The 72,089-nt window shown below is 38.6% G+C and overlaps 2 protein-coding genes across 3 annotated transcripts; one reads left to right on the top strand and one right to left on the bottom strand.

Moving 5' to 3' along the window:
* Positions 1 to 24,494: 24,494 nt before the first annotated feature.
* LOC306881883 (kinesin-like protein KIF2C) lies at positions 24,495 to 36,610 on the top strand. 2 transcript variants are annotated; one of them, XM_079436219.1, is made up of 22 exons: positions 24,570 to 24,762; positions 25,346 to 25,440; positions 25,613 to 25,735; positions 26,176 to 26,233; positions 26,317 to 26,349; positions 26,815 to 26,946; positions 27,117 to 27,221; positions 27,318 to 27,409; positions 29,803 to 29,898; positions 29,971 to 30,025; positions 30,099 to 30,261; positions 30,576 to 30,666; positions 30,746 to 30,809; positions 30,900 to 30,991; positions 31,217 to 31,359; positions 31,681 to 31,885; positions 32,585 to 32,695; positions 32,831 to 32,898; positions 33,006 to 33,096; positions 35,212 to 35,286; positions 35,542 to 35,635; positions 36,344 to 36,610. In XM_079436219.1, the coding sequence occupies exons 1-22, from the start codon at positions 24,702 to 24,704 to the stop codon at positions 36,406 to 36,408; spliced, it is 2,112 nt and encodes a 703-aa protein (XP_079292345.1). In that variant the 5' UTR covers positions 24,570 to 24,701; the 3' UTR covers positions 36,409 to 36,610. The 2 variants fall into 2 exon arrangements, with proteins under 2 accessions (XP_079292346.1, XP_079292345.1); XM_079436220.1 differs by lacking the exon at positions 26,317 to 26,349 and having other exon boundaries at positions 24,495 to 24,762.
* Positions 36,611 to 46,741: 10,131 nt separating this feature from the next.
* Positions 46,742 to 71,764, bottom strand: LOC306881952 (protein patched homolog 1-like; the record flags this gene model as incomplete). The annotated part of the gene is made up of 22 exons (XM_079436347.1): positions 71,594 to 71,764; positions 69,861 to 70,053; positions 61,846 to 62,035; positions 61,679 to 61,748; positions 61,415 to 61,506; positions 59,126 to 59,321; positions 58,908 to 59,029; positions 58,088 to 58,235; positions 57,077 to 57,208; positions 56,811 to 56,966; positions 56,637 to 56,729; positions 56,394 to 56,519; positions 55,582 to 55,700; positions 54,742 to 55,481; positions 53,423 to 53,565; positions 53,145 to 53,325; positions 52,772 to 53,052; positions 51,560 to 51,697; positions 51,322 to 51,464; positions 47,518 to 47,908; positions 46,912 to 47,419; positions 46,742 to 46,776 (listed from the first exon to the last, which is right to left on the bottom strand). The coding sequence occupies exons 1-22, from the start codon at positions 71,747 to 71,749 to the stop codon at positions 46,742 to 46,744; spliced, it is 4,353 nt and encodes a 1,450-aa protein (XP_079292473.1). The 5' UTR covers positions 71,750 to 71,764.
* Between the last annotated feature and the right edge of the window lie 325 nt (positions 71,765 to 72,089).

Raw genomic sequence — 72,089 nt, 5'->3', positions numbered from 1 at the left:
TAAACAGGAAATAACTTGGATAAGTATTTTCAAGATTTACGATTATATAAAAAATTTTGGAGGAGTAATATTGTTCTCATTAATAATTCAATCGTGCACAATAATATTTGTATTAACCAAATACTTGATTTTAAAAAACCAAAAAAACAGCATGTGTTTTTTAATATTATAAATCAAAACCTTGACCTTTTGATTCAATGTAATTAAACAGGAAATAAATTGGATAAGTATTTTTCAAGATTTGCAATAACATAAAAAAAAATTGAAGGAAAAATATTGTTCTCATTAGTAATTCAATCATGCATAATAATATTATTACTTATACTTATATTATTACTTATACTTATACTATATATAAAAAACTGCAAAACAAAATCATCACATGGTTTTATAGATCGTAAATGAAAACCTTGACATTTTCTGTTTCATATTAAAATGATGGTTAATGATACCACAAATCAGTTACAGTTTGCTTGAAGTCACAAACAAGTACTTCAAGTACACTTAAAGTAATTGCAATGTGCAATCTCTGTGGTAACAAAATCCTGGAAGGGAGATGACCCACTAGAAACCGGCAAATCTCATTTTGGATGCGCAATCACTGATATCCCTGATTATTTCCAGAATGTGTTCATCAACTGAACCTAGAGCCACATTTACCAAAGAATTCAATAACAGATTTGACGTCCAAAGCTTCAGGGGACATTTAATCTCTTACTGAATGCTTTTACTGTTAGCTTACTATGCGTGTGCTTGGGTGCTTATTGATTATCGTGCAATAGGCTGTTGTTATCACGAGTCCTACACCTTTGCCGTTGGTTTCTCGGTCTCGATCTGCATCACGGTTCCCTTCTCTAAACCCCAGCCCCCTGCCAAAGGGCCTTTTCCATACACACTGGGAACACAGTCAACTTTATCTGCAGCATCAGCTTGGGAAACCCGCCCACCCACTTCCCAGCATGCAATGCCTCCCTTTATCCACATAAGTGTTTCCTCCCCACCAGGACAAGGCAATGGCGTCAGAGCAGCCAAACTAATCACGTGTGTCCTGGGCTGCCCCTGAGGCCGTCTAGCCATAACAGCTGAGACTGTGAAAATCATGTGTAATCATGGGGAGAGGGCCGCTGGCGTTATTTCAGACATGCAGCACAAGTCCTGTCATTGTCTGCCAGGGGCATAACAGAGTGTCAAATACTAGATGCAGGCAGAAAATACAAGGTGCCAGAGCTGGTCTCAATTGCCGTAATTTCAGAGGCATGCTACAGCAGCTCAAGGCAAGTAGATAATAGACATTATGACAGCGAGCGAACCTGTCACTAAAAGCCAAAAGCATGTTTCTTCAACAACGTTGTTGGAAATTGATATTTTAATTCATGCTCCTGAGGGGTGATGGGAAAGAGATAGATTTTTTTGTTGTTGTTTTTTTTTGGACACTTGGCAAGGCAGAGGAAATGATATGTGCATTAATCTTGCAATAAGAGAACAATAAATTGAAAGAGCAAAAAGCATGCCAAAGGTTTCTTGATTTTTCCAAACTCTCTGCAATGTGAATTTTTGTTCACATGGCCATTGATGAAACTGCATTATGTGCTGATTCATTGTATCAAACCAGCCTACGTTCAGTGCCTTTATATTAAAATAGTCTTGAACAAGGTTAATGTTTTTACAAACATTTATCATTTTGAAATATTTAAGTTGTATTGCTTAACAGAGTTTTATTCACATGCTTAATAGCATTTACTCTTTTAGACTTGAATTTAACAAGTCCTTAATTGTCTCGAACTGACAAGGCTTCTGAAAGGTGCTTTAGTCATTTCACAAGTGATGTGACAATTATTTGGTTTAAGCACGCTTTCTTCATGGAACTGAACTAAGTAACACATATTAAGCTGTCAAGGAGAAATGGAAAACACAGTTTCCCCACTTGAAACCATTGAGCTTTCTAAATGAATGCTCAGTAACAGGGCTCAACTAAACTTAATCTGACTAATAGCTTGCACTTGATTGACAAATAAGACAATTACAAGACCTGCAGATGACATCTAATGACACTAAGTGTTTCATCAAAGGAATGGATCACTACATGGATGATTCTAATTCATGTAGAAAACAAATTTGCATTTTGCAATATTTCTTTTTTAATAAAGAATAAAAAAATAACATGACAGAAAAGTCAAAATGTTTTCGTCAATTTTTATGTTATATAAAATACTAATTTTAAATAAAATACATCCACATTTCTTTATTTAAGATTTTTGGCCATAAATAAGTAGAGTAATCAATTCAGCATGCCCTATTAAAAAATAACATGTTTCAATATGAACGGTCCATCCAAGCTTGGAATTAAGTAGATCTGAATCCAGCTTTAAATCTTTGAGACATTTCACATTTGTTTGTTTTTTGTGAAATGAAATGAAGAGGGGGAGACGAATGAAGCTGGGCAAACGATTCAAGTCAGAGTTTGTCTCTTGCATGAGAGTCAGAGTTTAGCAAAAAAAAAAAAAAAAAGTCACACTATCCACAATAATAATAAAAAAAAAAACAGAAAGTTCAACATGAATGTGCATAGGTGCTTTGAAAAAATATATTATAATACAATACATTCTGAAGCGGCCTCAGATATACTATTCTGCACTTAATTGGACACTTGAAGCAAGGGTAATGAAGATGTTACAGTCATGGCCAAAAATATTGGCACCCTTGGTAAATATGATCAAAGAAGGCTGTGAAAATTAATCTGCATTGTTAATCCTTTTGATCTTTTATTTAAAAAAAATCACAAAATCTAACCTTTCATTGGATAATAAGAATTTAAAATGGGGGGAAATATCATTATGAAATAAATGTTTTTCTCAAATACACGCTGGACACAATTATTGGCACCCCCGGAAATTCTTATGGGTAAAATATCTCTGAAGTATATTCCCATTGATATTCATAATTTTGAGCACTCCAGGGTGATTATGAACATTAAATTATCCAGCCATGGCTTCCTGTTTCACAGAAATATAAATAGGAGGGAAAACAAAGCTCAAATTCCCTTAATCATCCATCACAATAAGAAAAAACAAATAATATATTTCTGATGTGCAGCAAAAGTGTCTATATTGTCCTAATGCATGGTGAGAAGGAGAGTTTGAGTGGCTAAAGACTCTCCAAGGACCACAGCTGGAGAATTGCAGAAAATAGTTGAGTCTCGGGGTCAGAAAACCTTAAAAAAAATGGTCAAACAGCACCTACATCACCACATGTTGTTTGGGAGGGTTTCAAGAAACATTCTCCTAGCTCATCCAAAAACAAACTCCAGCATATTCAGTTATCAGACACGACTGGAACTTCAAATGGGACTGGCTTCTATGGTCAGATGAAACTAAAAAATGAGCTTTTTAGCAGCAAACACAAAAGATGGGTTTGGTGAACACAGGGATAAAAAGTACTCCATGTGTACAATTAAATATTCTGATGTATTTTTGATGTTGTGGGCCTATATTTCTGCTGGAGAAACACATGGCATCATGGATTCTATCAAATACCAACAGATAAAAATCAATAAGTGACTGTTAGAAATATTATAAAGGGCCATGTTTGGATCTTCCAAATGTACAATAATCCAAACACAAACCTCAAAAACAACACAAAAATGGGTCACTGAGCACAAAACCAAGCCATTCCAGTCCTCTGACCTGAACCCTGTAGAAAATGAGTGAGGTGAACTGAAGAGAAGAAGCACCAACATGGAGCTGTGAATCTAAAGGGTCTGGAGTGATTCTGGATGAAGGAATGGTCTCTTATCTAAATTTAAATTTAATTTAAAGCTGTTAAACTGGCAAATGGAGGTTTCAAAAAGTATTGAATAAAAGTGTGGCATTAATTGGGGACAATGTGTATTAGAGAAAAACATTTATTTCATAATGATATTTCCCCCCATTTTAAATTCTTATTATCCAATTAAAGGTTAGATTTTTGTGAATTTTTTAAATAAAAGATCAAAAGGATTAATGCAGATTAATTTTCAAAGCCTTATTGATCATATTTATCAAGGGTGCCGATATTTTTGGCTATGACTGTATATTCAACATCTTAGTTTAATTTTTTGTTATGTTTGGCCATCGTAATTATGTACAACACTTTTGCGTGCACTAGTTGCATAAGAAATGTGCTTTATAAATAAACTCAATGAATAAACAATGTAGCTGCTTAAACACTAATATTCTAGTGAAAGGCACTAAGCTTGGTCTATAAAAAGACCTGTTGGAAAGAGTTCTGTGTACGTAGCAGAAGACATGTTTTTCACAGCCTGCTTCATAACATCTATGTATCATTCAGAGGTAATGAAAGACATTCAAACAGCTTTCAAACTGAACAAAAAGTCTCTCTCCCTCTTTTTTTTCAGACCCTTTCCATAATGCCTGTCTGGAGATAATCTCAAATAAGCAGACTTGGGTGAGTTTACCATCAGAAGAAAACATCATACTCATAAAGCAGAGATTCACAGACATGTCCATTAAAAGAAATATCAAAAGGCAATTGTCTAGGGAAAGAGCAACACGTCCTCTTTCATTTTAAGTCACCCAGAGAATTTCGCACGCAGTTACCAATATGACACGCACCCTCATAATAGAAACCCTTAACCCAGTAATAAATGCTCCAACTAAGCACTACAAGAGAAAACAGCTCTTTGTAAAAACATCCTTATGCATTTAGCTCAGACAACCAGCTTATGGCTTTTAATGTGGCCTCTAATGCAATTAGTTTCTGGCTACAGTCACAGTGATAAAAAACTGCAACATCTCCACGGACATGAGAGGAGGAGCAGAGGCCGATCGCAATCACGGCCCCATGTCGTGAGCCACCGCACAAAACAACATCCCGATGATTCATGCGGAAAATGAACTCTATTATGTAGCCGTTGCACTGACCCTGACAATTTTCTGTGTTTCTTATTATGTCAGTCACTTGATATGATACACTCATTCCACATGATGAGCACCATTTAACAGGGTAAATCCTTTGATGTGTGGATCATACTTGGCTAAAGATGGTAACAATTTTCTGGCGAGAGGACAAATCTTGTCAACAGGATCTAATGGCAAGGTGCACACACACACACACACACACTCACAGAAGACCCAGGGTCGTGTAAACAGAAGACACCATGGCTCCATTCAAAGTCTGTTTTTTTCAAGAGTGTGCGTGGGCCTGGGCAAATTATCCCCGTGAGTGGAGTGTGAAACAAGAGACGTGCAATACCACAGCAGTGAGGAACGGCGTGTGTCACCAGCCTTACTGGCAGCCTATTATGGTAGCTGCTGGTTTTCTTCCTCACTTTCTCCAGGTCATCTCATCAATGGGCCAGCTGGAGGGATTCCTGGCAGAGTGATTTGGAATTATATCATAAAATCACATTGCCAGGGATTTCCAACCAGCTGTGAACTGTTTACTCCAGGGAAGTCTCCATTGAGTTGACCCTGTTTACACCCTTATGAATAAAGCCATCAAATCCGAATCAAAGAGAACGGACCAAACCTTTTTTCCCGCCATGGCCCGAGGACTGAATAATCTACCCTCAGAATGAACCATATGAAGCATACTGAAATAGAATGCCCATATATGTAGGCTCCACATATGTTTTTTTCTTTGCCACTTTTTGTTCATTGCATAAACACTGGCTCTCGTCTTATGACTGTGGTTTTGGGAAATTGGAAATGTGATACTAGGCTATCGTGCCATACAGACATATGTGGCCCAACGTAATGTTAATATAAAAAGCAGTGGCTTCGACAGCTGAGGCCATCTCAGAAATGGGTGGTGCAAGTGGTAGGTTCTGGAAATGGTGCCTCACCGCTTTGTTAAATAACTGGATGTGTAAGGAAAAATGGGATAATGGACTCATTAAGTAGAGGATGTAACGTTTTTTTATCTGAAATGAAAAGAAACTGATTTAAGAAAACATTGAGAATTTTGAACTTCTTAGAACTGAACTTACTTCACTATTACAAGCACTTTAATTGATGTAACCAAATGTATTCTGTTTTTTAACATTAAGCTGTGTTATACAATTTATTTATTTATTTTTAAAAGAACATTTTTAAAGGCATTTCTTTAACTATGGGCACTTTTGACCATGGTTGCTTTTGAAAAATAGACACTTTTTACCCTCAAATTAATCATGCCTTCATCAATTATTATTTTTTTTTGCTTCTTTTCAAATTTTATTTAAATACCCTATTGAAAAATGCTGTTATTTTGATATTAAATATTAAATATTTCACAGTGTCATTTTCACAACATCACATTTTTATATTTACATACAATTTTGCAGACACTTTTATTTAAATGTTTAATAGCATAATTAAGGAGAAATAACTTTTTAAAATATTGTTGCAAACCCTTTTTAAGGCAAATTTTATTATTTTTAAGCATGTAAAACTTAATTTTTCATAATTACATTTCATATTGCATGAAAGTCTTGATCTGGGACAAGAGTAAAACATAAAATCCATACATAACATTTAAAAAGCAGCAAAAATAACTGATGAAGGAATGACAAAAATATTGTGTTCTATTTATAAAACAAGTAAAAAAAAAAATCAACCATATGGATATAAAAGTGCCCAATGCTTAAGAAACACCAAAGTATGTTGAGGTATTCTGAAAATACAAAATATGTCAATACATATTAAAGATAAACATAATAACAAGAAATTATTATTTTTAAAATCTTAATGTTTAAACAATGATTTTTGTTGTCGAATTTAATGATAATTTTGGTGAACATCTGGATTTTATGTATGATGCCGTTTCGTGAGGTGCAGGACTTAGCTCACTCTGTGAACAGATCTCGGATATCCTATGTTCACAGTGGCTAAGTTCCGCTCCTCTGAGGCCCACACTCAAAATCAGCCAAGAGGTGAGAACACAAACATGACGGCTGGCCATGCTATAGCAAACCGGAAAAAGGACACAACCCTGATCCAGAGGAACTACGGGAAATGACCCGCCAGGGAAAGAAGTCACAGTGTAATCCTCAGTCCCACCCGCCTGGTGAGACAGGGTGGTCTGGTCAAGCTGGTGATAAGCCAGAGCACTATTCAACATAAATGAATGGAGCAAAGACAGTGCTGAACTTCCCTGAAGCCCCTTTATGTTTCTGTCAGTTAATGTACTGTATATAATATATGTTGTAAAAAAATGTACTGGTAATTTTATGCCAGAATATTAGACATTAATTTTATGATTATTTACGTTAACCCTAAAACACCGAGCAACGAAGAGCAAAATTATAAATATAGGTAAAACACCTGTAAAAAATCTACATGGAAGTATTTAATTAATTAATTTTAATATAGTACATTGTGCCCTATTTTTACAGATTTTTAACAGTGTATAAACAAACTCCAAAAGTCTAAGACAACATTAAAATCTAGGATTTAAAATGGTATAATGTAATATAATGTGGTATGGTAAGTCGTTTTGGATAAAAGCGTCTGCTAAATGACTAAAAGTAAAAAGTAGAGTGTAAAAACCATCGACTCTACCGTGCGACTAGGACACCGGCAAAGGAGTATCGCTTTTATAAGTATCGCTTTTTTTTTTTTTTCCTTTATATGTTTACTATTGAAATGTTATTGTTGTATGCATTTGTCAATTTTATTTAATTTCTGTATTTTCTTAAATGTGTGTGTATAGAGTATTTATAGTGTTAACATTTAGTTTTAGTTACTTTTTCTTATTTGTAAGTCGCTTTGGATAAAAGCGTCTGCTAAATGACTAAAAGTAAAGTAAAGTAAGTAAGTAAAGTATAATCCTAATTAACAGCAACGTGGCCAATATTTAAATAAATTTAAAATAATACATAATTATATATATATATATATATATAAAATAATAAACAATATAAATAAATAAAATGATAAATATTATTATAAATTTATTATTATGATTTATTTTGTACAATATTTGATCTTGAATTCGATCAATGAACTAGAATTCAATAAATTTGAAAAATGATCAAAAACTATTAATAAAATAGAAGCATTTTAACTAGTGTGCTCAGACTTTTGGACCCCATTGTCCACTATATTGTTCTTTTGGGCTTTTATTTCATGTGTGTGTGTGTGTGTGTGTGTTTGAGTTTGTTTGTTTTTTAATCAAATGATTTCTGAATTTATAAAATGAAAATATGTACCTATCTGTACTCAAACAGCTGCAGATGGGCAGAAATTCAAGGTATATTTTACGTTTACACTGACCAGTTTCACGCCCAAGCACATCTTTTTTAAATTATGTAATGAGCACTTGACTCTGATGCAATACTTTCTATGTTTTATATCCTTAATAAATCTGCCATCCAGCTCTGATCATGATATGGATTTATGATAAATCAGAAGAGAAACGTGGAGCTTTGTAGAGAACCTTGTAATTGGCAGAGGCCAGTGTGAGGTACAGCACTGGGTTCAACCTCCTGTGCCTACTGAGCTGATAACAGTTGATGTATTTAGCACTGGCTCAGTTCAGCAGGAACCGGAGTTAAGCCCCTTAAGACCAAGAGCGCTTTCGAAGACTCTGCGGCTTACAGAAAATGCAGTCATCTGTACGGATCATACTCCTAAGAACGATTTTCATTATCTGGCAAGATCTAAAGACTATGGAGGAAAGCTGCTCCTGTAATTTGAGCTATAAACAAATAATAGGAGCAGAGGTTTTCCAGATACCTTTCCAACTGGATCATCTGTGCAAGGCGAAATGTAATAATCCGGCTAATTGACTCCTAATATGTCAATCTTATTCTGCTCAAAAACTCGATCATGTTTCAATTCCACAAGGGAGTGAGTATCATGAACTGGAAGATTATAGATAACAGAAATAATAAAATGACATTTTAAACTGCTATTCGCTTCCATTTATTTGTTGTATGAATGAATGCAAAAGGTGTTAAATAAGAAAAACATCACACTTTGGCACTGCAGAAAGACTCTATTTCCAAAGTTTAATAACAGATCAATTGATGAGATGTGAAGAGGGACATTCAGGTTTACAGAGAACACAGATTCATTGCAGCTGTGGACCCTCCACAGTTACATAATAAGCGTTTCAGCGGCCCGCGTGTGACGAGATCATCTTCTTTTCATCCTCTCACACTCAGAGAGGGAGCAGCGACAGATGCCTCTTTGTTAGAGATATATAGTTTGTGAGCTTAAGCCAAACTTTGTGTCAGGAAGAGGTAAAAGGCTGTCACAACTATCCGTAGTTGAAGCCTGAAATGTAAATCTATTTGTTGCTTTTTCCCTGCTCTAAGCATCTCACCAGCCTGAAGTCAATTAACCGGCTGTCGAGGGGTTGCTGTAGACTGTGCGCCGTATAACCGGATGAAATTGCATTCAGATACAGCACAGGATCGAAAGACAGATTTGGGGGAAGGTAGAAAGTGTGCAGTCACACTGCGAAGCTGTGCTTGTTATGCTATATCGAGCACACGGAGATGCTATTCTCCTTAATGAAAGCGAAAAAGTTTTTTGTTTCATTAGCAGAACATACTCACAAGACAAGTCTTAAAACTAAACCTCTAAAAATTGTCATGAAGTACTAAAACAAACTAAAAGTAATGTTTGGCTTCCTGTTTTACTGAAAAGGAAACAGTTGATGTTCTATTAGCCATGAGATTATCTGGCTGGTAACATGGTCCTGCTGAATAATGTACAAAACAAAAACCAGAGGCCCTGTATAATTTAATAGCAATGACATGCTGTACTTCTCATTATGTGGACTAAATGAGACAAAGAAATAAATCTGGGTAGTTTCTCTGTACTATAAAATGAGGCAACATGAATATACGTCAGCTGAGACATGTTAACAAGCAATCCAACAATACACATAGGCCTATATAAAAAGTACCAAGGCTTAAAAAAAAAAGAAATACAGTAAAACAGTAAAAAATTATGAAATTGAATATATCTTAAAATATATTGTTATGGCAAAGCTGAATATTCATCATCATTGCTCCAGTCTTCACATGTTTCTTCAAAAATCCTTCTAATATGCTGATTTGGTGCTCAAGAAACATTTGTTATTATTATTATTATCATCATCTCAGATTAATATCTTTGTAGATAAATTGGTTTCAGGATTGTTTGATGAATAGAAAGTTCAAATGAACAGTACTTTTGATCAATTTAATGCATCCTTGTTTAATGAAAGTTTAGCTCTAGTATTATATTATATGTATGGAATGACATGAAGGTGAATAAATAATGTCAGTTCAAATGTTGAAAGATTGAAAATAATTAACACCTACAGTTTACAGGTTTCACCAAGAAGTGAAATAAAAACATATGGTGTTTCTCTTAGTTTTGCTTCCAGAGAACTTCCAGAAAAGGATGCGACTGCACAAAACCCTTTTTTTTTCTTAGAAAATGAAAATGTTATGTAGACCAAATGAATAAAAAACGTGGAAAACATGAGCATGACTCAGTACAATCTAATGCAGTTTAAGAAACTAAAAATTAAAACAGGACCGAAACACTAGTATCCTGGATTTAAAAAATCATTAACATTATGTCAGGATGTCAATATAACCTTGAAGATAACAAGAATGAATTTGCATTCTCTTCATATTTGAGATGCTTTTGAGAAAAATAAGTAGACCTTAACACACAAATTTATGAGCGTTTAGAATTTTGCGATATGTAAGTAATTATGAACGATGAGTACTCCAACCCACTCAAACTTGTCCAAACATCTAAGTCTTCTACCGCCTTACGGCACTAAAAGTATAGAGAGTAGAACAAGAAGCCATCATGCAGGTTGTATTTATGAAAACGACTTTTGTATGGAGCTTAACTAACTGAACTATGGCCACTATTAAATTAACTTTTGGATCAATGCACAATGCAGAGACTCATTTGTTTTTTCCAATTGAATAATGAGTGCTCTGCACACAGTTAAGTAAGGGCTAAAACAAACACTAAATCTCAGTTATTAAAATAGCACAGAGAAACAAACTATGCAGTAACAAGACAACGCAAGTGATGTTGAATTTTATAATTTTATTTAGTCATCATTGTCACACAAACATGTTGACGTTAGGACTGCTTAAATCGCTCTACCAGATTTCTAATAATAATATGAATTATTATAATATATATACAACCCAAACTCCGCAAATGTTGGGATGTTTTTTTAAATTTGAATAAAATGAAAACTGAAAGACTTTCAAATCACATGAGCCAATATTTTATTCACAATATAACAGAGAACATAAATGTTTAAACGGAGAAATGTTACACTTTAATCCACTAAATGAACTCATTTCAAATTTGATGCCTGCTACAGGTCTCAAAAAAGTTGGCACGGGGGCAACAAAGGGCAGAAAAAGCAAGAAATTTTGAAAAGATTCAGCTGGGAGAATATCTATAGTAGGGGGTCAGCAAGTAAGTTTGGCATCGGGCCAAAAACAAATTGCCACTAGATGGCAGCCCAGAACATAGACAAAGGATAATTTAAGAAATTAATTGATAAAAAATACAGCTAGAATTGCCTGACAGACTGTTACAGTGTCTTTTGTAAGTCATAGTGAGCTGTTACTCTGTGTTTAAATCCTGTAGTAGGACAGTCATTATCAAAAAGCCACATTTGTAGCGGTGTATGGCAGAGTATGTGAGCGGAGTGGAGCAGCAACAATTTCCCCTCCGCGCTCCAAGCATTTAATAATCACTCCGCTCCAGCTCTGCTCTGGGTTCACCATTTCCCGCTCCCACTCCACTCCTCGCTCACTGATACCAGAAACACAGCTCGGCCTTTGCTCCTCATCTAAAGTATTTCAGTATGTTTGAAATATCACAGTTCTGTTCATAACGTATATTAAAAAATTTAATAAATAAAATAACAGGAGAAAGTGGCTTATTGGAACACTAGTGTGCAAACTTTTTTTCCTACCACATGACAAGCTAATAACATGGTTGTCAGCTTTAAAAGGTCTAATTTCTGATTTTTGCAGTGCAAATTTAGTTTGTGATAAAAATAGTACGTTTTCGTCAGTTATTTTACCTATGGATCGATGCATTTCTTACAGATTTCTGCTCATTCGAAATCGGATACAGAAGTAGCACTGAAAGATTATAATTGTATTGAGAGAACGATTGCTTGTGAATAAGTGTTGTGGTAGCTACTTGTTTAAATCATGCTTTTAACTGAAAATATTAGGTATATAAAAGGAACAAACAAATTCCTTGAGAACTATCAGCCTTCACATTCTTTCTGATTTGAGTGATCCTTCTCTATTAAGCTAGCTAAATATGTTTAACGTGAATTCTTGCTGAATATGCAGTTATATTATGGGCCGTTGGCATGAATTGTACTCGTGATGGAGTGGCAGTGGAGCACTCACTTTTAAAAAATCCGCTCCTCCCTCCATTCAAAATCAGACCGCTCCACTCCACGCTCCGCTCACATACTCGGATTGTGAGTAACTGTTGCTGTCATGACAAATCTATTTCAGAACCAGCCGCTATCTAAATAATCTGGCTGCGGGCCAGATATTATTGCTGGCGGGCATCACTCATCGGCATGATTCTGTCATTGACATTACTAAATGGCCCAGGAATACTTCCAGAAACCACTGTCGGTAAACACAATCCGCCGTGCCATCTGCAGATGCCAACTTAAGCTCTATCATGCAAAAACATAGCCATCTGAACATGGTCCAGAAGCGCCGCCGTGTCCAAGGCTCATTTAAAATTGAAATTGGAAAAGTGTTCTATGGTCAGACGAGTCCAAATTTGACATTCTTGTTGGAGATCACAGACGCCGTGTCCTCCGGGCTAAAGAGGGAGACCTTCCTGCGTGTTTCAGCGTTCAGTTCAAAACCCAGCATCTCTGATGGTATGGGGTGCATAAGGCAAGGCAAGTTAATTTATATAGCACATTTCATACTCAATGGTAATTCAAAGTGCTTTGCATAACAGCAAGTAAAATAATCATTAAAAAAATCATCACAACAATAAAACTTTTAAAACGATTTAGAAATTGATTTAAAATTAATTGAAAACAGTTCAAATTAGAAAATAATTGTACATAAAATACAGTGAATACTGTATGGGCAGCTTGCATGTTTTGGAAGGCACTATGAATGCTGAAATGTATATAAAGGTTTTAGAGCAACATATGTTCCCCTCCAGATGACGTCTATTTCAGGGAAGGCACTGTGTATTTCAGCAGGACAATGCAAAACCACATACTGCAGCTATTACAACAGCATGGCTTCGTAGTAGAAGAGTCCAGATGCTGAATTGGCCTGCCTGCAGTCCAGATCTATCACCTATAGAGAACATTTGGTGCATCATTAAACGAAAAATATGTCAAAGATGACCACAAGCTCTTCAGTAGCTGGAAACCTATATCAGGCAAGAATGGGACCAAATTCCAACATAAAAACTCCGGAAACGTATAACCTCGATGCCCAGACGTCTTCAAACTGTTTTGAAAAGAAGAGGAGATGCTACACCATGGTAAACATGCCCCCGTCCCAACTATTTTAAGACCTGTAGCAGGCATCAAATTTGAAATGAGCTCATTTTGTGCATAAAACTGTAAACTTTCTCAGTTTAAACATTTGTTATGTTATCTATGTTCTATTGTGAATAAAATATTGGCTCATGTGATTTGAAATTCTTAATTTTGAAGTTTTCATTTTATTCGTATTTAAAAAACGTCCCAACATTTCCGGAATATATATATATATATATATATATATATATATCTTAACATCCAACCCTTACGTTATACGTTTTCCCACTGACATAGAAATGATCAGTCTATAATTTTAATGCTAGGTTTATTTGACTAAATGTACATACATAATTGTCTATATTATATATTGTGTTTTTTGCTTTTTTTTCTGTACACTGCCTTTTTGGATATTTGTATATTATTCTTTTTATTATCTGTGTCCTGTCCTGTTGCTGTCTTTCTGTTGCACTGTGGAGCTTCTGTCACTACAACAAATTCCTCGTATGTGTAAACATACCTGGCAATAAAGCTCATTCTCATTCTCTCATTATCACTCTCTCATTTTAACAGTGAGAGACAGAATAACAACAAAAAAATCCAGAAAAAAACATTTCAAAAAAGTTATAAATTGATTTGCATTTTAATGAGTCAAATAAGTATTTGATCTCCTACCAATCAGCAAGATTTCTGGCTCCCAGGTGTCTTTTATACAGGTAAGGAGCTGAGATTAGGAGCACTCTCTTAAAGGGGGATGCTCCTAATCCCAGCTTGTTACCTGTATAAAAGACACCAGTCCACAGAAGCAATCATTCAGATTCCAAACTCTCCACCATGGCCAAGACCTAAGAGCTGTCCAAGGATGTCAGGGACAAGATTGTAGACCTACACAAGGCTGGAATGGGCTACAAGACCATCGCCAAGCAGCTTGGTGAGAAGGTGACAACATTTGGTGCGATTATTCGCAAATGGAAGAAACACAAAATAACTGTCAATCTCCCTCGGTCTGGGGCTCCATGCAAGATCTCACCTTGCGGAGTTTCAATGATAATGAGAACAATGAGGAATCAGCCCAGAACTACACGGGAGGATCTTGTTAATGATCTCGAGGTAGCTGGGACCATAGTCACCAAGAAAACAATTGGTAGCACACTACCCCATGAAGGACTGAAATCCTGCAGCGCCCGCAAGGTCCCCCTGCTCTAAAAAACCACATGTACAGGCCCGTCTGAAGTTTGCCAATGATTCAGAGGAGAACTGGGTGAAAGTGTTGTGGTCAGATAAGACCAAAATCAAGCTCTTTTGCATCAACTCATCTCGCTGTGTTTGGAGGAGGAGCAATGCTGCCTATGACCCCAAGAACACCATCCCCACCGTCAAACATGGAGGAGGAAACATTATGCTTTGGGGGTGTTTTTCTGCTGAGGGGACAGGACAACTGCACCGCATCAAATGGACGGGGCCATGTACCGTCAGGGCCAGGGCATTGAAAATGGGCCGTGGATGGGTATTCCAGCATGACAATGACCCAAAACACTCGGCCAAGGTAACAAAGGAGTGGCTCAAGAAGAAGCACATAAAGGTCCTGGAGTGGCCTAGCCAGTCTCCAGACCTTAATCCCATAGAAAATCTGTGGAGAGAGATGAAGGTTCGAGTTGCCAAACGTCAGCCTCGAAACCTTAATGACTTGGAGAAGATCTGCAAAGAGGAGTGGGACAAAATCCCTCCTGAGATGTGTGCAAACCTGGTGGCCAACTACAAGAAACGTCTGACCTCTGTGATTGCCAACAAGGGTTTTGCCACCAAGTTCTAAATCATGTTTTGCGATCAAATACTTATTTCACTCATTAAAATGCAAATCAATTTATAACTTTTTTTGAAATGTGTTTTTCTGGATTACATTTTTTTGTTGTTGTTATTCTGTCTTTCACTGTTCAAATAAACCTACCATTAAAATTATAGACTCTTTGTACAGAATCAGCAGGGGATGAAATAATTTTATATATGTGTGTTTTGTGTAAAGGTAAAGCAGGGTTTTTTTTTTTTTTTGTTCAGTTTGAAACACTACTCAGTCTCAGCTGGATGCAGAGACAACCAACAGCGATTATTATTGCGGTTGGTTGAGCAAAAATTACACACTTTAGCTTTAAGTACAGGAAACCATCATATCTGCTGATGAAGTAATGCAACTTAATCCAAAGAACGAGCACCTCAAAAAACAAACCAAAAAAAAACCTCAAACATGCAATGACTACATCTATGATCTCTCCCATATTGAGTCATACAACCAACAATATGCAATTATGAATGCAAAAACTCACAACCACAGATTTATGTAACTCAAATATAAAGGCGGTTAAAATGATTCAATTACATTAATGAAATGACCAGCTTGAACTTCTTTTTTGCCTACTTTTCCTATTTGCCACCCACCAATCGTCTTCACATAGTGTTTTTTGTGAATGTTTAAAACAAAACTGTGACAGAACTTCTGTTTCATCTGTCAGTGTGGTTCCCATTTAAAAAAAATAAAAATAAATTCAGAACAATCGTGGCCTTTCATGATTACAGAGAGGGACTAAGATGAGACTAAGATGCATTACATCACTCGATTCAGTCCAGCAGTTAAGGAGAGTTCTTCTCTGTGTATGTCTGTGTTCATGAGCAGCTCTGGCTCAAGCCCCAGTGATTTTCACTGAACTCAGACTGATGAGTGGGTGGAGGAGACGGCAATGTCATTTCATGAACAATGTTTGATTTGACAGAACTCAGATGGATAACTACCAAACACACCATAAAAGACTCCAGGCCTCCTGCTAAGCTTACACAAATGTGCCATTTTGTAAAACAAATGACTTCATATTTCAGCTATACATTACAAGTTAAATAAACATGATGACTTAGACTAGTCTATATACGTAGATAGATAGATAGATAGATAGATAGATAGATAGATAGATAGATAGATAGATAGATAGATAGACCCAAAATAAGGTGTTTTTGCAGTGATGCCATAGAAAAACCATTTTTAGGTCCCAAAAGAACTTTTCAGTGAATAGTTCTTAAAAGAACCATTTTGAAGAACATTTTTAAAATCTCAAGAAACTTTTTTGACTATAAAGAACCTTTTCTGCATTTGAAAGGTTGGATATTTAATGTTCTTCACAGAACAATTGATGCAAATAAAGAACCTTTATTTTTAAGAGTGTATACAGTCTTTTTTTTTTGTACATTTTAATGGAATTAAGTCTTTCAAATACAGATATTAATAGCCTTTAAATTTTATTGACTAATCAGGATAACATACCTGTATACTTCAAAAGGGATATTTTACACAAATATTAATATTTTACAATTATTTACGCACCCTCATCATTTAAAACGTTTTGCTTTTTTCCACAGAATGAAAATGAAAGATTTTGGAATGACATGAAGGTAAGTAAATGATTATTCTTTATTCTTATAAAGAATAAATGAACAATTGCTGGCTCTCTCCCACCTCCATCTAGTTCCATTATCAACCCGATGCTTGACACATTATTATATAATCAAATACAGAAACCCTTAACCGTTTTTTGAAAACAGCTATGCATTGCCATTGAGTGAGACTTCTGAATAAGGAATCATAGCCACTGTAATGAAAACCATTCACATCCCAAGCTTCGTGTGTTTGTATCGGCACACAGCGTGTGAGTGTAGATAGAGTGTTGAGTGTAGATTACACTCACACGCTGTGTGCCGATACAAACACACGAAGCTTGGGATGTGAATGGTTTTCATTACAGTGGCTATGATTCCTTATTCCTTATTGTGTGTGAGAGAGGAGGGTAATTATCCAGCATGCACGCATTCTGAGGTGAAGGAGGGTGGGACGGCTCAAATGTTGCCTTGTAATCAGGCGGTACGTCTATGTTTTAAGTTGCCTCATTGTCATCTCAAACTAGGCGAGCACGGCAGATGGGCAATCGCAGAGGTGAAACCTCAAATAACAAGATGCTGTTTCTTTCGAGCTTAAAGATGAACTTTTTCCAAGCTTAGAGCTTGCCTGTTATTTTCCTCTGATTTATGAATCGTGAAAATGTGCAGCCGTCCTGTGAACACAGCAGAACATATCAATTTAAAGAACAGTTTATATATACAGCGGGGTCTGAACGTCTGAGAAATGTATTTAAGGAAATAAACATGATGTAAATTTATTTTCCCATTATTTTTAGGACACTAATCAAACTCCTTTGTACAACAGGTCAGATTTCCTTCCTTTAAAGCACAAAGATCATTCTGAAAAATCATGCTGAAAAACATGATCATCATGTTTTACACAATTCAGTCCATGCAGCTCGAAGGTTGCTGTCATTAAAACAAAAGGGAGCCAAACCAAAAACAATGACATTTACTGTATATTAACATTTTAATTCAACTTTCCACTCAAATTGTTATACTTCTGTAATATCTGTAATGAAAAAAAAAATGCATTGAAAATCTCAGACTTTTGGACTCCACTGACACTGACTTTTGGAGCCAGACATCTCTTAATGAAGGAAGGAGGGAAGGCACATAAATGTTCCCCCTTTTTATTTATGGTAAGATTGGGAGAAGCAGCTACTATAAGGACTGAAATTACTTCAAAGGCGTTTGCTTTGCTGATTATGGAGATCCATCAGTCTGTGTTAGTAATTTATGCATTGGTTTATTTAGTTTTCATGAGCGTATGTTCTCTTTTCATCAATGTTCACATGCTATCCCCACAGGGGCCCACCACTCGTTATCCTACGCCACTGTCCTGATGTAATATGAGCAGCATATGGTCCTGTAACCGCCAACCCCACAAATGGAAAGTCTAAGCAAGATTCATGTTGGCAACTGCAATAAAACATCTCTCTTACTCATTCACTGATTCCACGATAGTTATGCTACATTGGTGTTATTATATCAAGGCCCTCACCCCAGTCTCCAAATGTCTGTTCTATCTTTGGTATCTTTATTGCAGTCACTTGCCTCTACTTGCAAATGTCGAAAAATGTTCATCTGTTTCTCATCTATGTGAGAAAATGGCTCTTTTGTGGACGCGAGCTCGTTTTCATGATGTTTAGGACATGTCTGCAAAGTACATGTTTTTTTAAACGTTCCTATTCGTTTTGTCACATAAATGTGTTTCTAGTGACAGACGTTGCACATATGTGACCCTGCACCACAAAACCAGTCTTAAGTGTCATTTTATCGAAATTGAGATTTATGCATCATATGAAAGCGGCATAAATAAGCTTTCCATTGATGTATGGTTTGTTAGGATAGGACTATATTTGGCCAAGACACAACTATTTGAAAATCTGTAATCTAAGGCAGCAAAAAAATAAAATATATTGAGAAAATCACCTTTAAAGTTCTTAGCAATGCATATTACTAATCAAAAATTAAGTTTTTATGTTTTGCAGTAGGAAATTTACAAAATATCTTCATGGAACATGATCTTTACTTAATATCCTAATGATTTTTGCCATAAAAGAAAAATGGATAATTTTGACCCATACAATGTAATTTTGGCTATTGCTACAAATATACCCAGTCTTATAACTTAAGACTGGTTTTGTGGTCCAGGGTCACATATGTAGAGCAATTATGAAATGTGAACTGCTATTTAAATGATTTCTTTCATACTGAGGATATTTCGAGAGTAATGTGTATTTAAAGGAAAATTGACTTCAATGCAAGATAAGCTGGAGGATTTAAAAGCAGAAATTAGAATCTTATAATCACATTCATTTGTTCATAAATTATTCTGCTAATGTGTTTATTAAAACCATAATTTTCACAGCTGTTTATGGGCTTCCAGTTTCATGTTGTAAAACTGGACATAGATTCACAATGTTAGTAAGGGATTTTGTTTCCAAATAAAATCATGCTAACACACATATTGTTTAAATCTCATGGCTACACTTCAAAAATAATAAGCATTTTAACCTTTATGGACTGACCCTATTAACTTCCATTATAGAAACCGCACAGTAACCCCGATGTTTGCTTTTTTTAACAACAAGAGAAAGTACAAATTACCTTGTACTGAAGCTAGAATATTTCTTTAAGCATTCATTTATTCCTTTTAGTTTCTTAACACATAACATAAAACTAAAAGCTAAGTATGCAAATAAATGCAAAGTGTCAAAAATGTAATGCGATTTCATATTATAAAAAAAACTAAAACAGACGTCATTCAGACTTTAAGTTTCACTTTTTGACCTACTGTAAATGATTTTGTTCACATATCAATCAAACTGTAACTGCTGAACTGGAAATTCCTTCTAAACAAATCACGTCTGAAGCACATATTCCAAAATGAGCTGAGCTTCAGCTGCTGGGAACCACCCTTCTGTCTAGAAGCATGACGGCGCAGAATACAGAAGCTATCAGTGAAACATATCTGCTATATGACGTAAGAGCCACATTCTGTGTTGAGGGGTCAGTACATCTGCAGTCTCAAATAAACTGCTCTTCTGATATTGTAACCCTCTCTTATATTTCAGCAGCTTGACAACAGAAACCAACAAATGAAAAGAGTACTTTTCTTTGAAATGGTAACCTTGATGTTTTATGCAACTAAATATCCTCTATGATAACGATATTTGTTTTATTAACACAATGGGTTGCGAATGTGCATTTTAGATCCCTTACAGAACGTTGATGCCAGATTCCTGCACGATTTCGATTCTTCATTTTTCGATTTTCACGATTTTAATGTGAAAGACTTTATTTGACTAGGACAGTATAGGCTACACAAACGTTAAAATCTGCCAAGTCCCCCGTGTGTTTGCTTTTACTACAATTGTTAACAGTGCTGTCATTTTGGAAATATTACATGTGCAATGTGATTACAGCTCCCTCAGGATAATATTCAAAACAGCAGGATCAAATTATCCAAGGGATTAAAATGCTTGCAGCTTTTGAGCATATGCGCACATATTTTGAGCAGGTTGATATTTAGCTGAGATTTCCCAAACAAAACTAATAACAGCCTTTCTTTTTCTTTAAAATGTTAAATTCAAATATAGAGATGGGAACATTGGTGTGGAACAGAAGAGAGGAACAACTTACCTGAAGACTTGAATGCGCAAGGAAATAAAAGAGACTAAATAAAGGGAACTGAATATATAATGTCGGAACAAACTTAAATTACTGATTGTCTACATGAAAGGATAGACTTACTATGGAAGTGAACAGCTAAGCAGAGGGTGTGTGCCAGGACAAGTGCAGTCATTTCCCTATTATTCCTAGATTTAAAAAAAAACTCTTATGATGAGGTGAAAGTCATATGAAACAACAACCCGATTTCCTCCGTGGCCTGGGATAATACGAAAGGGCACGGCCAGGCTTTTATCCCTGCCACATAACATTTAGCACGAGCAGGCTTGAAACAGTGATCACAGGAATATGGGAAGGATAAATCATTTTGAGTGTTTGCCATGATCTCATCAGGGATGGGTTGTGAATACACCCTGAAAACAATATGCAAATACAAGAGGTGCAGATCCTTATTCTTTTGTGCCTGGTTAGAACACTGTCTTCCCTCCCAGTCCGGGAATTTTCAGGAAAGGTATACCGCCATGGCAGGAGGTGGTTTACCGGTCACTTTCTTTTATGGGATAAATTTGGTTCTGTTTAGCTCAACAGTCCCTCTAGTGGTTTTTATTGGTAATAAGTAAAAATATATATGTATGCAATAAATGGACGCGATTACCTATTTATCTGTAAATGAACACTTATCAAAATCTCCATAAACATAGGTAAAGAGAGACTATATTTTACATTTTTTATATTGTGACATTTTAATTGCATTGATTGTAAGAAAACTATATTTTCACATTTTATTTAAATTTATTCTATTAATATGATATACGCATTATTTACATAAATAATATATTTATGTAAAAACTACCACATTATTTTTTTTACCTACCCATTAAAACATAAAAAAAGTCATAAAAAATTAAATCTGAATAATATTTTCTGTATATTCCACAGCTGTTGGTTAATTGGTTTTATTTTAACAGTTCAAGGCACAAATAAATAATTTAATAATCTTTATTCTTATATGTCCTTTCCTATTAGGTGACCCCTCAAAATTGTATTTGTAGTGAATTTGTTTAATTTTCTAGTAATTTGCAAGCAATGTGGATGACTGAAAATACATACAGATTTTATTTATATAACAATGCATCTAAAAAATGTTCTCAAACTAGCATTTGCATTTACTGTTTTTTTATTTAATTAGTGCTGTCAAACGATTAATGGTGATTAATCACATCCAAAATAAAAGTTTTTGTTTACATAATATATGAGTGTACTGTATATATATATATATATATATATATATACATACAAACAAACACATGCATGTATATATTTAAGAAAAATATGTTAAGTTTATATATTAAATATATTTATATATAATATAAATTTTTATTTTCAAAATATATACTGTATGTGTGTGTATTTATATATAAATAATGTAAACATTTATCAAGTAAGAAGGTAGCGCAAAAATAACCGTTTTTCTTTTTCTTAAGGACCAAATATTCTTTCTTATTAAGCCATGGCTTTACAGAGGGTCACAATTTCAAAACCCCAATATGAAAAATTGGGTGGCATAATAACAGACGACTCTGTTTGATCATTTGTAACATTTTCTTTTCATATATACGATTAATGCGTCTCTCGTAAACCTTTCCTGGCACAGATTGTGTTTGTTCATGCACTTTTGTGTCCTACTTCTTTGTGAGGTACAAAATCTTTTATGAACTCTAACAGTCAGAATGTATTTACAAATCTAGTGCTAGTCTTAGCCACAAACAGAGAATAACAATTATATAAAGGAATCCAGAATAAGAGCAAAAAATTGAATCCATCAAGACTTCAATGTAATGGTGGAAATAACAGCAACAAACTCTGACATGATTTTGTGTTTTCCATCCATTCACACCTGTCACCTGTAAGCAGTGAAACCACAATGTTTAAATTATTTAACAATTATTTACAATTTTATACAATTTCTAACCACTGAACAGCAAATGTTTCACTTACACTTGCAGTTGGAGGTGAGCTCGTATTATTTATTTATTTTATTGTACTGTGATCTTTTTCAGTTTTCAAAGCCATTGTAGTCTCACATTGATGTGCACATACATTTTGAAAGTACTATTAATTTCTTTATGTGTATAATTTTGTAATGAGGAAAAACAGTGCAACTACATTGAGTTTTATTTTTATTAAATTACCACAGAACAAAAGTCATTTATTAATTGTCAAAAAAATAGGAATATAGATATATATTTCTTTTCCAACTAGAAATAGAAACCTGTGAGCACAAGATTTTTAAGCAAAATTATTATCTGAAACATCACAAAGAACTTGACCTAATAATCCTGCATATCTTGTAAAATATTATTATTATTATATTGTATTATAAATATTTACAAATACACGTTTCATTTTAACATGTCCTATTTTATTGCTAGCAAAAAATAAGCATTAATTTGTTGGGTTTAGTATTCAGTACATCAGATAATAATAATAAATGAAATAATCTAATATATTGTTGTTTTGCATTGTTGCCCTGTATCACTGGCCCGCAGTGAAAACGGCTTTATTTTGAGCCGTTTTCACTTCATCTCCAACAACGATGAGACCGCATACTTGGATGAGGTAGAGAGACTCACATCATGGTGCCAGGACAACTGTCTCTCACTGAATGTGGGGAAAACTAAAGAGCTGATCATGGACTTTAGGAAGAGACAGCAGCAGCCCTACTCTCCTCTCAGGATCAGCGGGACCCCTGTGGAGAGGGTGAGTAGCTTCAAGTACCTCGGCGTAAACATCTCCGAGAACCTGACTTGGACTACACACATCCAATCACAGGTTAAGAAAGCCAGGCAAAGACTGTACCATCTGCGACAGCTGAGGAAATTCAGGGTCTCACCAGCAATCCTGAAAACTTTCTATTCAGGGACCATAGAAAGTGTATTGACTCAGTGCATCTCAGTGTGGTATGGAAACAGCTCCAATCAGGACTGCAAAGCTCTACAGAGAGTTGTGCGCTTAGCTGAGCGCATCTCAGGGTCTGCTCTCCCCTCTCTGCAGGACATCTACCTCAAACGCTGCAAAAGTAGAGCTGTTAAAATCATCAAGGACTCTAATCACCCTGGTAACCGTCTATTCACTTTGCTTCCATCTGGTAAGCGCTTCCGTAGCCTGATGGCAAAAACTGAGAGACTTAGGAGGAGTTTCTTCCCCCAGGCCATCAGGCTCCTAAACTCTAACTCTGTGTCATAATATCACTTGACTCCATGTAATATCACCATATCAATAAGTTATTCATAATTTTTTTCTCCATGTAAATATCATATATCAATAAGCTATTCATAATTTTTCTCCATGTAAATATCATATCAATAAGCTATTCATAATTTTTCTCTACCTCATATTGCTGCTATTCAAATACCCTGTACAACTTTTTGCACATTATTTTTTGCACATTCCTCTCATTACTATTTGTCAACAACATACTGACCTGCACATTTATATTTATATTTTTTATCCTATCTTATCTTATTTTATCTTATCTTTTATTTTATGTTTGTACTTCTTCTTAATATTTGTATTCTTTATAATTGCACTGTCCTTGGAGCGGACCTGACCTACATTTCACTGCTGGTTATACTCTGTATAATTGTGTATGTGACAAATAAAACTCTTGAATCTTGAATTTTGTATTAATTCAATGTCTTTCCTCAGTGACGTTACTGGATTTTTATTACTTACTTGCCATCATTTTGCCTCTACGACACTGGCTTTTAACGTTTAATTTCCATGAGTTTACCAGTAAATTAAATTGGCTGTTAGTTTGAAGTTTGTTTTGAAGATTCGCAATGTGGTACCAGAGCGTGTGACGAAAGACGACTGTAAGATCCTATTGGTGTATTGAAATGCCAGTCATTTTTTACAGTGCTCTGATTGGTTCAAACGAAGCAACACCTACTTAAATAATCCAATAACTTCCGCTGACGATTTTTGAAAGCAGGGCGGTTAATGTTGCTTTACGACTCATAAGGGCAAAGTAGCAGAAAAATACTAGTCTCAATTTTGAGATAGAAACGTTCGCTAAACAAAAAACAAAAAACTGCAATTACGTTAACAGACTATAATCTGAGATGGATCCTGCGTTGTCGAAGCTTCTTCTCGGGCTGGCTGTCAATATAAGCCGTAGTGATGGTGAGATGCTTGTTTGCTAGCTGCTAATGTTTTACAGACACGAACTACATCATGAAATTATATTGATGTTAAAAATCAAATGATCGCAAATTAAACTTAATACGTATTAATACAACATATAGTAGTGATTGCAGGCATTGGGAAGTTTCTAAAATTTGAACATTGCACGAAAATAAAACCACTCAAAGAGAAAATCATATAATTGTGTGTATCTAAATTTAAAATATGTAAGTAATGCAAAAAACAATCTGTCATTTCTCCTTGTTTTCCCTTGTCTTGTAGGATTGCTAGTTAATAACTGAGGCAGGGATCGTTTTAAAAGGATAATTTACTAAATAAATAAAATATTGTAATTTACATTTAATGTCCTAACTCACGTTCTTCCCATATGATTTAGCTTTTTTTGAAAAACAAACGATGTTAGACTGAATGACATCCTCAGTTTATTGTAAGGAAAACAGAGATGCAATAAAAGTGAATAACACTGCTTGTTTTGCACCACTGAAGAAGTCAGTCATGAATTATCTCAAAGTTCAACCAAGAGAATGTTGTTTGTTTATGCCACTTTTTCCCGTCAATCCAGGAAGAATACACAGTGCCACTGTGAAAACGGCCAATGTCACTAAATCTACAGTGAATGTGGAATGGACTGAGAAGGGCATCACTAAAGGAAAAGAGGTTGGTAACAGTTAAGTTACTGAATTTGTTGTAACATGAGACTTTTTTGTTTTCCCACTACATAAAGCAGTTATTAGAATGTTGACTACAGGTTTTGTTGGTATTTGCACTTGTACAGCCAAAGCTGTAGGATGTCATGCTTAACTAGATTAATAAACCGATTCTCCTCTAGGTTGACATGGATGAGCTCAAGCAACTCAATTCTGACCTTATGCAACACCTTCAACCAAGCTGCCAAGAGGAGCCTGAGTCCGCCCCTGGCCCTTTCGCTGCACCTGTGTCAAAACCTGCAAAAGTGAGTGCCATTTCTTTTCTAAAATTATGTTCAAAATGCACATTTGTTTTTTTTATTTGATTCAAGTATTGATTATCCACGCTATCGTTTCGCAAAGGATTAAATTAGATCCATTTGTTCAGACAGTGTTGTCAATATCTGGTATGTGCATGTTAGTTACCATGGTAATGCTATAGGCGCGTCAGCACAATGTCTAGACACCTTCTTATACAAAAACTGAGAGAAGCTGTCACTGTGGAAAAGAGGAAGACCAGTGGTGCTGAATGAAAAAGGTATATGAGAAAACATAAGCAGTACTTTATTCCAAGCACATTGATGCACTGTATCTGAAATCACTGACTCGTTCATTATATACTTACAACACTGCTCCAAAAATCAGATTTCATTGTCATAGCATAGCGCTGCATAGTCATCCATAAAGTTTTTTTTGTTTGTTTCAGAACGTCAGAGCATCAGAGCTTCCTTTAAGGTCATCAAGAATACCTGCTGCTTCAGAACGTAAGTTATATTTGTTGTACCAATTCATAGTTGGTCTCCTGACCTGCACCAGTATAAACTTATGGTGTGTCTCCCATTTGAAGCTGCTGCTCTGGATTGTTCGTCTGAAGAGTCAGGTTTGCATGAAGTGCATGCTTTCTTCATGTTCTCCAATCACAGACATTATGGTTGAATTATAACACGTAATCAGGGTGTCTTCTTGTGTTCCCACATCTGTCCACATGATCTTTTCTACAAATTATCTGCTTATAGAAATCCAGAGAGGTTTCATATGGCAGAGATAGTCATTAGTTCTAGCAGCGATCAAAGCACTGTGGATAGTGGTTTCTCACTTTTGGTTTTATGTAGCAATTATTCTTTTCATCCATTTAGAAGTTACTTTATGTACTGTTTCTGCACATTGTCATATACTATAAGGGTGAGGAGATCATTCTCGCCCAAAAGAGGATCGCCTTTGGATTTATTGGCAATGTTGACCATGGAAAGCTCTCTATTTTACACAGTTTTGAATGATAATACATGAATCATAAATCGCACTGTATTGCAGAGAGTTCACATAACATAATTTTATCTCCTTTCAGCTTCAAGGAGGATGACCACACGTCAGACTTGCTTGTTCCGACCACCTGCCCCTCCACCTGTGGTTTCGGCAATGGCTGCAGAGGAAGTTCTTTCTCACGATCTTCCCTCATCTACGATCCCTAAACCTTCAGGTCTGTCTGAACATCAGCATGATATTAAGATATGCAGTGTAGTATCAAGTTGTTTTGCATTGGAATGAACTGATATCGATTGGTATGAATGGACTTTCAGCTTAGAGACAGCAGAAAATCATTGTCAAAACATCTTGCATATTTCATTAAGTTGCTATCTGGATTTGTAGGCTACCAGAGGAGACTTGTTTCGAAGCCAGCTTCTCCTCTGCTACCAACCGCTGAGGCTATTTGTGAAAGTGAGACTTCCAAATGTGCCCCCATGGGTCCACCAAGTATGTACCATTTTGGTTTTGTCATGCATGCTTTCACATTATTGATGTGGTGGTTAGTAACATCTACAACACTTGACTTAACTTTTTAACTTTTAGGCCATCGCATGTCTCAAGTCTCAGAAACAAACAAGATGGCAAACAAACGGTTGTCGCTAGCAAAAAATCCTGAAGCACAGAAGAGAGGAAAGGTACCTTGAATAATTAATGTTGCACAGTTACTGAACCATTCAGGTACGTTTACACAACAACAATTGTATTAAAATCTGAAATCAGGGTTCCCTCGGGTCCTTAAAGTCTTAAATTTACTTGTATCAAATTTAAGGTTATAAAAAGTCTTAAATTGTACAAGAAAGTCTTAATTATGATTTCAAGAGTTCTTAAATTTGGGTACAGACCAGAATTGTGATACAGCTTTATGTGACGGTTAAACTTCAAAAGGCTATGATTTTATTAAATATATAGGAGCGCTACACGTTTCAAAGTCCGGTGCTGTGCTGCATTGTGTTCTGCCGTTACAGCAGAAACATTTCTGAAAGCACCTCCTGCTGAGAATGAATGTGCATGTTGTTGTGAGTAGGGTATTCTTGCAATACAGGAGTCTGTAGTTTCAGGGCCGGATTTCTAGGACCCTATAGTTTTAATTATTTGTTTTTTGTATGTATTATGTCAGTTCTTCCAGCCAGTTCTATCAAACCTTTACAATTAATCCAGAATGCGGCAACAAGATAAATTTTTAATGAGCCGAAAAGAATGCATGTCACACCTTTTGTTTATCAATTTGCACTGGCTACCAATAGCTGCTCGCATAAAATTCAAGACATTATTGTTTGCCTACAAAACCACCACTGGCTCTGCACCCCTTTAACTAAATTCATTACTTCAGACTTATGTGCCTCTAGAAGCTTGCATTCTGCAAGTGAACGTCGCTTTATTGTGCCATCCCATAGAGGCACAAAATCACTTTCACGAACTTTTAAATGAAATGTTCCCTCCTGGTGGAATGACCTGCCCAACTCCATCCGAGCAGCTGAATCCTTAGCCATCTTCAAAAAAAACTGTATTCTATGTTTTCTTTTTATTTATAATGCAATTAACAAAAGCAAAAAAAGGCCTATAACACTAGATTACTCTATTTTATTTTTTTCTTGTCTGTTTTCTTTTTATTTATTATATAGGCTAATAAAAAATCTTGCTACGTGTACTGTTATAGCACTTGCATATCATTGCTCTTTTGTTGATTTTGATTGCTTCTGTTGTCCTCATGTGTAAGTCGCTTTGGATAAAAGCGTCTACTAAATATTAGTGGCTCATACTATTTTATAGCACTTGCTATTCAATTCTGTATATAGTTATTTTTAAGGAATTGTGTAGTTTAATTGTATACACTTAATTATTGTCCTAAACATACCCTTTGGTAACCCTATTGAAATATTTAACCTCATTTATTTCAATATATTCTATATATATTCTGATTTTAAATTCAGTTTTCTTGGAAAGAACGACTTGTGTCTGTACGAGACTTCAGTTCATTAGCCGCAGCGCAGCTTAACGTCTGATGTGTGACCCACTTAAAGTGCAGTAAACGGTAAAACAATTGCGATACTAATTAGTGTGAATTATTAGTACTTTAATAAATATAAAATAATTTGAATACAAATACTAATTTACAACATCCAGCAGCACAATGAACTGTTTTGCACTGCTAAATGGAGGTTGCTAGCTCTTACATTAAAAATAAGATAGAAAAAAAATAAAATGAATAGTTTCCATGGATCTAGTCTTTGCATCTGTTTGTTTGATGTTTGAATCAGGTCTCTGTTGGAATAGATGGCAGTGTCCCAAAAATAGGGTCCTATGCAGTCCTTGAACTGACCAAGTTTTTCAGACCAATGTGACAATCGACCCATGTTTTTACCCTGTAAACATGCAGAGCTGTAAATGTGAACTGTTGGATCGATAAAAAGATCATTCATTATACAAATCTAAACAGTAAGTTGTTTTTGTATGTTATTTAATATAATAATTTGATAATTGTTTAAATTAATATAGTAAATACTTTTGACTCATCCATTTTCTTAAACTGGTTTAAAGGCTGAAATGTGACGTGTATCATTTTATAAAACTTTGTTTTTGTGTGAACTTGTAAAACCTTGCTTTTTACAGTTTAATAGTTTTCCATAGACATTGCCCCACCCCGCTCATATAGTATTAATTTATTTGTGCTTAAAGGTCTTCAATTTTAGCTTAAAAATCCTGCAGCAACCCTGCGAAATGTTGTTTCGTATGCTTTTAAAAAAAGTTTTATTTTAGTGTTATCGCAGATACGATAACAGCATTGTGTTTAAAACCCTGTTTTCAGATGTTTGATTTTTCATGCTCCCAAAATAAAACGCACAAGGAGTTTTCCGTTTTTGGTTGAAAATGTTAGTGTTACTTCACTATTTTGTTTTTATAAAGAGTTTTTTATAATTATTATTTGCTTTTCTTCTGTTTGGTCACATTTGTTCTTCTAGTCTTGAAGTCTATGAAATTTGCTAAAATGTATGAATTTTTCCCCATCCAATTCTATTTTCGTTCCTAGTTTGGAGATACAAGTCGACCTAATAAGCAGTTTTACCAGATGATTGAGGAATACAGAGAGACCCTGGAGAAAGTACCCATGTCCTTGTCTGATATTGTGAGTTAATGAGCATAATATTAATATCATCGTACATGAATTTCATATTTTAACTCAAGATGTATCTTTTAGGTCAAACCTCACAGAATATGTGTCTGCGTTCGGAAACGTCCACTGAATAAAAAAGGTAGGTTGCTGATTTGACCCCTCTTAATGGAATCGAATTGTTTCTTACGCATTTCTCATTTATTTGTGTTTAGAGTTGGCAAAGAAAGAGATTGATGTGGTCACAATCCCTGGTAATGGAGCCCTGCTGTTGCATGAGCCCAAGCAGAAAGTGGATCTGACCAAGTACCTAGAGAATCAGACCTTCCATTTTGATTACTCGTTCGATGAAGACGCAACTAATGACTTGGTTTACAGGTAGCTGCATATTTACAGTTTCTGTTTGGTATTTATTATCATTTATAATGTTAATTACCATCCATGAACATGACAAGTGTTGTTTATTGAAGGATCAGTTTACTATCTAATCTTTTGTTTCATAGTCTTTTTTTTTATTTTTTGGAGAAGCTGAAACAATGCTTTATTATTTGCATGGAATAGTAACTGATGACGGAATTTACATTTTTGAATGATCTTTACTTAATGGAATATTATTTTATAAACATGCCAGTTTATTCAGTATTCATGTTTACTACAGAAACTATTTAATTGCTTATGAATTGAACTTTTAGGTTCACTGCTAAACCTCTGGTTAAGACCATTTTCGATGGTGGTATGGCGACGTGCTTCGCATATGGCCAGACTGGCAGTGGAAAGACCCATGTAAGTTCATTTGTTTGTGCTTCCAAAACAAAATTCCATACACTTGTTCCATGTTGTTCATCTGAGGCATTATTTACAGACTATGGGTGGAGACTTTTCTGGAAAGAGCCAAAACAGCTCTAAAGGGATTTACGCCCTGGCAGGTGATTGTAACTGTCAAATGTACTTAACAGAGTGGCCTGTTATGTTTATCTGTGTTCACTTATGCATTAATCTCTCTGCATACATCACAGCACAGGATGTATTTACCCTCCTAAGGCAAAAGCGATATGCTGATATGGACCTTTGCCCGTATGTCACCTTTTTTGAGATCTACAACGGCAAGGTTTGTACATATTGTATTACATGTTTCCAAAACAATTCTGACCTCTGGCGGTTCTAGTGTTAAGTGCAAATAAACCTCAAATTTCCAAATGCTTAGTGTACTCTACATGCTCAATTAAACAAGTGTGGTATTAGTATTTGGTTTTATGCTGATTTGACTTTTGATTGTGGTTGCAAGGATAAAGTACTTGTTCAGGCACAATGGTGACCTGTTTGTGTGCTGCAGGTGTTTGACTTGCTGAATAAGAAAGCAAAGCTGCGTGTTTTGGAGGATGAGAAGCAGCAGGTCAATATTGTTGGCCTGCAGGAAGTGCCCGTGTCATCTGTTGATGATGTCATCAAGATGATTGAGAGGGGAAGTGCATGCAGGTAAATGTTAATTAATAATTTTTAAGTGAACCCTTTAAATGTCATTTGTCTTAAATGACTGTTTATGCTATAGCTCTGTTATTTTAGAATTATTTATGTGCTTTTATAGTGTTTTTTAATATTTAGATTTTATATATATATATATTTCAGCTTTAATTTTAGTAATCTTATGTGCTTTTCTCATGATTTCTGTATGACTTTATTTTATTTGACCTTAGTTTTTCATCTAATATTTATTTTATTTTTAGCCTTATTTTATTTACCAAAAATATTTTAAATAGTTTTAATTAGCAATAACAACTGTATCTCACCTTATAACAGAACGTCTGGCCAAACGTTTGCCAATGCCAGCTCATCACGTTCACATGCGGTTTTGCAAGTAATTCTAAGGCGGCGGAATTTCCTTCATGGGAAGTTCTCTCTGGTGGACCTTGCTGGGAATGAGCGTGGCACTGATGTCAGCAGTAACGATCGGCACACCATAGTGGAGACCGCAGAGATCAACCGCAGCCTGCTGGCTTTGAAGGTGCTTTGTCTAATGTCTACTGCACCAAATAGGTCATCTCTACGGTGACCGAGAGAGCTCAGCGCACTGCAAATAGAAAAAACACCTGCAAATTAAGAAAACAACTTCATCAATTTTACAACACTCGCTGCAAATGCTCACAACAGAACCAAATAAAGAAACGCACTGCAAATAGAAAAAAACACCTGCAAATTAAAGACTTAATCAATTTGATGACACGTGCTGCAAATTCTCACAACACAAATATTGAAATGCGCTGCAAATAAAATTCTTTATTTAGTTGTGTCGTGAGTATTTGCAGTGTTTTTCTTTATTTGGTTGTGTTGTGAGCATTTGCAGCACCTGCTGTCAAACTGATGAAGATGCTTTTTCTATTTGCATGTTTTCTCTGAAGTTGCAGCCCGTCGTTGAGCTCTCTCAGCCACCGTACATCTCTGGATTGTTGTTTCTTTTAAATTCACATTATTTTTTCCAAATTTGTTAAAATTGCGTTATTTAAATTTAGCTTAATATCTGAGGTAACTGCTGTTTGTTTGTTTTTCAAACACTCTGAGGTGGTCATTAATACAGTTAATGATTATAGCTTTTGTTTGCTGCTCAATTATATTGAAAGAAATCAGTCTGTACCCTTTTTATAAACCCAAAACTATTTGGCAGTTTTAAAGCAATAGGATGTTCATGGCTTACCTGACTCCTCAGGAATGTATCCGGTCGCTGGGTCAGAACAGCGAGCACATCCCGTTCAGGATGAGCAAACTCACCCAGGTGCTTCGGGATTCCTTCATTGGAGAGAACTCGAGGACCTGTATGGTAAGTCAGCTAGGGTGATTATTAATTTTCACCTTTGTTTGTCAATTACCTTTTTTGTTTTTTTAGGGCTTGAATTGAATACCAGGCTATTATTTATTGTAAAATTAATCTCTTTATGCATTTTGCCTGTTTCAGATCGCAATGATCTCGCCGGGTAGGAGCTCTTGTGAATACACTCTGAATACACTACGTTATGCAAACAGGTGCTTTTTATCTTCCTCTATTTGAACTAATGTTGCTCTGATTGACTGAGAAGGCCCTCTGGTGGTGCGATTTAGATATTGCAATCATTTGTGGGTGTTTCTGACAGGGCGAAAGAACTGAATGGTGTGTCTAAGGGCGCTTCAGTGGAGAATGGTTCAAAACTAGAGCTTTCTGAGGAAGGAAACTCCTCAGAGGAGGTGAGTGAATCAGGCTGTGCATATTAAATTTAAGTGGCAGGACTTTCAATTCAATTCAATTCAATATGTGCTTTATTGGCATGACAATTGTTACAATGTATTGCCAAAGCATAGTGTTTACATTAAATATAGAACAAGTATGTAAAAAAAAAAAAAAACATTAAAATAAAAATAAATAAAAAATACATGCATGTGTAGATATAATTAAACAAAATAGAACAAATCAATTCTAGAATTCTGTGAACAGTTTAAAAGTGTGAGTGAGTGTGTGTGTGTGTGTGAGTGTGTGTGTGTGTGTGTGTGGGCGCATCACTGATTTGTTGACTCCTCCCTCTTTTTGTGACAGGCATCAATGTATCTTGCTGCTAGTGAGATACAATCTTGTTTTTCACCTAATAAATACTGAAGTTGTGTTTTCTTGTTTAACATTTTGAAGTCAGGGTAAAGTGTTTCAAATTTGGGATAAAATGCCTCTCTAATGTGTTGATAGTTAGGACAGCTGGTGAGGAAGTGTTGCTCTGTCTCCACTTCTCCATGAGTACAGTATGGACAGATGCGGCTCTCTCTGGGCAGCCAGTGCTGTCGATATCTGCCCGTCTCTATAGTCAGAGTATGACCGCTCAGTCTGTACCTCGTCATCTGTCTTCTTAGTTTACAGTCTTTCACTGTACTCAGATATTCTGCAGTTGTGTAATCTCTATTTAGGGCCAAATAACATTCAAGTTTACTTTGTTTTTCTGTTGTTTCTTTCCAATAGGTTAGATAATGTTCTTTTTGTTCTTTTATAATTTGGTTGGGCCAAATGTTGTGGCTGATTATTTGAGTGTCCTGCTGCTGGATGTTAGTCATGTTAGTCTGTGTTTGCAGCTTCAGGACCATCTGAATCAGGGGACTTTTTTCAGGGTTCACTTCATGGTTTTTAAGGGCTTTAAAATGATAAGAGTTGGGGTCGCTCATTTTTAAGTGTTTCCAAAATTTGATGGCTCGTTTCTCAATGTGCATTAGTAGAGGGTATTGGCCTAATTCTGCCCTGCATGCGTTGTTGGGTGTGCTCCTCTGTACTCCGAGGATGCTCTTACAGAACTCAGCATGCAGGGCTTCAAGAGGATTTTTGTCCCATTTTTCAAATTGGTGATTTAGGAGAGGACCCCACACTTCACTGCCATATAATGCAATAGGTTCTATGACTGATTGGAATATTTTGAGCCAGATTCTAATTGGTATTTGAATTTGGATAGATTTTTTGATGGCGTAAAAGGCCCTTCTTGCTTTCTCTTTCAGTTCATTCACAGCCAAATTTAGTTTACCAGTTGCATTTATCTTCAGCCCGAGGTATGTGTAGTTTGTGGCATGTTCAATATTGGTCGTACCAAGGGTGAAATTGTGTCTCTTTCCCTGAAGTCTGGGTCTTTTCTGAAATGTTAGTACTTTGGTTTTGTTAGGATTAATAGTCAGGGCCCAGGTCTGACAGAACTTGTGCAGGATGTCCAGGTTCTGCTGTAGACCCTCTTCTGTTGGAGACAGCAGAACCAGATCATCTGCAAACAGCAAGAACTTAATGTTGGAGTCATGTAGTGTGAGGCCAGGTGCTGCTGATTGTTCCAGGAGTTTTGCCAGTTCATTAATGTAGATATTGAAGAGGGTCGGTGATAGTGGACAGCCCTGCCTCACACCCCGCCCTTGACTTTCTTCTACAACACTAAGGCCTGGAATCACAGACAGAGCTTAGCCTTAGACTAAGCCAGGATTAAGATATAAAGTAATTTTTATTAACATGCCTTTTGAAAAAAACATTACTGGTGTGCATCTTGAGATAAAACAAAGGCACTGATATGTTTATGATCAGTCAGTGCAAGTTTCTTTGTTGAAACGGCTCAGAATTAGATTTTAGATTACAACTCTTATTTGAATTATATTTATTGAATTAGATTCATTTTAACCAGTTGCCTTTATTTCTAAATGAAATGAATTATGAAAGTATAGCAATTTATTATAATGTAATAGTTTCTATTGTGGGTTTTTTAATTAATCAATTTAAATAACTGTCATGAAATTGTGTGTTTATTTTATTTAGAGAAATGTGGTACAAACCGCTAAAATGTACATGTTTTTCAGGAGTCTGTTCTCCCAGCGTTTGAGGCTATATCCCAAGTGTCTGAGATGGAGGAAACGTTTTATGAAGAACTAAAGGTTTGTAGCTTTCGGTCACTCCAGAGGTTTGTGTAAACACACCTGCTCTGAGTGGGTGGATTTGTTTTAAACCTCACTATCACTCAAAAAGTTACAAAACTCCCTGTAGCAATCAAGTTACAAAACGCCTTTTGCTATTTGTTTACTCCTGAATGCATTTCTTCAGACAAGCCTTTTTGAACTGCTCAGAGACCTTGGTTGAGTCATAGGATAAGTGGGTTTTGTGTTCATCTCTGTTTCTCATTCCTTTTCCAGGGGTGCAGTGAGGTTGCAAGATCTATGGAATATCCCTCATTTGATATCTTAGCAAATTTACCAGAGATCGACACATTCATGAGGAAACTGCAAGGTATTTCATCGTAATCCAAATAGACGCATACATTACCGTTCAAAAGTTTGGAGTCAGTAAGAGGTTTTTTAAATGGTTCATGAAAGTTTATGATTAATGGTTTATTGTGTAACAATATTATAATTCAAAATATTCTATTTTTATAAATTTTAGACGGTAATTTATTCCTGTGATGGTATAGCTGAACATTTAGCAGCCATTACTCCAGTTTGCAGTGTTACATGAACCTTCAGAAATTATTCTAATATGCTCATTTTAGTGTTCAAGAAATATTCCTTATCAGTGTTGAAAACGGTTAAGTTGCTTAATACTTGTGTAAACGTGATCATTTTTGTTTTCAAAAGAGCAGCCTTTAGATGAAATAGAAGTCTTTTGTAACATTAGAAATGTCTTTACTGTCACTTATGATCAATTTAATGAATCCTTGCTGAATAGTATTCATTTATTTAAAAAATAAAAAAGGAAATTTACATTTTATTTAGGAAAAATGAATTACCTCTGAAGGTTCCCAGAGCATCTTGCACCTACTCACAGAATTTACCTCAATATTACTACTCCCTCTCCTCATGCACCTCTGTTTATATAATAGCTTGGTTGAGTTTCAATACATGTTGAAGTGACACAAATTGTGTGGTTTGAGAGGGTGCTGAGAAAAAGCCTGCCATTTCCTGCTGAGCATTGAAATTGTTTTTCTTCTCCTTGTTGTAGAGTCTTACCAGGCTTTGAGATCAGCTATTGAAGAAGAACAGAGGGTCAGGATGTCACCAAACTAATCTAAGATGAGATTCAGCTGAGGAAAAACTGCAAAAAAAAACCTCTTACAAAAGCTAATACAATTTCAATTTGTTCTTTTAATAATCTTATCTGCTATCTGGCTAGAGGTATATCAAGTGTTGGTTATTGTATGTGTATGCTTTAATAGTTTTTGTGTACTGAATAAAGGTTCCCTTATCTTGAATCTTTTGTAAATCACATTTTGAATGCTGTGTCCTGGTTATTCAAGGCCATCTTCATGAATCATCAGCTGTTTGTGCTTCATTTACATGCATTTGGATTCTTACTCCTTTCACGTCTCCGCATTGGAACTGCGCTTTGTTTTGTTTTTTCATCCTGATGACGCCAAAATGAGAGGCAGTTTGAGCACCGCTTCATACCACCCATCCTTCCCATCACCCCCCAGCCTTGACCTCCAAACCGCCACTATATACAAGCCACAACCAGTGTATACACTTGCCCTGCAAGCACAAGCTGACACATGACAAATCAAAGGCCTAATAAACAGCTCACACTGAACAGTTTACCTCAAAGGATGAAAATAAACAAAATCGGCCTGTGAGTGGGTGGCCCCACATCTCCGTGTGAGGCCTAAAAGCTCAACTGCTTCCTCTGAGCTCTTTGGGTGGCATTTCCCACCCCTCTCCAGCTATTTGCCCCCCTACTCTGTAAATGCATATAGCTGCGCTACATATATTGCACTAAACTTGGGAATATGTATCTTGTTCTAGCGCTATATTTTATGTACAGATACAACTGTATTCGTTTTACAAAACTCCTTAATAAATTGGCATTCGTGAAATCTAATTTTCATTGTAAAGTTGCTGTCCAGTGACGTTTTGGTTATGTTCATGTGTTAAACATGTTTCAAGGTAAAAATAATTGTTCGGAATGTGTATTTTAACATGTCAGTTGTGGTGAACTGATTTAACATTTTAAACGTTTTGTTCAAACCTTTTAAAGTTATCCTCACTCGCACGATTAGGGACTTGGAGGTTCACCTCAGACAAACCTTAATTAACTTCTTGAGACCTTGAGTCTTGATTCCTTCAGTGGTTTAAAGAGACTGAAATAGTTTTGATTCAGTGTTGCGTTGTGGTTTCGTTATCTTCTTGGGATGTAACTTCCCAGCTTCGCTTCTGAAACAACACTTAGAATAGCTAAAAAAGGACTGCTGGCTTGTTACAGACATGGTTTCTTCAGTTCAGTTATCCACCATGCATTTTAAAGAAGACGAGAGAGCTGAAGGAGCTTTTGCTGGGATTTTCGATTTGGAAATGTGTTTAATGCGAGTCGAGTCTTGTATCTGTTGGCCCCGAGTCTGTTTGACTCTGCTCTCTGGACTCCAGCTGTCCACATGAATATTTTCTCAGTGTGGAGAAAATTGTCAGTGGCCGATGCTCAGTTCCCATCACCTCCACAGACTAAATAAACAGACAAACCACCCAGCCAGCCCATCGGAGGAGCATGCAGAACAACCTCTGTTTTTCTTTTCCTTCTGACCCATTTCTTCTCTGTCATTCTGTGGCTCTGGATTGTCTGTGAATGGATCTGGAAGGGGAAAGTGTCCTCAATGCCAGACCTGTGGCAGGCCTGCCTAAATGGTGTTATGGTGTTTGGAGAAGAGCCTTTGTATAAACGTGCCACACGTTACTCCAGTTATTTTTTTCTTTTGCATACAGAGTCTATGATGTGATTTACTGTTTTTTTATAACACATATATGTTGGTCTCTTAAAGAAAGATGGATTACAAAGATGTTCACTTTCCCTCCAATTATTATGCTTTAAACAACAAAACATTGCAACCATATACTTATTAATGCCATGGGAGAAAGAAATAAAAAAGACAGTCACACATTTAGAGATGTTTGAACTATTCAAATATTTGAAATACAGACCGTTAGTGAACAGTTTCAAAGCTTTTCTATTAGCATTAGTTTGAATGGCATAAATACAGTTTTAATTATCTTAAGACTACTGATAAATTTGTCATTTCTAGTTTTAGCCATTTATTCGAAAACTTTTGCGACCTGAGCCTTGCGTCAGTTGAGTGCTGACTCGTGAGTCGTTCAGTCCAATTTAAAGGCCAATCAATCGCTTCATTACAAAGAACCGGTTCTAAAGTGATTCAATCATTCACAAATGCGGTTCTCGATTTCAGTTCACTCAATGATCCGATTGCTGTAGTTCTTCAGCTATATAGTACTTTAAACAATCAGTGAATAATTACTTTATTTTAATGGGCATTTACAATATAAGGCATGAGTATAGACTACTTAAATAGTTTTTTTTTTTTTTGTAGCTTATGCCACATGGCCACCACAAAAGACCTGCATGATGGTTCTTCAGAAATATTATTTAAAAAAAAAAACATTAATAAATCTTTATGGGATTGTCACGACATGAGGGTGTCATTTAATCAAAACTGACGCACATTTTTAACAAGTCTTCAACTAATATATTAGTTTGTGTTTTTCATTGACCCACATGCAATTAAATTTATTGGAAAACTTGTGGTTATAGACTGTATTTTTAGTCAGCTTCAAAAGTTGATAAACTATAAAAACAGATGTTGCCATTCTTATGTTTATTAACTCGAACTGTTCTGGAATGAGTTATTTTTAAGGATGTCACAAGGGTGCAGTGTTTCAATGCTAAATTTGTTGTCACGCACACAACATGTAGTTACCAATAGAAGGCAGTCAGACTCTGCACACAGAACTAAACCATGAATGTTGCATTGAAAATCACATTTCCTGCTGTTGTAATAATGTTGTGGTGTTCATTTGCATTTTTATTTATTTGCTTTAGCATGTTTACTCATTTAAAAATCAGTGTAGCACACTAGGAAATTCCCAGCATCTTATTTGGCCCAGAAGCATCAGAATAGTTTCAGAGTCAGCCACATTGGAGAGTGCTTATATTTCATGCAGTTTGGCATCGTCTAGCACACTCATTGGCACCAGCACTGGGCATCAGAATTTAATATATTCACAGAGGCGTTTTAATATTTGATTTTGTTCATGAATGCTTCACTGTTTTCTAGGAATTGTTGAATATTCCTAATGCTAATTTAGAATGTTTCCTATGTTTTTGAGATCCTTTTGCTATTCTTTTCCAGATGGAATGATCAAATGCGCGTGTCTGTGTGAAAAGATACAGGCGCTGGCGGCAGGCCTGTCTGCGGGGCTGTGGTGAGTCTGGGTTTCCCCAGCTGGATATGCTTGTTTATGCTTCCATTTCAAGGCGGCTAGAGGACAGCGTGCCCATCAACACAGGTGTGCAAACCACAGAGTCTAACAAAGAGGGTGTATTATTAAAACTCATGCAGACCTTCATTTATTAGAGATTTATATAAATACATCGTGATATATCGATTTTGCTTGTGAAATGTAAAAACAAACATCACATACAAGGGGACATATTCTTTAGTCTTTCTGCTTGACAGTTCAGTTTTATAGTTCTGTGGTCAATATGTATTATTATTACATAGCTCGCTGAAATACTTCATTTTAATCAATATTGTTAAAGACTTAAAAAACAACAACTAACTGGTTTTCTGTGGATCGTCCCAGAGGCCAGAAAGGCTGCTCAGGACCAGTCAACACATACATGCTTACACTCTCTCATTTAAACATCCAGAGAAAGAGGGACTCGCCTGTCTCCGCTGCAGTGATGAATTTAGGCGATGAGAGGCATTTTGTTTGGAATATTGGGCCGCCTTGTGCCTTGGCCCCATCCCTTTGGGCCGAACATGCCAGACTGAATACATAGCTCTGGATGAGGGCGAGAACTCCCTTGTAGCCTACGAGAACACCATTTAAAGTGTCTTACTGTGTTAGTTTACAAGTGTCCACGTTTACAAGTACTTTTTAGTGCATTTATCCAATTTAATATGTCTATAATTAAAGTTTAAAACACACCGTTGACTTTTTTAAAATTGTATGAAAGCTGAATTTGACTCTTGTGGGTTGCTGTTTTTCATATTTCAGTCTTTATTATAGTCTGAACAGCACCTCCTAGTGATTAAACACCTTCATAACTCGAGATTTGAAACTTCTACTTCCAAGTTAATGCATGTGCTTGTAAATTCTTGCAGTTTTTGCACTAAAACATGAACTATTTTAAACTCTCATAAACATTACACTTCAAATCTTGCTGCAAAAAAAAAAAAAAAACTGCAATTACAGAGAGTGGTTTAATACTAACACTCATTCTGTTTACTGGTAAAAAAAAAAAAAATCTGTTTTCGAATAAAGCTTTGTTTTTTAAATCACACAGCCTTGACCTTGAGTCAAGCTGTAGCAGCTACAAAGAATGTCATTTACCAGAACCATGTTTTGCTTTCAAAGTTTTTAAAAGTCCAAACCTGTCATTTACAGTAAATATTTTATATAGAAATCTTGGTAATAAGTAAAACATTTTTTTTTACTCTCTCAGTGTTGCAAACATGACACATAACCCTAATATTTAATACAAATAAATAAATTGAACAGCAATGCAACTTTCCCTGCAAAAAAAAAGCTTGAGCACACATCTTTGAATTGTCTTTGTTACCCACAAGGCCACTTCCATGTCAGTACTGTGAACGTGTTTCAAAAAAAGTGATACAGCTACCATATATGGACGGACGTTTAAACCCAGAGCACCCGAGGACACATATGGCGCAGCTTTCAACGCTACACAACATGTTGTGCTGGCCACATAAAATGGCTCTGCCAGTCTCCTCACTACGTTCATTACGTTTTATTGCCTTTCACATGTGTTTAATTATAATCTGATGGTCTTTTACCCAGAGTGCCATACCGCGCACAACCGTTTTATGATTATTCCCTCTCCTATTTCGAACATAGACAGCTCTGCCCTGCGAATTGCAGTACAATTTGTAGAGAGCAGTCTAGAAAGATTTACATCCCCAAATAAAGCCCTTGAAGCACACAATGCAACTCTAACATGGCTGGCATTCAAACTGTTATTGTTTTAACCAAACAAACCACTTCTAAACGCTGGATTTGCATTACAAGTTCATATTTAGGCCCTTCTGTAAACATTGCTGGGCAGAATGAATCAATTAAAAGAGCATTACGTTAGTTCCTGTTTATTTAAAACATGTTTACACTGCAGGGGCCGTCTTGAAAAATTCATATTGTTCCTGCGTTGGAGCAGGACCTAGAAATTGCAAACACATTTGTTAGTTTGAAGCAATTTCTGTAAATATTGATCTGTGCTCTGTATAATGAGGTCAGTGAACTAATGATGATATTTAGCGACTATCAAGACCTATAAACAAGACCTATAGATGGACACAGGCTGAGAAACTTCAGAGCACTTCCTGTGGGATCATTATGAAGGGCTTTGGTTTAGGTTCTTTAATACCCAGAAATTCTGCAATGGTTTTAATACTGGACTTGTTTAGACATAATAATATTGCATTGATTCTTGAGTAGTAGTACCAGGACAAAACAACTGGCAGTGTTGACAAAATTATTTTACTTTCATTATATATATGTTTTAAATGCAGGAGCCATATTGGTTTCCTGGTGTTACTAGCTACTATAAGAGCTATTTTAAGAGTGAAATTAAAGAGAGAAATTAAGAGCAGAAAAAAATGATAAAACTCTCCACTGCCAGTGTTACCTAACTGATGCAGGTAAAATAAGGAAAGAGGACCTTCAGGGTGAAGGCTGTCTGGGATATTGCCTGATTTTAAATGTTTTCATAAATGTGCTGAAAATATTTTAAAATAATGATTAGGAGGATCATCATGAACGAATTATTAAAAAAACACTACTGTGTTATATACATTACTGTGATGTACGGTTTGGGGGTCATAAGATCTCTTATGCTCAACAAGGCTGCATTTATTTGATCAAAAATACTGTAAAACTAGTAATATTGTGAAATATTATTCAGATTTAATATGACTGTTTTCTATTTTATTATCTTTTAAAATGTAATTTATTCATGTGATTATTCAGGCATTAATAATATGTTTGTTTGGTGCTCAAGGAACATTGTTATTATTGTCAGTGTTGAAAAATGTTTTTAGGGAAACTGTGATTTTGGGGGGGGGATTCCTGGGTGAATGAAAAGTTCAAAAGAACAGCATTTATTTGAAATAGAAATGTTTTGGAGCAAAGTATTGCTTTGTTTTTTTTTAAACTTTCATCACCACCACCACCCCATTCCAGCCACATCAACCATCCAAAAACCATAATACTGGTTAAAAAAGATAAAGTGAATATAAATGTAATCTTTTAACCCATTTTCAGTCATGCTGAGAGAAAGAGAGACCCGTGCCAGTCACCATAAATGTAAAGCACACACACACACACACAATTCTAACTAATCAGCCCTATTGAATTCATCCAACAATGGGCGCTCATCCTCTGGCCACCCAAGCAGCACAGCAGATCATGTGTTCCTTCTTTTGTTCTCACCCAATTTATTCCCTCCCCTTTTTGCCTGACCCATATAGACACTGCTTTGCTCCGATTGTTGCCATCCAGATGCAGCTATCTGTTGTTAAAGGTGTCAGCTGTTATCTCACCCGTACATTACAGACTATTTAAAAGATTCTTTCAATTTGTGCCAGCTGCTGCCCTCCATTTCTGCAGCACGGCTCTCTCTAAACTGCTCTAACAGTTGTGTTCTCACACACACACACACACACACACACACAGAGCTCTGTCTTTAAATCTCAGTCTCAATCTGCTCTGATAAAGTTTATAGAACGGAATGGGAGGGAGAGAGTCAGACCCCCCATATTGAATCGCACAGTGCCAGTGCCGTTTGGCTCCCGCAGCTCACGCTATGCTGCCAAAGCCAAACATGAATGAGAGACAGCCCTATCGCTCCTGCGATCAGCTCTCTCTCTCTCTCTAGTTTCCTCACTCAGAGCATGTTCAGTACGTCACAGAGCTCCTCAGGAAGATGTAGTTAAACTACGTCAACTGTTCTAATCTCAGTACTGCCCAACGGAAGCTGTTGAAAGCTCCAGACCTCCAGTGAAGATATTTAGCGTATTTTCAGGATTTTTATCTAACACTGCTTTTTTTTTATGATCACAAGATGCTCTGCGTCTTGGCAAGTACCTTGCTTTGGTGTTTATAACCTGTTAAGTGCCAGAGGATACAGTTTAAAGTCACATTAAATCTTTCCACTAAATCCTGTTATATACATTAATGCAGAAGCTGCCTAAACTTAACATTTGGATCATAACTGAGTGTATTTAAACTTTGATATACTTGTTGGCCCATAAACTTCTATTGTAAAAGCATTTCTCAGTAGGTACACTTACATGCACTAATTTTCATCAAGCTAAATTAATCCAGAAATGCTGCAAAAATATTTCAGAAGAGTTTTCATTTGTTGAAAATAAACATAGGAATGTTAGAAATAAGTCAAATGTATGTGAACATCAGAGATCTTATTATAAACTAACTGCAATGCACATGTGATTCATCTGATTGAGAAGATGGTTGGATTCAAGCATTTACATGCTTATTTATTGACTGGATTATTTCAGGTCTACACTCCCTTTTTCAATCCAGTTGAAATTTAATTCAGATCAAGCTCAGTCAGATCAATTAAGATGTTTACATGAAGGCTTTTAATGCGATTGATCCATCAATCTGATTACTATAGATTATTTGGGTGCATGTAAACATAACTATTGTAAGTGCATTGCAAGGTATTGTAGTTTCACATCAGCAGTTTTGACAAGGAAGCAGGTTTTAGCATGTTCCTTTTGAGAAACCAAATCTGTAACATGTAGAGCGTGTTCGTTGCCCACAGCTTCAATCGCTGCTCTCTGACTCCACGAGGCAAAACCCTTGACCCGTTCTCTGTCTTTCCTGATACTAAGGGGCCTCGACAGTAACTTCAAAAGCCAGAGGTGTATCAGATTCAGACAGGCCCGAGGTAGCTGACAGATGAGCCCGTGTTGTGGGAAGCCGAGGAATTTATAGCACACGCCTTTCATCTCCATTGGTGGTCTTATTGTACTGAGGACACTAGCCTGGGGAGTCACAACAATAAACCAGGAAGTGTGGAGCTGATACATCTAAACTGCCTTCCCTTCCCTCACCTAATCACCTCTCACATCTTTTTAGTATTTAGTCACCCAAAATAGCGTGGCCTTTTGTTTTGAGTGACAAAAGTTGTTTGGCATAACATATACAAACAATATCAAAATATGATAATGTTTCTAACAAAAAGCAGCCATTGAAGAAAAACAATAAGAGTCTTTAAAAAGAATTTGAATTTATTTTGTTAGTTGAATTCCTATAAAGGGTGAAGGAAATGATGGTCACAAATGTTTTTTTCTTTTCTTTTTTCCTCAAAGTTTTTTGAAGTCACAGTGTTTTAGACAACAACAAAAACAGAAACTCTTCAAATCTTTACATGAAGAAGGAAAGGCAAAGAGTCTACACAAGGTGGACAATTGTAGCCAGCCCTTTCCTTCATTATTTCCAACAGCAATATGAAGATTTCAAAGCCCGCTCCACCCAAACTCCCCCCGCCCCCAAAATAAAACAAAACATCTCAGAAACAAATAGATATAATTTTATATTTATATTTATAATATATTTACTCTTTAAAAATATAACTTCAGTCTAGTGACTAACATCTGTACAAACTACAAAAATAAAAATTTTATATAAATAATTTATATGGCATGACATACATTTGAAACAAAATCCCTATGCAGGACCCCCATCCCCTACCCTTGTCTCCTGTCTGCTCAAGCCACTTCTGTCCTTAAGCTGTACATGTGCTTTAGATTGCTTATTTTGTGTTGCTTTGTTTTCCAGATACAGTAGAGCTACTTGGTTTGTTTCCATTAAAAAACATATTTCGAAGCTGCCACTTACATTAACACTTTTTTTCCCTGCATTTAATCTGGCAGTGACATGACCAATACTGAATGAGTGAGCTTTTATCGGATATTGGACCTAAGAAAGAGAACTGAATTGCAGACAGGATACTAGGAAGACTAGCACCAGAGCTGTTTATCTGTCCCTACACTGGCCTTGTGGGAGAAGCCCAGAGGGCAACTACCAGGTAAACAATTGCGCAGGGCTTTTGCTATTTACAAAGCAGCCAACAAGATGGACAAAAAAGAGAAAACAAACAAAAATCTCCTTTTGCACTGATGCAAAATTCCCTTTCTGAATAATATTTGGGTAAACAACATGTTTGCCTGATGTCTCCCAAACTTTAGCTGGGGCATATATAGTGACAAACTGAAGCTTACTCACATATGGCTAAAATAACCATAAAGTAAAATAAAAAAAAAAGTATCATTTAACCACCCCTTCAAGTATATAAATGTAGACTGCAAATGAGTATATAATGGAACAATGTAACAGGAAACACTAGACCCATATTCCTGCTGTTCATTGCAAACTGTACTAGACATAGACCATTTCACACTTAAAAGGATGTGTAAAACCATGATAACATAAAACAGATGATAACATTACACTGATAGTCCATGTCAGTGACAATGTTAACCCTTAACAGTATAGTGATGTATTACTGAACAGTTTGACAAATTAATTTTGTAAGAAAATAAAAGTTAAGAAGGCACAATGGTTGCTGTCAGGAAAAAAGTTAAATAAATAGGCTAAAGGAAAAAAAAACAGGAAATTTTAACTGAGAAAACATAAAAACTATACCGGTCTTGATTTTGTACAGTGCAATCAAAGATGAGTCTACATCTTTGAACAATATAGATAAGCTTCCTATTGGCTGCAGTTTAAGAACATGTTAATATAAAGTTAAATCTTGGCTTATGTTGGGGAAAGGGGTACTGCATATTTTCAAGACACGTCATCTTAAATTTGAAGTGTAGCAGCAAAAAAAAAAAAAGGAAAAAAAGAGAACACTGACCTTGCATTTCAATAACCTAATATCATTTAACTTATTTTACATATATCACATTTTATAATCTATACAATGGAGGGAACAAGGCCTCCAAATCCTCTTATACATCTTACTTTTACACAAGAGAATACACAAGTTATACAGCATATTTTTAAAATAGTTTCCCTCTTTTTAGTAATAAAAAATATATATAATATATATTTATATATATATATATATATATATATATATATATATATATATATATATATATATATATATATATATATATATTTATTTTTAAATGTCTAAGAAGACCTTTTTAATAATTTTAAAATAAATCCTCTTGTCTGTGTGAGGTCTATGTACAGTTCAAAGAGATAAAAGACACCGGGCTGGGGTTGGGAAGTTCCCAAAACAGCCAGAGATACCATACAAAGGGATGTGGGGACTGGGAGCAGTCTAGCAATCTTTGGCTGCTTGGATCCATTCACCACCTGTAACACATGCAAAAGATAGAGCATTGTTATGAACGGTACAGACAGCTGTCTGCATTTTCATAATCTAAACTACGTAATTCTCTAGTATTGGGATTTGAAATTTGAAAGCTATGAGAAGGTCAGAGTCTTTACCTAGTGCCTGGTTAGCTTGATGCTGGTTTTTCTCTGTGGATTCCAGATCTTGAAGTCCCAAAGAGTCCCTCTTATAATATGAAGCCTTCCCATACATTTGAGAAGTCCTCTTAGAGTCAACAAAAGAGTCTGACTCGTTATCCTCAAACCCTTCATGCATGTAACCCTGATACGACCCCGGCAAACTGGGGTGCACTGCCACTGTCACAGAGGCTGTTGCTGTAACCATAGTGATTGCATTGTTAGGGCGCTGCAATGCCCCAGGGCTGTGGGCTGGGGCTGTAGTCCTGTTTTGCTGCTGCCCTCTCCCTGGTTGTGGCCCTGGGCCACACTGAGTAGTCCTACGAGGACAGTGGGTCCTGTCTGTAGGTAAATGTTGTCTCCTCTGCCCTTGGTACTCGTGTTTGTTGTCCCACCGTGTGATCTGCGAACTAACCGAGTTGACTGCATTCTGCTTGGACTCGCTGTTCTGTCCTTTAGAGCCGTTTTCGTTAAAAGGTTTCACCACCTTGGAAGCAAGAACAAGCACAAGCACATTACAAAAATGCTCAAGCTCTACATTGTAAACATTTTGATTCATAATTTTTTTCTGTCAGGTCGACTCACTGTGAGCTTAGGGAAGCTGGGGTTCTTGCTGGCTTCAAGCAGGATATGAGAGGTTGGTGGTTGAGCTGGAGACGTGATGTATGCGCTCCTGTCACAGTACTTGTACTCCTCCTCGCTGATGCCAGAGGTGGTTGTGGTTTCAGAATAGTATTCAGAATCAGAGGTCTCAGAGAACGCCTGACGTGGTCCCTTGGGGATGTGCCCAGCGTAATACCCGTGGTGGTTCATAGGAGGAGGCATGGGCTCAGGAGACGGACTTTGCAAATTATTGCCATTGTTAGTGGGTATGACCTCAGCTGGGGGGCCCATGAGCGAAAGCAGTACCGGAAGTAGCACCAAACCATTAAGGATCCCCAACAATGTCAGTATGGCCAAAACGGCAAAGAAGTATCTGCAGGCAAGAACACAAATGAAGAGAATGTTAACGTTAAAGCAGCCACCAAACATTCACAGCATGTTCAAACATGATATGAGACGATAGGGTCATCATCTGAGAGGAAGGTGATATCCAAGATATCCATGATATCCATCATTTCTTTCCCTACATTTCCTCTCTCCTGGCGACCTAACAAAGCTGGAGAGAAATTCCTGGGTTCCATCTTCGTAGTGAGTACTAGCTCTCTCTCCCTCTGGGAGCCCTCATCTATCACCACTGCCCTGCCAGTTCCTGGGGAGATGTGTTTACATTAGTGAACAGATTCTATGCGTCAGAAACACTTTTGCTTTTCTCCCTCTGCTTTCTTCCCTCCCTCTGTCCTAAAAGCTGCCACTGCTGTTAATGTAATTTTCTCCTCAGAAACTTAATACCACCTCTTATTGAGATCCTATTTCACCCTGGACAGGGCACGCCACCTTTATGTTTACGCTGAGCAGGCCAGGCCAGACCTTTGCTTTCTACCTTTTTCTTCCTCCTACTCTCTTCCCTCCTCCTGGCCCTCAACAGCCATACTGGCTCGAAAGCTAATCACGAAACACTAGTGTGGAGATCTGCTGAAAGGTATTTCTTTCATGTGCAATAAACTTTTATTTGCAAAACTGAGCCTAGAATCCATAAACAACACTTTCTAAGGTCAACTAGTATTCTGTGTACAAAAGGGATTTGTTCTGACAAAAATCTCTCTCTGAAACCAGTCTGATTAAGACTAATACTAAGACCAGCTATTTTCTCAGTGAAGATGACTAAAGCAGGAACCTCAATCCAGTGCTGAAGACTAGCAGGAAACACCGCCCTCCACCTCCAGAGCCAAGAACATGGAGGTCTGTTTGGCACAGGCGCTAGGGTCTGGTGGAGCAGTGTGAAGTGGTGCAGAGTTGCTTAAGGCTGGAAGCAGCGCCGAAAACGTATGTTTGAATGAAGGGGCCAAGGGAGAGGGTGGTGAATGAGGTTTCCCAGGCTTTAGCTCATGGGTGAGAGCTAGCAGTAAAGGCTAGAGATACAAGGCTTAGAAGAGCTGTAGCAGTTTTGCCCTGTATACTGGCTTGTGTGTTAAAATCCAGTGCTCACTAATAGGCTGCAGGGCTGTGAGGGTGTCTGCGCCTCTGTGCTTCATTCAGCTCAGAGCATTGAGGGAGGGCTCTGATTCACCACAAGAAAGACAGTGCATGAGAAAATTAGAGAGCACTCCAGTTAAATGGTTACACTAAAAAGAGACAATTCAGTTGTGGTTCAGACTTCTGGAGGTAAGAAAAAGAGGAACAGAATCTGGAAAAAAGTCTGGAATGTTCTTTTAACCTCCCACCCTCTGACCATTTTTGCTTCTGTCACATCTAAAAGAACCTTGGGTTTAAAAAAGAAAGAAAGAGGGGAAAAAGTTCAACTTTGGCATATCTGCTTGGAGCATTCCAGACATACAGTGGAAACTGCTGTCCATTGACCCGTCTCCTCCAATGAGGCCATGTGTTTACTTTGGCTCTCTGAGAACCGTCAAACAAATGAATAAAAAAACCCTGTTAAAATGATTACAGGTCTGACGGTCATCGCACCACTGAACCTCCATTTTGGATCTATTTTGGTTTTGTCTCTATCGCATCTCCCTGAGGAACCAAGACCTGTACTGTATCACAGAACCTCTTTTTAAAAGACTATAATTACCTATTTTCAGTCATTATGCACAGTCAGGGAGAGGTAAAATTTAAATTGACCTCTAAAACCCAAATTTCCAAGGTGGCCTGTCAGGGTCTGTGTAAAACGCAGCATTACCGAGAAAATTCAGAATTTTATGCCACATTTAGACCAGAGACTGAGCTATGCTATGAGTTTCTCAGATGGAGACAAGCAAGCCTGCTTTCATTCCCTCCACTCCATCCTCCCACTTCTCTCATGTCTGTGTTATTAACATAGATGAATCAGACAGCTTAAGTGTGAACCGTTTTCTTTTTCAGTCATCTTTCTCTACGGCAATGGTTAGAAACATATAAAAGAATCACATAGTTTGAGTGAGGAGTTCAAGAAAGGCATAATCATCCCTTTCAACACAGTTTGTAATGTTCAGTGAAAACATGGAGGCTGTCTAAGAATGGGGGAAAAAAACAGACAAAGCCGCCAACCATCTCTGGCTGCACTTACGTCCACCTTTTGTTAGTTAAAAGCGCTCATTCTGTCTGACGGTCCTGTATACATGAAAAGATTGGAAAAAGGGCGCATGTTTATTTTACTAAGTCAACATTCCGAAAGTGGAGCATGATTTATTTAAGGAGTAAAAAAAAAAAAAAGGGGGAAAAAAAGACTAAACCATCCATGGGCCCCGCCTGGGTTAGACCTCCAGAGTAGACCTAGTGTTAGGAATTCTGTTGTTTATATAAACTGTAATCTTTTCCATTCCAAGTCAGGGGTTGGAAAGGGTGGCTCGTTCTAAGAGGGGCCGCTGAGCTTGTTCTCCTGTTTATTCAGTGTCCCACAGCCAGGAGATGTTTACAGCAATGTATTTATGCTACTCCCCAGCTAGAGGGCCAGACCTCTCTCTCTTTCTCTCTACTTCTAAACAGGACCTCCCACCGTGAATGCCCCAATGCTGGCACACCTCTTGCACCAAATGGTTTGCTCCAATCCCCAACCCCCAATCTTTCCTCCGGGCTTTACCACTGTTCTAAGGCAATCTGCTATAACAACCCCCTGCAGTTTCCTGGAGAAAACCACACTGCTCTTCCTCGCTTCCAAATGACTCTTTAGTGCAAAATGTGGGTGCTTGAAAAATGATCAAGAGCCATATATTTAATTTTGAACATGCAGCTATGTTGTACTGGAACCTCTAACTAAGCCATTTTTTATGTCATGGGTCTGTTTGAGGTGGATCTCAAGGTTGTGGTTTGCTTTCAGCAGAGCCTAAATCCAGTTGGAATAAAAAATGCTTTTTGACATTTTTTCTTTCTGTGAAGCAGGCATTAAACCAGGCAGAAAAGCTGCCCAAAAGCAGTGGCTAGAGGGAGTTCACAACCAAATGATTGGACAGTTGACATCCTCCTCGCAATCAGGGTGGGAAAAACTGTGAGCAAGTGTGTGCATGTTGAGTCACCGCGCAGTGGGTTGTATATTTACATGTTTACAAGCAGCTGCTGCACTCCCTTGATGTTTCCTCCATTTGTTGTGCATTCAAGCGACTCAAGGATGTTTGTAAGAGTGCTGTGGTGGTCTAAGGGGAGTTAACATCCAGACTGACAACACCAGGTGATGGGGAGGCAAACGTTACCACCTGTACCCTACAGCCACATGTACAACTGTCTCCCTGCCTAAGGCCCACCACCAATTTGAAAGTCAGCATATGGGCTGACCTCAGAGACCCGCCTGGAGAAGTGTCAATCACTCACCTCATGATGAAGTCAAACTCCGAGCCGGCAAGCATGAGCACTCCCAGAAGAGTAGAGATGGCACCGTCAATCACAGGAGCAAACATATGCTCCATAGCCACGGCTGAACGAGTGTTCCTGTCCCCAATGGCAGTCAGGAAACCCTTCAATGTGGAAAATAGAGAGAATGAAACTAGTCTATTTGATTTTATTGGCAGAAATACAAATACTGATGAATTACTGTGCAAGATGGCCTTACCAGTGCAATGTGCACAGTAAACTCCACTCCAATACCAACGGAGGCTATAAGGATGACGACGGGAATGGCACTCAGTTTGATACCAATTAGGCCCATGATGCCAAAAAGTTCCACTGTCATCATGGCCAAAATAAAAACCTGTCGAGTAGAAGACAAAAATTAGCATGTTAGCAGTTACATCACAATGAACTATGTATATAGAAATAGCACTACATGAATCACAATGCAAAAATGGGCCTCACTGGACCAATATCCTCTACATTTCACTGTCATCTGCCCCGAGCATCAGATTACATAATAAGTATATCCTGACCCCTCCCCATGTTTTGTCGATTGCAGGGCTAGGGAAATGAGTGACAATATGATAAAAGAGCACAAGGACCATTCGGCTTTCACTTTCCTGGTGCAGTGTAGTCTTCCGTGCTTTCCTACTGAGGAGAAACAGTTTTTCTATAAATTAAATAGGGCACTTGGTTAAGTCTTTGCCCTGAAAACCTTTGATGCTGGCAGGGGTTCCAATTTGGTCATGCTTTAATTGGAGATGGTAAAACCCATTTTACTGCGGCCACATATAGGCTGTGAAACTGAAGAGGACAGAGCTGGTTTTGAGTTAAAAAATAAATAAATAATATAAGCAAGTGTAGTAAACTTTACTTTATCATTTAAATAAATGAGTCTGACATATTACAGCTAAACCAGAAATACATGTCAACCAAGGCCAATGACCACTTCTAGTTCCTTGCTTCTTCATGTTGACCTGCGGACCCCACCAGCCTGTGTGAAACACCTCCTAGCCCATGAACTAACTCATCCACCCACTACCCCCACTACACCCAGTCCCTGATGGATGGGTTTAGCAGGCCAAGGTCGTGACTGGGCAGATCTGTCCTGTCCCCAAATTTCTGGACAAAGGCAGTTGGAGGTAAAAGCCTTCAGGAGAGTTTTGCATTTCTTCTTTAGAAAGTCTTGCTGCAGCCATTTGAATGACAAATGAGATGAGGGGGAGAGTGTGTATGTGTGTGACTGTGTGTGTGTGTATGCAAGCAGCACCCTCTAGACAACCCGCCAAGGCCCTCCCCAGAAAACTGCCTTGGTGGCAAAGTTATTGAGCTGTGTTGAGGGGATCAGGGGGAGCAAGAGAAATAAGAGAATAGGGGAAGGGGCTAGAAAAAAATGGAGTTAGAAATGGATTAGAGAGGAAGGCAGACTTACAATGACGCCTGCGGTCCAGGGGTTGAGCAGGAGGATGGCGCACACCAGGAAGGTGCAGGCAAGGACTACGCTGATGGACAGCAAGAACCAGTGGCGCAGACCAATGTACTGTTCCCAGAACAAAAAGGGGTAGCCGTTGGGATAGTTCTGGATTCCCTGACGCATAAATTCCTCGCAAACTGTGCGCACACTCTCAATGGCTTCAATGAAGTCTGAGGCTTGTCTGAGGCCATTTAGGTAGAAAGGAAACTGAGCGAACTCTAGAGGCTCTGCCGCAGGGACTGAAAGAGAGAAGAGGTAATGCTTGTGAAACATGCATCCATAAATATGACTTTGACCACCTTTCTAATGTCATTGTTTTTGGTTTACTTACTGCGAAGGTTCTCCCCAGTGGTGTCATACTTATCATGGATCCACTCCCGAGGATGGGGGTAAAAGTTGGCTTGGGAGGCAGCGTAGCCTAACGGATCATTACTGACCCATACTGTCAGGTAGATGTAAAAAACCTCTGGTGGAATGAGACCATCCTCATCCACCAGGCGACGAGAAGTGAGCTTTACAAGAAACAAAATGTGTAAATGTAAGTTTTGGGAAAGATGCAAAGTTTTGGATGGGTATTTAAACTGAATGCTCCAATAGTTGACCACACACCTGGCTGTAGTTAAAAGGTTCTTTTTTGGAGCCAGTTTGAATGAGGAGCTTATAGGCCAGTGCTCCATCCTCTGTGCCATTGCGATAGCTGTCATGGGTGATTCTGCCAGCTTCCCAATCAGCATCAAATGTAGCCTGCAGACCTACATGGAGCATGGATGGGTACAATTAGACTTATTACTATTTAAGTCAACAACATACTGACCTGTACTGACCTGCACATTTATATATATATTTTTTTTATCTTTTATTAAAAGATATTTTATTAAAGATAAAATAAAAGATTTTATTAAAATCTTTTATTTTATTCCTCTTATTTTTTCTACTTTTCTTTTTCTTAATATTTGTATTCTATATAATTGCACTGTCCTTGGAGCGGACCTGACCTACATTTCACTGCTGGTTATACCCTGTATAATTGTGTATGTGACAAATAAAAAATCTTGAATCTCTTGAATCTTGAATCTAGACCTACTGCGAGAAAGCTGTTCAAACCTTACTACTTTTCACAATTCAGTAAGCTATGACAGAGGATTGTTAAAATGACTCCTCCCTTAGAGAGGAGGGTAAAAAACTTGGGTCAGATTTAATGCCAATCCACACACACAAACAGGCATATAAACCAAAAGTCCCCCTCCACTTGCTGGGTTCTCCATCTTTCTGCCTGGTGCTGAAAAAATGTGTGTGGGCTGAATAAACTAACCAGAGAAAGCCTTTCGTGCTCTCCAAATTACAAAGTCTGGCAACAGCTGAAAAACAGTTTCCACAACCATCCTGTAATTACAGAGATATCCTCACAAGAAAAGGAAATAGCATAAGGGAGAAAGAGAGAGTCTTTCAACTACCTCCAGTTTCCACAGCCATTCAAAATAAATAGCTTCTTTTCAATTCGCTGGGTTTTTCAATTGTGGATTCACCTCACAGTTAAGCTCTCAATACAAACTAATGTGAGCAGAGAGGTCACAAACAGTCTGAGATAACCCCTGACCCTCCCATAATCTTCTCTATGCCCAGGTGGGTGAAACACAAAAGCAGACAGAAGTGAACTTTCACTGAACTCCTTTCTTTCACCTTTAGAGATACAAGCAATTCCCACACAATGAATGAGCGCAACAAAAAATTATAGTTTGTGGTATTTTTCACCATAGCTATGTTTAATATTTACTGATATTTTGTAGATACTTATATATCCTTATCTATAAACAACCCAATAGTGCAAGACAAGGTATGATTTTTCAGACATAGTGTTAGGCATTGTGAAAATAGTCTTAGTAGTAAAAGTCGTAGCCTTAGCAAGCACTGCTAAAAAAATAACTTACCTTTGAGCCAGTCCTGGAAGTACTGCAGCCACATTCTGGGAAGTTTGTGATTGCTGTCCTTAACTACATATTTTACAGAATTGAAGGCATTGTGAAGCTGAAGAAGCTGTCTCTGAGAACGGGCATAGTCAAAGCCATCCATGGTAACCAGGTACATGTTATAGAAGGAGAAGTATTTAAACTGGGCAGTGATAAAGTCATACTCCTTTGTGTCTCTGGGGACAATATCAGTCAAGTAGAGTCCATCATGAACCATTGTGGTACCATAAAGGCTGAGGCTTAGAAGAGCCACAAAAACGATGACCACCACAGTCTTAGTTTCAGGCTTTAACAACAGAGGGGCATACTTTTCCCGCGCAAAGTTTGACAGATTCCAGCGAAAGAAGGGTAAAGGCACACACTCGCGGCCCTCTTTGGGCTCCTCCACTTGGGCTAGAAGGTCTCGGGTGGAGCTGGAGGTGGTGAACAGCTGGGAGCCATAAAGGTCAGTGGTCGGAGTGGGTGTGGATAGGACCATGGATGGAGGACTGGTGGAGATCTGGGAAGTGGGTGGTAGAATGGTGACAATATGCTGACCAGCTGCATCACACTGGGTGAATGCCTGCACAGTGGTTGTGATGTGGGTGCTGGTGGTTATAGTTGAACCAGTGTAGGTGGGGGTGGCTGGAGTGTGCTGGTGGTTGTCGTTAGCGTCTGAGAACTCCTGAGGCTGGATCTGGATCACCCGAGATGAACAGGGGCTGGAAGAAAAGAAACATATAAATCCACATTTTAAGTAACAAAGGATTTGGCATAATAAAAATGGGCTGATATTAAGTAAAGGCAGTGCATCTCAGTTACCTGTAGAAACAGCACAGGATGTCCAGTCTTTTGTCCTCCCTCCTGTGCAGGTCCAAGCTCAGAATGGCAGGGAAGATCAGCAGAACCATGGCAAAGTTAAAGACAACCACAATAGCCGCCTGAATAAAGAGTAAGGGAGAAAGAGAGACTTCAGGATAAAGGCCAAGTCTTTTCGCTCATGAGTTCTACGCTGCCGCCCGACTCCACAGCTGCTGTCTGAACTTGAGAAAAAACACTCTGCATTCAGGATCCCTCGCTGTTTTAGTGCCTCGGATTGAATCCCAGAAAGTAAAATATGCACCCTAAATCAACCAGCAACCCCCTCCCCCATCACTCCACAAATAGTCAACAATCCAAGGAAAGGGGACTCCCAAGGTCACAACGAGTCTGAGCAGAACACCCCCCCCCCCCACTCCGCCAGCCTCAGACAGACATTATATTCTGTATCATTACAGTGCAGACCACCCAGGGTGATGGGGAGATCAGAGAAGCACAGTCTGATGGCTGGGTGATATACTGATATATTCACTCATCTCATTACCTCTCTCTCTCTCGGTATCCACTCCCCACCTGAAAACCAGGCTGTGACTTTAGTTGGATGAGGGAGTTTGATCATAAAATAAAGAGAGAATGCAAGAAAGAGCAACAACAAAGGCCATCCTAACTTTGAATTAACTTTGACTGCTTGTTTTTAAAAGCCAACTTTCACTGCCCTTTTCAGATAGTCAACGCCCCTGCCAGTCTTTCTCAACGGGCATCACAGGGTGCAATGGTTGATGACATGTACTCACACACAAAATACAAACTCCTACCTGAAGTGAGAAGGCCCGGAGAGCAGGAATAGGCACTAGGGCAGCCATGAAAAAAGCAAGCATGTTATTGATGGAGGTGAGAGCCACACTGGTGCCAGTTCTTCTTAGGCAGTCACCTGTCCTCTCCTATGGAGAGATATGGCAAATAATGAGCTGTGATCTTCAAAAACAACAACAGGAAGCCTAATTAACATTTTCATCCCCCAGAAGTCACGATCCAAAGCATATTTATGAGATGCGTACCTTGAACGGGATGTTGGATCTGGTCTCGGTGAAGGAATGAGCCAGCAAAAACATGTCATCAACTCCAATGCCCAGGGCCAGGAATGGCAGCACCTGTGGAGGAACACACAGCTCTGAGTTACAGCCAAGCCCTGAGGCTGAGTGTGAATTTAAGATGTTTAGGTGTGTATTTACCTGTGTGGTGGCGGCATTGAAGGACAGCCCCAGCAGCGAGCACAGACCAAGTCCTGCAGCCACAGACAGAGCAACTAGAAGCACTCCGGCCAGCCCTACAGCACCCTGAGACTTAGCACAGTCCCAGCGCAGCATGGTCACGCATGCGTATGCCAGCTGTGCATAGAGAGAGACACATGTAAAGGAATAGCTCCACACATATGGAGACAGGATCATCACATTTCCATTAGCCTTAACTAGAGTTGCCACAGTAATGGATGTCTTACCATGAGCAGATAACCACCTGCCACCCTGATTACGCTGACGTCTGAGAAGGACTTCATGATGTCATTAAGAGTAGTGGTAGAGAAGGCATAAACGTTGGAGGAAGAGTTCTGAGGAATGCTCCCATGGACAATCTACACACAAAATCACAGTTTTAAACATCAATCCAGAGAATAAAACTGCAAGATTTTCAATTTGGATTGGAAAGAGCATATATCCATGGGTCAAATCAAAGAGGCTTGTGACTGGCTGCAATTTAATACATTTCGGCATGAGCAAAGTTGCTTAACCTAACATTGTGTATTTTGAATGAACTTGTGCACTTATTGCAGAACAGAACAAATCTTGAATTACTTTTTCTGACAAGCCACACAAACATTCATTCTTCTGTGGGCCGTACCCTCATCCACCTCGTATTTTACCCTAATAACACACAAACAAGATAGCACGAGACCCTAGGAAGCTTGACAAGCAAGAAATAATGAGCACAGATGCCAGAGGGCAGAGGTCAGATGGATCAGATGAGATCACATGGTCTCTCAGGCTACTCCATCAGCACCATGAATGGCCGACAACCTTAAGGGGAAAGGAATACCTCTGCACTTTGTTTTTACTGTGCCCTATCCCCCCAACCTCCTCTGACTCCACTTCCCTCGCTCTTGCTCTCTTTTTGAGGCAGCAGACATTACTGGAGGCTCTTATCACTCTGTAATTCCCTCTCTCTCTTTCAGTGAGCATGCGGGGTGTCAGTTATCACAAAAACAGCTTGTTCCTATAACTGGGAGTCTGTCAGTGGCCTCCTAGGAGGACTCCGTTTACTAGGCAGCTGAGGATTGATGGAATTCAGGCAGACGTTGCCATCCACTGGTCTAAGGAAAACAACCCTCTTGCACCATTTGTGACCTCCTGTGCTCTTTTTACCTTTCCACCCCAGCTGGGCACCCTCCACAGTCACTGAAACAATTCAGACCTCACAAAGTGATGTGTGGGTGTGTTATGAAACAGGAAATTACCTCAACGAATTTCCTCTGCCAGGACTCCAAGATGGCAGTGGCCTTGTCCTCGTTCCAGTTGATGTCATGGATCTCATAGTCATCTTTAAAGTGCTCATAGAGCTGTTTGGGACTCATGAGGAGGAACATGGTCTGAAGAGCCTCCGCACTATACAGGAAAATACAGAGGGCTGAGTGAGATCTGAACGTACAAACACGCATGTGCAGATACCATTGTGTTGCAAAGTGATAATAAGGAAACGTTAATAGGGAGACGCATTATAATAAAGACTGGAATGATGTGCGTGGTCCCATCTTAGGCTTCTATAAATCACTCTAACACTTCCACTGAGATTAGAAAAATGCTCAAATAGTGGGCAAAAGGCCAATATACCGCTCTCTGCAGAGACTTTCATTTATTGCAGATTAAACTGTGCATTGAAAATACACACAAGATTAAATTACAGGTGTCAAATATTTGTGCTCTTGCTTTTAGTTTACCTACAGTTTGTTTACTTTATCATGTTTTTTTTTTTCTGTTCAGTGTGTTTTCATTTTCCTCCACTGTGCATTTCAGATCTGCCCATAGGTTATGTGGCTGTCCATCATGTTTAATTGGTCTTTCCTATACTGGGGTCAGAGGTGGAAACTGATCCCTCTTCATGTAAGGAATTCCTTGGATGTGTGAGGTTATTAGGAGTCAGAAAGATTCCTCCCTCTCTCCATCTCTGTCTCTTTCAGGTTTTCTCTCTTACTTTCTCTCTTGTCAGGGCCTCCTAAGAGAGGCCCACCCACATACCCCCTCCTCTTGCCTCTTCTTCTTTCTTTCTCTCTTTCTCACCTCTGCAAGGCATTCTGGGAGTCCTTTACTCTTTCACCCAGGATCAACTCCTCCTGCCAGTGCATGAACTTTTTGGAGAAACCATGGCATCCCCCCTGAAGTTCAGCAACAATGTCAGGGACCTAAATAAAACAGACCACCAAATCAATGCAAAAGTATAAATTCTACAGACTCATATTAATAAGATATTGTCATTTGCATGACAAAACTGTACTCACCTGCCGTGGGTCCTTATTAGGGGCACTGTAAGGGCAGTCTGTGTCATTGGGATCCAAGCATGGGCGGTTCATATAGGCGTGGCCCACCTGAGCCTTATCTAGCATCTCTCGGAAACCCTCTAGAGATGTAAACTGGCTCAACTCCTCCATTAGCTTGAGGGGGTCCAGATTCATCCACTGAATGTCAGGCATGCCCCTATGACAAGAATTACAGAAATCAAAATGGAGACATTTCAATTAAGTTAGCAGACTAAATGTGTCAATTGTATGACTTTTTTCATATGATAGCACACTTTTTGCAAACAAATCCCTTTCCCCTTCCATGCTGCTGCTTCTCCGAGCCTCCCGGCACCAGTCCCTCCCTGGTGGTGGCGGACTACAGATGCCGCATAAAGTAGCGTTTATTATCTTGTTACACGGAGGGGCATAATGTGCCGGCGGTCTACAGGCTGCTGTCTCTTAACTTTGTGCATTGAGTCATAACGATTACCTCTGCCTCTAAAACATCTTGATAAGGATGAAGGTGGGCAGTGGAAATGCTGAGAAGGGCTGTGCCGACTGTCTTGAATGCTGCTTTGAGCCCAGTATTCTCAAACCCTTAGCCTGTAGGTTTTCATCTATCTTCTCTCACTCAGTGGGTATTGAGAAAGTGGACTGTTGTTTATTGATGTGCCAAAGACTAATTTTCTAGGTGTAGTGGAGTTACAGTTGGATTCTTTTTAACGTTCTGATTTACAAGGGAAGGGTGATTCTGGGAACACTGACAACCTCTGACTTGCAACATTATTTCATTATTATGGCACTGAAAATTATTATATATCACAAGGAACCCCCCCCCCCCCCCCCTCCAAATCAACACCAAGTAAACCCAAGTAAAAATGCCATAGAACCCAGAGTGATACCCCCTGAGTGAAAGAGGGGACTTTCACCGTGATGAGTATTTGTGGGTAAAGAAGAATAAAAGTGAATAGTGTCCTAACTCCAGGCCCAATCTCACTCTAATAACTCATGAAGAGCAGTTTCAAATAAAGCTGGTCCTCTCCCATTCCCACATACCAAGTGCCTTTGCTCCTGCTTGCAAAGAGAGTCTCCTTTATCTCCTATTTTTTGCTTGAGTGAACCGGCCTGGGCCCTTTTGTTTTTCCATAGATTGCTGCTCTTTGTTCCCTCAAGTTTTTTTCTCCCTCACTCACTCTCTCCCTCCCTTTCTCTCTCTGTCTCTCTCTCTTTTGCTCTTTTCCCTTTAGATGAAAAAAAACAAACAGCTGAACTGAAGCGGAAGCCTGAGAGGACATTAGCCTCAGTGGCTAACGCAGGCCCTCTTCGTACATGTCCAAATAGAGAAAACAGGGCAATAAGTAACAACATTTTTAAAGGCCAATAATGCTTCTCAGAAAACCTGGGTATTAGTCAATCTAGGCTGATGAAAGAGAAAAAAAGTCGATGAGAATTGACAGAATCAGTCTCAGCCAATTGAAACCAATTTTTGTCCTGCATGGCATAGAATTTAATATGGCTTTCAATTTTCCACCAACAAAATATTGTTTTGGGTGGAAGTGTAAACTACAATGTCCAACATCCACAGTTAATTTTTCCTACTTTTTCCTCCCTCTTTCTGTCTCTGGGCCCACGACTTGAATAATGCCCATTTTATTTGTTGGACAACTTACAGCTCCAAGCCTGGGCGATTACCATGAGAATGCACAGTGTTACCCAGTGCTGACAAAGCCGGGCCCCCTCCAGGGCCCCCTCACTGATGGACACTCACTCGTAAACTGAAAGAATGCTTACCATTGTCTGACCCAAAGGCCCCCCCCCCTTCACTCCTACCCACCCAGTAGCAGTCATCCCTCTCTCTCTCTCTCTGTCCCCTTTCCGTAAGAACTTCTTCAGGCTGGGGGATTGGGTGGTGGGACAGGGGTGCAGGATTAGAGATTGTCCTGTAAAGCCCCTCACCACACTGTTGACAGCTCAAGCCACACTGACGACGGAACCAGGCTTCAGCTTATCAACAGACTAAATAGAGCTTTTGCTAGGGGCTTGATGTCAGAGTTTGTCGCAGCCATCGCCGTTTTGGTTGAAGGTAAAGGCCAATTGTTATAGGAGCGTGCGTTATATTAAGGAGGGGGGTCAAAAGTTTCAGAGTTATAGTTCAGGCACAGTCCCTTGTTTCATGGTTAATTCTGATCTCTTGAGTTTAGATATATTTATAACAGTCCAGTGAAGCTATATGTGACCTCATCAGAGATAGGTGGTTATATATTAAATAAGAATAAGCAGAATGCTTACGGTAAATAGGCAGAGCCTCCCTGCAACTTAGAGCCTTCCCAAAAGCAGTCCAAAGGAGTCACGATCATACAGGGGAAAAGCTTGTCAATCATCTGCAAAGAAATAGAGTATAATCTTCAGTAAGGCAGATTTCATGGCACAGAAGAAAAAATAGCTAAGTTAAGTTGAATAAACACTATAATAGCTGTCTAAAGCACTAAGCAAACAGTCATAAGATAATTATTATGAAGCAAGCCAAAAATTGCATAATACAAATATGCTTACCCTCTCAATCATGACATTTTCTATAATTGGGACTCCAGATTTGAAGCAAATTTTATTAAGATCCCAAGATCTGTGGGTAGAAATTGTACAACCACATATTAGAAGACTGGTCCTCGTGTTTATAAATGTTTTAAATTCCCTGTAATCCTGCTGGGGGTTGTACTCACTTTCCATAAAGAGACACTTGAACTTTGCTGGCTGACAGAGCAGCCTCCAGGTGGAGCAGTAAAGCCTCCTGGTTAAGAATATTGTTTCCTTCCTGTTTGGGTGTCTGTATGAGCATCTGTGAGGTGAACACCGACTCCTCTCCCTGCTTCTCTTTTGTGTAGCGTAGCTCCTTGCTCACCCGACTGCCAGCTGAGAAAGAGAGACAACATGGTTTTGTTATTTTCAAACATTCAGAAAGGAGACAACTTTATATGTCAGAGACACAAGAAGTCAGAGGAACAATATGGTTTTGTGTTAATGGTCACACTGCAACAAAAAATCATGATCCTCACTGAGAGGTTAATGTCATATTTAAACCCAAATTAAACACACTACAGTTCTCATTCCCCCTATGTATATTCCAGCTAACCCCAGAAACAGATGTGTGGATCACATTTGTGTCTTTAGCACACTAAAGAGTAAAAATACTCATGACATTGCCCACACAAGGCTAACAAACAGGCTTTTGCACAAAATCCTCCATAAATTCTCCAATGTGGCTGACTTAAAACTGACAGAAACTCTTTCCCAGCCTAATCTTGCCACCACCAGTTTAATGAATGGCTAACTCCACACTGCTTAGCACAGACTGTGGTTTCTGAAAGTAAGGTCGCTCAAGACGTTGTGTCTTGATATACAGGTCAGCATGCCTGATCCAAGATGTGAGCAGTAAATGGAAGGAGAGAGCAAGGCAGAAGAGCAGAGGCAGAAATGCTGTTCATGTGGTATGTTGAGTCGGGATGAAAAGCATCAAAGAGTGCAGAGGAAACTCCGTAGTCCAGCCCCCTAATTAACAGAGGCGGTGGTGAAAAGAGAACGCGGGGTATCTGCGGCCATGCCAAATGCACATGAAACGCACCGGCCTAGATCAGAGCCTGTCCGTCTGCCCCTCCACATCCCAATACATGATGACAAGCCTGCAGTGGTTGGCTGAGCCCACCGAGCCACTTTTTCTCCCCGGCACATCTCGCTGCCTGCCTCAGTTAATTGAGAGAGGGAGTGGGAGAGAAAGAGACACAGAGAACCAGAAAGAGAGAAATACAGAGAGAGAGAGGGGTACTGTTCCTGTCAGGGGTAGCCCACAGCTTTGTAAGTGGCTTAGAGATCCTTTAAGAACAATCCTTTAACACACATGAAAGGTTCTGTTTAATTGAAGAAAAAGCTGAGCAGAAACAAAAAAATTGCAGCGCAAATATAAATGCCATGTGACTTGCCTTGAAGCTTACAACTTGTTGCATGCAAACATTCAACCTCCTGGTTCCATTCATGCAGCTATCTGACATGCAGGTTACGTTAACACATTACTTCAAAAATTGAATCTAAAGGCCGTTTCCATTTGCAAAATGCAAACTCGTATGTGTGTCGATCTACTGACAGCATGTTCATATTTAATGTTTTCAGGCATCTGCAGGAATTGAGCTCCAATCCTTGGGCCTGTAATTACAGGGGCTCCTGAAGTAAATTAAAGCTGTTTGTGTCTGGTTCCTCCCATCTGGACCACCCAGCAAGAGGCCCGAGTGGGCCCCGCCGCTCAGTCACCGCTCCACTCAGCCACCCTCCAGATGGGAGCTTTGCTCTGTTCTCTCGGCTCGCTGCTGCCGTACACTTAAAGAGACAGGCACGCAAATACTTTCACAGCCAGAAACGCACCACAGAAGGGGGGAGAAGGAACTGTGATGCACAAGAGTGATCTGGGATGTACATTTGAGATTCAAACAGCTAGAACTCTCAAACATAGAGGCCTAGGGGGATTTTCAAAGCACTAATCTTTGCTTTGAGTTGCTGGGACTGGAACATGGTAGAGGGGTTTGTGATTATGAAAGCTTTTATGTTTAAAAAACTCAAAATGAGGGCAGCCTAAAGGTGTTGTGTGATATCAATCCAGCAATACTCCCATACAGAGCTTACTCTCTCGCAAGCACAGACCCTCCTTCCTTTGTTGTCCTTCATCTTTCACAGCCTTGGGGGTGACATCACCATCACCGGCCAATTATCCATGAGGAGGGTCCGACCAATGTTCCGCAACATAGCCGGAAAAAAAACCAACCTCAGTCTCACAGATTAGATAGTTCTGCAACTGTAAATACTCTGTAGCACATAAAATGGTAAAAGCTGAAGCTAATCTACAGTCTGCCCTCACCGGCTAGAACACAGTGGTAGCAAGCTTCAGCAAGCCTGTCTCAAGGTCCCACCCAGGAGCAGACCAGCAAAATGAGCTGGTGTGAGGGGGTTCCCTCCCAGTGGGCAGTATGGAACGTGACATGTAATTAACTATGAAGAAGAAGCCCCCTGCTCCCCAGTGTCACCCCGCCAGTGGACCCTGTCAGCTCCAATCTCGCTCATGTCCACCCTGGCTTGGCCTATCCAATGCTCCACAACACATTGCCCACAACTTCCTGCTCACACTGACCTGAAATATAGTTACGATTACCATATTGATGCACGAAGGGGAGCAAGAACAGTCTGAATGAGAAAGGTGAAGAAAAAATTGCATAATAAAGATACAATATACTAAGAACTTATTACAACAAGGATCATGCTAAATTAACCTAATTTAAAGATTATGGAAAAATATGCCTTTACTGTCAACGGATTTAGGACTTGCATGTGGCGCAGTAGCAATGAGCAGCAAGGTCTGAAACCCAGTGCTTTGTCCATTAGGACAGGCCACCTTCAAAGTGTTGTGGGCCAGATTAGAGGGATTAAGAGGCTTCTAAAAGGACTCATGCTGTTCTGGAGGAAGTCCCACAAGGAAGAGTGCTGAAAGAGACATTTTTACCTGTTTTCATCACCCAAGTAAACCCAGGGGCTCAGATACACAGTCGGGTGCCAGTGCGTGCCCACGCACACACTCCCCCATACGTGCTTTCACTCTCTTTTTCTGTTTCCCTTTTTCTCCCACACACATTAGTATATGAAACCACCAAGAATAAAACAAGCTGGTCCAGCTCTTTTACCTTGGGTCCGTCAAGACCCCATAATGTCCATTCCAAGTTCTTTGTTAGATTTTTTTCTTCCTCTTCTTTCCAGACACATTATGTAGACAAGAAGGATAGATTTGGCTCAAGTGCAAATCTTTTTAAACATTTCAGCTTCACTGCAACTCTCAATCACAAGTAGTCTCAATGGCTTGACCATGACTAAGAGAACCACCCCATCTCGCACGAATACAGTGGCAGATGGAGACTGCTCCACCTCTGCCTCTATGAGCGCTAACTCAAGGCCACCAAGAGACTCAATGCAGGTCTTTGTCACCCTCATTTTTAGTCACTTTCAGTTGTTTCCCAACAAGCAGGAAAAAAAAATGAAGAGAGAAACACACTACAAAAGCAATTGGATTTGGATTTTTTCCCAGCGGATAAAACAATGTGAGAGGGAGGAAGGGCTAGCTTATCTTTGTGTGTGAAATGCATACACACACATGCATGTCCTTCTGTACTCCGTTCTGAGGCAACTGTTGGTCTTGTTGAAAAAACTTAACATACATATCATTCATTGTAAACCTCCAGATGGCAGGTAAAAAATTATTAAAAAACAAATCAAGATGGCTAAAACTATGCTTGAGCTAGCACCTATTCAGACCTGATACTGCTGTCAGCATTGACATAAATTTCCACCGGTTCTGGCATTTAGGTCCTGGCCATTTCCATATGTATAGCCTTCCCTGTACTAATTATGCTAATCAGCTCTAGTGTTGGCTGCTGTGAAAAATAACCACATTAGGCACTCCACTGGCTGCTAATGCAGCTTAATGTGTGGTTGAAACATACATTCATCCCATGGTGAAAGGCAAAATTTTTCCACGTTGCTGGTTTCATTCAAACTGGAAATGAATTTATTGAGCCCAGAAACCATTTCTTTTCCACCACGTACCAAGAAAATGTTTTTTACCCTAACCAAAAGGACAAACTGTTGAGAAGGACAAAAAGGAGACCAGTTTCTGTTTTTTTCTTGTAGTTTTTTTTAAGCTTGGATCAAAGAAAATGACCCTCATTGGACTGAATGTAAGAAATACTGTCTGAATCGGGCAGCAAGAGGGGCAGCTTCTTGGGGGTCTGGTCTCCTCCTGCCTCCACTGGTGTTGTTCTAGTAACATTAGCTTAAGAATATAAACAGAAAGGTGTACCCTAGCACTTCTGCCATGGAGTTAGACCTCAGTTTGCCTCTCTGATAACCAACGTCAATGGGACGCGTTTACAACCTAGATATAAAACATGTTCTGTTGCTGCACTGACAACCTCTGGAACTGCATTATGCTGTTAACCAAAAAAAAAAAAAAAACAAGTGCAATGCCAAACAAACTAATTATGTAGAGAAAATGAAAACCCAGAGTGAGTGAAGCCTTAATTGGCAATGCTTTGATTTGGGGTAGAAAGTTACTAAACTTTGAGAAGGGATGCATTCAGTTCATATGGCCGTTCTTGAGTAATGGAGCCTGTGTGGGGTGGGGGGTGAAAACGGGGGGGGGGGGGGGGGGGTTGAAGTAAACATTTTCAACTGACCCAGGTTGACTCTGGCCTTGTTTGTACTTTCTACTGGTGAGGTCTATGTCTCAGCAGTTAGGGTTTATTTATGTAGCTGGGGTACTGCAGCTTGCCATTCACCTCCAATAATGCTTCACAGAGCTTGCTTTCTCTCGAATCCGGCACCAGGACTGGAAGACTGTGTATTTTCTAATGAATTATTGCATTTACCTTGCATTTCATTTTTGTTTAGATAACTGCTCCTAACACTGAAAGGTCCACATGTGTCTGTGTAAATCCTGGACTTGTGCTGGTTCCCTCAGTCTACATGCATGTGGACAAGGTCATTCATGCAATGTGTATATGTTCTTTAGTCCACTCTTCTGCTGCCTGGTGGCTTCATACAACTCAAGCGGGTCTGCTACCCAGATATCCCTGCACACATTTGAGTAATGTTTGTACAGCTTGTCTGTGTGTACAAGTCTGTCAGGCACACCAAAATCGTGTCAAAACGGATGAGAAAAATTAAGTTACGACTGTATATGTGTGCATAAACATGTCCGTCTGTTTGAAAAAGTTTGCCGTTTGTTTAGCCCGGCACACATTTTTGCAATGACCGTTAAATGCCAACAATCCTTTTGGGAGGCCAGCAGTACTCAAGCATATAATCACATATCAAAGTCTACTTTTTTGCCCCACACAGATAGGCAACTAGTCACTGACAAATCTTTCCTCATCCTTCACTCTACAAAAGCTCAATCAAATATTAAAATCCACACAATTAAATCAAGATGTGGTACTACTCGGTTTGGTGTCAGAAACCAGATGAAATAACTTGAGCTCTTTTGAAAACACGACTTTCTCAATCTTTTCTCCCCCTCTCTTAATTCTCCAAACAATTTCCCTTCTGCAATCCGACACTGCACATAAGGAGCAAACATGAAATCCAGAGTAATTTAAGGGTGTAGATGCTAGAATGTTTCTTCGCTCACCAGCCCCCAAACCGTCATCCTACATTTCATTTTATCACCTCTTTCTCCTGCCTCCCAATGCAAGCTAAAATCACACTTTCCCAAGAATTAACTCATGACTTAAAGAGGTAGTTCAGCCAAAAATGAACATTTTGTCATCATTAACTTACCCTTGTGCTGTTTTAAACCTGTATGACATTAAGTGGAACACAAAATAAGATATGTAGATAAGATATACAACTGTGTCTATACAATGAAATTCAGTGGGGTCTAAAACAACATTGGACCCCACTGACTGTCATTGTAAGGACAAAAAACAACTAAATTTCCTTCAAAATTCAGAAGAAAGAAAGTCATGCAGGTTAGGAATGACAAGGATGACTAAATGACAGTTTTTAATTTTGGGGTGAACTAACATTTAAGTCTTCAACTATACTTTTTAAACAGCAAATCATCGCCCTCTAGAATCTCTAGAAATCTAGAATTTCAAACAACAAACCATAACTTGCAAATAACATAACATACAACTTGCACATTCCGATATAAAAATATTGATGAATTTTAGGCTAGGTTGGATAAATATCTTTACATTCTGACTTATTTGATGGCTCCTACGGTTTATAAAAGGTATTTGTGGCACAACACACAGTATTCCTAACAGGGTGCCTAAACCTGATTACTAAACTGTTGGTTCGTTTTTATAAGGCATCTAAGCACAAGGTCGTTGCTTTTCGCACATCATTTGATGGAAGGCGGAAGCAATTATGGGTGGCCCGGGTGGTCCCTGAGGACAGGGACACTTGGTGGCCTGGATGACATTTGGGTGGGGGCTAGAGCAGAGGTGAAGAAGGGATAGCCACCGCTTCAGGGGTAATGAGGAGGCATATACTCCAAAATGCACAGCTGGGCAAGTGTGAGATCTACAGGCCTTGCCTGTTTTGCTATTCTTTACAGCTCCCCCACACACAACAGATTTGAATTTTTGTGACAAATAGGTAGCAACATTTAAAATGTAGCCTAACTGGTCTGTCCTTAAAAATCATTGAAATGGGGAAATGCTTATGCCACATTCATTTTGTAACAAGTCATTGGAAAGCCCTCTTGATATATGCAACTATTTAGTAATCGCTAACAGCACCAGGGACCTTTTTCCCCAATCACAAGACCCATTATAAAACTCTTTTGTTTGTCCCTGTGACTTTTTATGTGTATGTGTGCAGAAGTGAATGTGTGTGCTTGTGTGTGAGAACTAACCTCTCCTTGTTACCATACCACTTACTCCCCATTCAGCCCAGAGCAGCTTTGTCAATGGGCTATTGGGGGAAACAACGCAGGCAGAAACTTTAGAAACACAGGCATTGCCTCTTAAAGGCACAGCGCTCCTTTTCAGCACTTTGGCGTTTCACTCCAGGAGCCCCATGCTTTATGCCTGCTTTACATTAAAACACAAATTTCACTGACAACATCTGACAACTCCCTTTGCTTAACTCCAGCGAACGTTCCCACCAGAGAGCATTTGTTCATATATCACCTCCTTTAGAGCTCTGAATATTTCACAATTAATTATAAACTTGTTTTAATATCATAGACAAAAAAATAGAGAAAAGACTACGATATTGTGAAAAAGCATATAGGATTATATCTAAAAGGTCCCACCATTTTTTCTGAAACAAACCAATGCTAAGCTACCATGGACAGCATGTTTTATTTTCAAGTACAAAACTAGAAAAACACAAAAAATAATGATGCCTAATATGCTTGTGCATGAGCGTGTGCACGTTGTGTGTGTGAGTGAGAAACAGGTGGGTAAACTTCAGCTGTATTCACTTTTTTTGGTAAAGGGGGGTTCCTTTATTGTTGAATGGAATCCAAGAATAGTGAAGGACCACACAGCGAGCACGAGGGGGAGGGTCAGCACCTCAAAGATGGCTAACGATTCACACACAGCCCATCTGTGCAGGGGATCAGCAGTGTGGCGAAAGCCTAGGGGGCTTAGAAGGAATTTGGCAGTGTGAAAACCAAATAAAGCTGCCGGAAAATGCACAGATAAGTGAGGTGCACGGAAAGGACGTCAAACGGGAAAGGGAGAAAAAGAAAAACATCAAGCGCAGCACCCACCGCAAACAATATAGGCTGATGGGGAGAGAACAAGAGAAGGCTTGCATGCACTAGGAAAAAGAATGCTACGTGTGCGTGACAGGAGATATGGAATTCCAGAGGCCACGGTCTATGTCCGCTCAAAGATCCTGAGACTTCATATCAGAAGCCCACACAAGGTCTGAGTCTATATCACCCAACAACTGCACGACAATCACATTTTCAATCAGTTAAGCTAGCTAAGCTTAGTTAAGCTAAGCAAAGGCAGTCAAATTGTTTGGGAGAGAGTTCTAAAATTGAGTTGCAATAAAAAGGACCATGTCTATTCTGACCTTATGCAAAGTGACGTCACAGCATACAGCTCACAAATAACTTGTTCCTTCAGATCAGCCCCAGAAATAAACCCACACAGCGCATAAGCAAAACATGAAAGCTTGGACTCACCTTCCACCCATAGTTTCTCAATGTCCGTTTCAATGGCAGCGACCCGCAAACCAACAGACAGGGCTCCGAACACAAGAAGTCCAATGAAAAGGACTTTTCCACAGTGTCGCTGGATGTGACAGCCCAGAGAAAAGAGAAAAGCCTGGAACCTCGCCCGAATCCACAGTGGTGCTTTCTGTCCCACAGCTTTCCCCTGAGACACAAGAGAGGAACACTTATTCACATGTACAGTGATGCTATTTCAGATCAGTTGTAACACACGGTGCCCTGCCAGGATAGTGAACTGTCCTGACAACACATGAATCAATATTTACAAGTCAGGTTATTTTCATTTTTGTGTAAGACATTTCTAAACGTGACACTGTTTGCTTGTTGTAAAGTAGAAAATGTTAAAGACGTTTGAAAACAAAAACTCAGCAAACCAAATGAAAATGTGAATTATTTTAAGATTCTGTTCAAATACCACTGTGACAATTTCAGAACTGTTTCCTTATTAATCCACCCTAACCCATAGAAAACGCTAAAATCCCACCAATTCCATGTGTGTTGTTATATAACGTAGTAACTTGGCATGAGTTAGAGAACTTAAAATGCCTGTTAAAATGTTTTTATTTTGTTATATCTTTAACTACATCCATTTAAATAGTTGCATATCTCATTTTTAATTTCCTTTGTCTTAAATTCAAAGTTCTAAAAAAAAAAAGTTCAAAGAATTTGTTGTTTTAAAGTTTGGGGTTTAAATGGTTTAGAGTATTAAAGGACTTTCTCCAAAAATCTCACAGGCCTGAGGATTCTCATCTGGTCTGGATTCGCTGCTCATCTCTTTATTAAAGAAGATGGTTAATTCAAATGATAAAAGTTAATCTATCATACAGCTTTATAAAAGCTCCTTATAAGCTTGAGCTCTAAAATGTAGAATGTTAAAACATCGTATCATGTAACCTCAAATAAAAGCTGTCAAACATGGCTTGTTATAAACTAGAACTGTTTCAAGATACTTGGTTCTTCTGTTATCACACAGCAGCATGTTACAAGGAAAATTAATTTGTAAGCATTTCTGGCAAGCTATAATAGAAAAGCAAACACTCTTATAAGCAATTTGATCAAAAATGTAGATTCTTGGCTTTGCAACTACCTCACAAACCTCACAAGCTTCCTGTAACTGGCAGCCCTAGCTGCAGTATAACTGGACATGTTTTGGTTTCACTCATGGGAGTTTTGACACATAGCCAAGCGTTCATGCGCTTCACTGATGCTTTGTCAGATCAAACTTAATCAGTGAATTCCTCAGCAGGACGCGCGCATTGTCAAACAAACACGCTATATTGTATCAAGACCAATCAGACTGAACACTGAGGCAGCATTAGGGACGAATTAAACGTGAAAAAAACTCAAAACGCGCGGACAGATGAGCAAAATGAATGAAAATTCGGCTTTCATTCATAGAAGTCGCTGTCCACGCTTCTACTTTCTTATTTCGCGTCGTTAACTCTCCATCTAAACCTATTTCCACCAAACTGGGTTTTGAGATGTACTTGTAGCCTGATGATCAGTTCCTTCTCTCTAGCTTCAAAAAGAGAGTAAATACCCTCAAACGCTTCTAAAACTAGGCTAAAGAAAGTCCTTAACAGTTCCCTGGCTCCTTGAAATACACACGTTACCACCAACACGAAGAACAACAACGTAGTGTGTGTGTGTGTATATATATATTCCAGCGGAAAGGCGTTTGTCACCTTAGAAATCTGTTTTAACGCAAAAGCGGCGTGGCAGTAACTGGGTCTCCGGAGGAGATCTGAGTTCAAAGGCGGCGGAGAGCGTGTGTAACTTGGGGGTACATCTCCAAAAACACCACCACCGGCCGGTCCCGGGTCTCTGGGATCCGAGGCCATAGTCCAAACGCGAGGCAGAAGAAGCGCTGAAGAAAGTTAAAGGCAAACGCGGCGCGTTAGGCAGAGGCGATAATAATAATAATCCAAGATTCGAGACACGCGCATCCACCGGGTTCAACTTTAAGAAATATTCTCTAGTCTTTCCTTGAGCCAAAGTCTTCCAACTCCATCCCAACATTATGTGCTCGAATCCGTATAGATCCTTCGGTCTTCATTCGTCCAGATATAGCGCGTAACTCGTTTTAAAGCAGAAGAAAGTGGCGAGCGGATTCCGCCAATCTACCTCTGATCCTGTTGCAGTAACATTTGGAGAGGTAGCCCCTTTGCAAACCCTGAAAAG

This window comes from Barbus barbus, assembly GCF_936440315.1.
Source record: "Barbus barbus genome assembly, chromosome: 15".
Lineage (NCBI taxonomy): Eukaryota > Metazoa > Chordata > Actinopteri > Cypriniformes > Cyprinidae > Barbus > Barbus barbus.
The sequence above is the reverse complement of the archived record's forward strand: the minus strand, read 5'-3'. Positions and strand labels throughout refer to the sequence as shown.

Bases quoted from the DNA above. Each gene is read 5' to 3' on its own strand.
- LOC306881883 (XM_079436219.1), top strand. From the start codon at position 24,702: ATGGATCCTGCGTTGTCGAAGCTTCTTCTCGGGCTGGCTGTCAATATA. The intron at 29,899-29,970 runs GTGAGTTAATGA...TGTATCTTTTAG, and splicing joins CCATGTCCTTGTCTGATATT to GTCAAACCTCACAGAATATG. The intron at 31,360-31,680 runs GTAAATGTTAAT...ACCTTATAACAG, and splicing joins GAGAGGGGAAGTGCATGCAG to AACGTCTGGCCAAACGTTTG.